At 36.4% G+C, this 72,089-nt stretch overlaps 3 protein-coding genes across 15 annotated transcripts; all 3 read right to left on the bottom strand.

Moving 5' to 3' along the window:
• Positions 1 to 24,081: 24,081 nt before the first annotated feature.
• On the bottom strand, positions 24,082 to 28,625 carry LOC105038010 (S-adenosylmethionine synthase 3). 2 transcript variants are annotated; one of them, XM_010913673.4, is made up of 3 exons: positions 28,065 to 28,624; positions 27,085 to 27,230; positions 24,082 to 25,532 (listed from the first exon to the last, which is right to left on the bottom strand). In XM_010913673.4, exon 3 carries the CDS (start codon positions 25,530 to 25,532, stop codon positions 24,357 to 24,359), a length of 1,176 nt encoding a protein of 391 aa, XP_010911975.1. In that variant the 5' UTR covers positions 27,085 to 27,230; positions 28,065 to 28,624; the 3' UTR covers positions 24,082 to 24,356. The 2 variants fall into 2 exon arrangements, with proteins under 2 accessions (XP_010911975.1, XP_010911974.1); XM_010913672.4 differs by lacking the exon at positions 27,085 to 27,230 and having other exon boundaries at positions 28,065 to 28,625.
• Positions 28,626 to 32,604: 3,979 nt separating this feature from the next.
• On the bottom strand, positions 32,605 to 40,033 carry LOC105038009 (fructose-1,6-bisphosphatase, cytosolic). 12 transcript variants are annotated; one of them, XR_012138127.1, is made up of 16 exons: positions 39,640 to 40,033; positions 39,121 to 39,168; positions 38,935 to 39,009; positions 38,766 to 38,827; positions 38,605 to 38,671; positions 38,021 to 38,134; positions 37,676 to 37,762; positions 37,333 to 37,403; positions 37,190 to 37,255; positions 36,324 to 36,410; positions 36,121 to 36,196; positions 35,105 to 35,219; positions 33,301 to 33,346; positions 33,205 to 33,264; positions 33,019 to 33,078; positions 32,605 to 32,880 (listed from the first exon to the last, which is right to left on the bottom strand). XR_012138127.1 is itself a non-coding variant. In XM_073250930.1 (13 exons), exons 1-12 carry the CDS (start codon positions 39,796 to 39,798, stop codon positions 35,106 to 35,108), a joined length of 1,026 nt encoding a protein of 341 aa, XP_073107031.1. In that variant the 5' UTR covers positions 39,799 to 40,033; the 3' UTR covers positions 33,324 to 34,439; position 35,105. The 12 variants fall into 12 exon arrangements, 2 of the variants coding, with proteins under 2 accessions (XP_073107031.1, XP_010911973.1); XR_012138126.1 differs by having other exon boundaries at positions 33,019 to 33,088; XR_012138125.1 differs by having other exon boundaries at positions 33,019 to 33,103.
• A 2,284-nt stretch (positions 40,034 to 42,317) lies between these two features.
• Positions 42,318 to 56,276, bottom strand: LOC105038008 (VAMP-like protein YKT61). The gene is made up of 6 exons (XM_010913670.3): positions 55,860 to 56,276; positions 54,288 to 54,385; positions 46,644 to 46,748; positions 46,114 to 46,179; positions 43,643 to 43,729; positions 42,318 to 42,691 (listed from the first exon to the last, which is right to left on the bottom strand). Exons 1-6 carry the CDS (start codon positions 56,071 to 56,073, stop codon positions 42,641 to 42,643), a joined length of 621 nt encoding a protein of 206 aa, XP_010911972.1. The 5' UTR covers positions 56,074 to 56,276; the 3' UTR covers positions 42,318 to 42,640.
• Between the last annotated feature and the right edge of the window lie 15,813 nt (positions 56,277 to 72,089).

Genomic DNA, 72,089 nt, shown 5'->3' on the forward strand with positions numbered 1-72,089 from the left:
ATTGATACATCAATAAACTGTTCATACTTATGAAAATATTATAAAATTTATACTTTAAAAAAAAACATGCGCTTATTGAAAAATATTATAGATGAAGAGTACAAAAAATTACTTATAGACTTTTGTAGATGAATTCTAGATATTAGTGATGGAAAAATATCAATTTTTAAATTTCAAAAAGAAAACAAAGAACCAAATTGAATGAAAATTCCAGACAATTCTTTTATAAAAATTGATGAAAGTTGTACTCAGAATATCATTTTAGAAGTTTATGACTACTTCGAAGAATACTATAATGATACCGTATATTTGAAGGAATGGGCAATCATTATACCTATGAATAAGACAATATAAATATGTATTTGCATTCTTTGGTTCCAGTTAAAGAATTTATTTTTTAAGTTTTGACATGGTGTTTAAGATATCTGTTAATGGAGATATTGAGAATATTTTTTATCCTGAGAAATTCCTGAACTCTTTGAAATTTAATGGTGTTTCAAATCATGATCTCATATTGAAAATAGGTGTTGCCCAGCTATGCAACCCAAGAGGAGGGATGAATTGGATTTCTAAAAATTTTAACCTTAACTTATATCTTATGAAAATTGTTTAACAATAGCTAAATAAATAAGGAGAGTATAGTTGATTCAAGGCTAATGGTTAAATACAAGAATGCAATAGAATAAAGAAGTTCTAAAGAAGAGCAATTAGGCACAACATAAACAAGAGGATTTATAGTGGTTTGGTGCCAACCTTGCACCTACATCTACTCTCCAAGCTCCTACTTGAAAATTCCAATCCACTAACTTGTATTCAACTTGAATACACTCGTCAGAACCTCCGACTCTAGCTATCCCAAGCTAGTCTACTTATTTTTCGGGTATAAGCCAATCCAATACACTCCGATTCAAGGTTTGGATCAACCTTCCCTTGTTTTGGAACCCTTCCAAAACAAAAATAATAACTCAAACAGAGTATTACAATCAATAGCACAGAAAATACAAAAGAAGCTCCTTTAATGAGCGAATGAGGCTTTAAATACACTTTACTCAAAGAGAAGAAGGCTCTTTTCGATTTTCTCAAGGTGGTTGGAGACTTGAATGAGCACTTGAGGAGTTGGTGAGCTTGAATTAAAAGCTTCTTGAATGCTTTGAGTGAGCTCTTGCTTAGGGCTGAAAAGTATGCTTGAAATCATCTTTTCAAAAATCTCTCTACTTGATGATTCCCACCTATTTGTCCCTTTTATAGCTTTAAGGAATGGTGGAGAGCAATCTGGGCTAAAATAGAGCCGTTAGTCCACATTAAATGAGCATTAAATATACTTAAAATGGGTTAAAAACTAGCCATTGCGGAACTTTTCCGTCACAGGGGTCGACTCATGGGTCGACTCATGCTCATGGGTCGACTCATGGGGCCGACCTCTGTGAAAAACAGCAGAAAATAAAGGTTCTATAATTTTGGTCTAAAAACAGCAGAGGTCGACTCATGCCTGGGGGTCGACCCCTGGGGTCAACTCACAGACTGTGCCAGCCAGAAAATCTGCGTGCCAATCAGCCCTTTGTGCCACGAGTCGACTCAAATTTTCAAACATGGATATCTTTCAAAATACATGTCCAAAAATTATAAAATTTTCATAAATGGATCACAAATCTTTTGTTCTAGCACTTGATGCTTTCAAATCAGAATTTGGTAAAATTATAATTTGCCTCTGAAATGCAATAAATCTTTTTCAAGCGAAAATCATTAGTAACCCCTTCAAATATTTTGTAATCATCAAAATCAATCCAAAGAGCAACAATCTCTCCCTTTTTGATGATGACAAAACACTTGAACAAAAGCATATATATAAAATCTTGAGCATGAATTTCAAAGTTATGAAGATGCATTATTTGAATATTATAGCCATGTATTGGAATAAAATGCATCATAGGTAGTTTGAAGATAAATGAGAAATTTGCTACCAATTTTGAAAATTGCTTATAAATGCATTTGCTTGAAAAGAAGATTGATTCTTTGGCACATGATACATTTGTGCCCATTTGCTTGTGTTGCTCATTTGCCTAACAATTTGCCTATTGCTTAACAATTTAAAAATTTGCTCGTGTGAAAATATCTCATTTGCTCATTTGAAAATTTTCTCATTTGGAAAATTTTTTCATTTGCTCATTTGATTATTTTTCATTTGCTCAATTACTTAACATTTTCAAATTTTGCTTTTGAAAATTTGCTCATTTGCTCATCTTTTGAAAATTTACTCATTTGCTCATTTGAGAATTTGCTCATTTGCTCATCTTTTGAAAATTTGCTTATTTGTTCATTTGAAAATATCTCATTTGCTCATTTAATTATTTCTCCCCCTTTTTGACAGCATCAAAAGAGATTCTTTACTCCCCTTTTTTTGAATATATTTACTCTATTTCTTTCTTTTGCTTATTGCTTGTTTCTTAATTGCTTATTGTTTTACTCCCCCTTAATATGGCAAACATAAAAGATATACCAATTGGATACCATATTGCAATTCATAATATTTTACATCATGGATATGAGTTATGTTGCATGCACATGATTAAAAGCAACTCAATTTGAAGGTCATTCATTGAAAGTCAAAGAGTATATATATATAATCAAAAAGTGACTAATACCACATAGTTATTCCAATACATATACCAAAATACAAAAGTCAATCAGTCAACATCATTACATGGCCCAAAAGATAGATCCTAGACTAGAACTAAAGAGAAGACTAACTACTCAGAATCTAGTAGAGATCATGACTGGATGGATTAGAGTCAGATGAATCGGAGATGGGGTGAGGAGATGAAGGATCACGACCAAGGGCTCGACCTCGACCCCGTCTGCCTCTGCCACGAGTGGAGGTGCCGGCACGAGTGGATGGGTGAGAGGATCCAGAAGGCTGTGAAGCAATAGACTGAGCTGCAAGTGATAGTCTGATAGTGTCCAGAAGGTTTAAGGCTTTTGAAACAGACTGAAGCTGTGCAGTGAACTGGGTGGATGCATGCTCACTAGAGCCTCTGATCTCTCTCCTCAAGAAATCAAATCCACTCTTCAAAACTCCTTTAAGTCTGGCTGCCTCCGTAGATAGGTCTGAGACCTCAGTGATGCACTCCTGTGGCTGTGGATGTGCTAGAGCTAACACTTGCCCCTGCAAGTCAAGTACTCTCCCAGTCAGTCTCAATATATAACCCTCAAGCTGCTGAATGCGAACTGACTGATCTGAAATCATCTGGAAGACAGTGGAGATGTGAGGGATCAAAGTCTGATCAGATACATCATGTGATGTGGATCTCTGTGCAAAAGCTGAAGTGCCCAACTGTCGAGAAAGTAAGGAAGCCACATACTGAGAGATCATCTCTATTTGGTCATCAATCAATCTGATCTCTGAGGGATGTGCTCTGCTGTCTGGCTGCTGGACTGGAGTGTCCCTCCTCGTAGACTCTGATGGGCCAACCTCGGGATCCGAAACGAACTGAATGTCTGGAGATGCTGCCCTGAGATCATGGAGGGGTGAAGATGGTCCTTCTTCCTCAGCTCTATCCTTAGCTCTCTCTTCAGCTCTCTCTTCTACACCTTTAGTCCAACCACCATCAGTCTTAGTAAATCCCATGCGGTGCAGAGTATGTTGGTTGATGGTGTCAGAGTGAGAAAGTCTAGCTACTATCTCCCCCTCAAAATTAACTCCAAACCTCCTGAATACCAAAGTGAGGGCCATACCGAAAGGCAGATGTGCCTTGGATCTATTCAGTGTTTCTCTCATGGCCTCAATCATTAATGCTGGGAGGTTCAAGGGGGTTTGGGTAATCACATGAAACATAATGCAGATGTCTCAGCCTGAGAGGAGGTCATGTCTACCACTTCTAGGGAAGAAAAGCTTTGTTACCATTTGATGTAGTATCCTCATCTTAATGGAAAGGATTTTGGCTTCTAGTTTGTTTAGGCTTCCCGAGAAGGTTCTTCCTAGAATCACATTAATTCCTTCTTCCTTGACTGGGAGTTCCATGTTTGAGTATCCCTCACAGGGTAAATGAAGAATTTCTCCCAAAAGTATAGGATCTAGACAGATTTCTATACCCTTAACAGTGGATGTTACTGTTCCATTGCCATAGCTCAAGTTCAGATAAAATTCCCTAACCAAATCCACATAGGTAATTTTTTTAAGTGAGCAGTAGAATCCCCAATCTTGATCTTTGATTTTTGAACCGATAAAGAATCCCTCTTTTTCAAAAAATCTGAAATTTATGTTTTTCCCAGGTTCTACCTTTCTATCAGATAAGGAAATCTTACTGGGACTTAATGGAGACCGAGAAGAAGCTGGAGCAGATGCCGAAGTAGGGATTGAAGCTGATGAGGTCTGGGTTGCCCGTCTCTTCCTGCGCACGCCTTCTTCCAACTCGCGGACCGTCTTTCTTCTTTGTGGGAGCTTCATTTTAGGAGCCATTTCCACCACCAGAGCAAGCAAGGGTCTTAGGAGGTCAAATGTGTGAAGAATAGAGGAATTTTAGGGGATGGATAGGAATTTTTGGAGGAGTGATACCCCGATTTGGAAGAGACGGGTGGAAGCTAGGGCACGCTCCAATCGCTCCAAATAAGAGATGAGATGGGGAAGAACTCGATTTCTAAGGGTCGATTTGAGGTGTAGGGGGTGATGGGAGAAGAGTCTAGAGGGAAGGATTTGGGTTTGGAGAAGAAGAAAAGGGGACCTGTGGCTTGGAGGAAGGAAGAAGACAATGAGTCAGGTCGGCTCACGGAGGGGTTTTCAATAAAAAGAAAAGAGAGCCCGTGGGATTTTGGCCAAAAACTACAAGTTTGCCCTTGGGTCGACCCTAGGGGTCGACTCATGGCACATTGAAACTCAGAAAAATGATGAGATAATTTTTGAAAAATTCAAAACTTTATGAGAAGGATATTTGCTCAATGATCAATTATGAAAATAATAATTTTGAGCTTTTAAGCTCAAGAAAAATGATGAAAATTAAGTTCAAGGAGTTTTTGACATTGATCCCTTGGGATTAGAGAGATATTTAAGCAGATGGATCAAAGATTCCTAGTTCTCTCCTAATTTCACAGAATCTATCTTCACTTAGAGCCTTTGTAAAGATGTCGGCTAATTATTTTTCAGTACCAATATAGTCAAGAATTATGTCTTTATTATGAACATGTTCTCTTATGAAATGATGTCTGATTTCAATATATTTGGACCTAGAATGCTGAATTGGATTTTTAGTAAGATTTATAGCACTAGTGTTATCACATCTTTTGGGAGTTTCATTAAGTTTGATACCAAAATCTTCGAGTTGCTGCTTAATCCACAAGATTTGAGCACAACAACTTCCGGCTGCAATGTATTCGGCCTCGACCGTAGACAGTGCTACCGAATTTTATTTCTTACTAAACCAGGAGATTAGGTTAACTCCAAGAAATTGGCAAGTTCCACTAGTACTTTTTCTATCTAATCTACATCCAATAAAATCAGCATCAGAATATCCTATTAAATCAATTAATGAGTCCTTAGAGTACCATAATCCTAGAGTTTGAGTACCATTCAAATATCTAAGGATTCTTTTAACAGCATTCAAGTGAGATTCTTTAGGATTAGATTGAAATCGAGCACAAAGACAAACACTAAACATAATATCAGGTCTGCTAGCAGTTAAATATAGTAGAGAGCCAATCATACCTCTATAAAATTTTAAGTCTATATTTTTACCTTCTTCATCCTTATCAAGCTTACATGAAGGGCTCATGGGTGTGCCAATTGCTTTGGAGTTCACCATTCCAAATCTTTTAAGTAATTTCCTTGTGTACTTGCTTTGGGTGATGGAGATTTCTTTCTTTGTTTGTTTGATTTGGAGTCCGAAGAAGAATGTAAGTTCTCCCATCATGCTCATCTCGAACTCCCCCTGCATGAGCTTTGCAAAATCTTGACAAAGAGATTCATTAGTAGACCCAAAGATAATATCATCAACATATATTTGTATAACTAATATATCATCTTGATTTCTTTTAATGAAAAGGGTTGTGTCTACATTACCTCTTGAAAAATTATTATTAAGTAAAAATTTGCTTAGCCTTTCATACCAAGCCCTGGGTGCTTGTTTCAAACCATATAGAGCTTTACTTAATTTAAAAACATGATTAGGAAAAGCATGATTTTCAAAACCTGGGGGTTGTTCTACATAGACTTCTTTAGCAATATATTCATTCAAAAAGGCACTTTTGACATCCATTTGAAATAATTTAAATTTCATAAAGCAAGCATATGCAAGTAGAAGTCTAATTGCCTTTAGTCTAGCAACAGGTGCAAAGGTCTCATCAAAATTAATTTCTTCTTCTTGATTATAATCTTTAGCAACCAATCTTGCTTTATTTCTTATTACATTTCCATGTTCATCTAATTTATTCCTAAAAACTCATTTTGTGCCAATTATTGAATAATTTTTAGGTCTTGATACTAAAGTCCATACATTATTTCTTTCAAATTGATTAAGTTCTTCTTGCATTGCATTAATCCAATTATAATCTTTTTCAGCTTCTTCAATGGTTTTAGGTTCAAGATGAGAGACAAAAGCAAAATGATTGAATGCATCTTTAAGTGAAGAACGAGTTCTTACCCCATGCATAGGATCACCAATAATTAGCTCCTTAGGGTGATTGTGAACATACCTCCATTCTTTGGATAGGTCATTTGTACCTTGAGGTTGTTCTTGTTGTTCTTCACCTCTCTCATCCTGTTTGTCTTCATGTTCCTCATCATCTTGAATTGTTGAATCTTTCAGAGTAATCTTCTTCATTCCTTCTATAAGAGGATCTGCATCATCAACACCTTCATTCTTCCTTGAAGGAAGATCGTTAGTTTCATCAAAAACAACATGTATTGACTCCTCTACTACTAAGGTTCTTTTGTTAAAAACCCTAAAAGCTTTACTAGAGGAGGAGTAACCAAAAAAGATTGCTTCATCAGATTTTGCATCAAATTTTTCAAGTCTTTCTTTACCATTTTTAATATAAAACATCGACAACCAAAAACATGAAAATATACAATATTAAGTTTTCTTCCTTTCCAAAGCTCATAGGGGATTTTCTTTAAAATTTATCTAATTAAAGTATGATTTAATATGTAACATGCTGTGTTAATAGCTTCCGTCCAAAAATATCTTGGAAGGTTGCTTTCACATAGCATGGTACGGGCCATTTCCTCTAGGGTTCTATTTTTCCTTTCTACTACTTCATTTTGTTGGGGTGTCCTAGGTGCAGAAAAATTATGGCCTATTCCTTTTTCATCACAAAATTTTTCAAAGTCTTGATTTTCAAATTCGGTTCCATGATCACTTCGAATATTTAGAATTGAAAATTCTTTCTCATTTGTGACTTTTCGGTAAAATTTAGAGAAAACTTGAAAAGTTTCATCTTTGTGTGCCAAGAAGAAACTCATGTAAAACGAGAGAAATCATCAATAATTATAAAATCATATCATTTTCCTCCTAGACTAGTAGTTCTAGTATGTCCAAATAAATCCATGTGCAATAGCTCTAAAGGTCTAGAGGTTGAAACAATATTTTTAGATTTAAATGAAACTCTTGTTTGTTTACCTAGTTGGCATGCATCACAGATTCTATCCTTTTCAAAATTCAATTTTGGCAAACCAAGAATCAATTCCTTCTTAATGAGTTTTGAAAGTGAATGCATGCTAATATGTGCAAGTCTACGATGCCGAAGCCAACTAGTCTCATAAATCTTGGCATTCAAGGATACTAGGCATTACATGTGTATCTTGGATAGATCATTCAAATCTACCATATAAATATTATCATGTCTATGTCCAACAAATTTAATGCCTTCATTAATAGGACTAGTTACAATGCAAACAGAAGATTCAAAAATAACTTTATATCCTTTATCACAAAATTGACTAATGCTTAGTAAATTATGCTTTAAACCATCTACTAACAAAATATTTTCAATGTACTTGGAGGGAGTGATACCAATGTTACCTATACCGATGATTTTTCCTTTACTATTGTCTCCAAAGGTGACCATCCCTCCATTCTTAGCATCAAGTGTGATGAATTGGGATTCATCACCAGTCATGTGTCTCGAGCATCCGCTATCAAGATACCAATTCCTGTTTTCTCCTTGGGATGCTAGACACACCTGCAGGCAAAAGTCAAGTTTTTGTTTTAGGTACCCAAGCTTTCTTGGGTCCTTTTTGGTTAATCATAATGGTTCCTTTTGAAACCCATATTTTCTTTACATTTGAGTTTACAGATTTGTTAGAGAAGCAAGTGTATGACTTGTGTCCTACTCTACCACATTTGAAGCAAGTAATATTAGAAAACTTGTTACTTGAGGAGTTTACATAGATATTTTTCAGATACTTTTGTTTCTTCAAGGGGTTATAGCCAAGTCCAGCCTTATCATACATGGCCTTTTGATTTTCAAGAATCATATTAAGTTTATTAGAACTCAAGGTGAATTTTTTAACTATTGGTTTTAGCTTGACAATTTCATTCTTTAAATTTTGATTTTCTTGAAACAGGATAGATTTTTCAATTGAAATGCTTTCATTTTGTTTCAGTAAAGATTGATTTTTTGATTTTAGATCTTTGTTCTTTATCCTTAGTTTTTTTAGTTCATCAATTAAATCATAAAAAGCTTCATGAAGTTCTTCAAATGTAAAGTCACTAGGAGTTTCAGAATTTACCTTATTTTCATGTGCCATAAGGCACAAGTTGGCTTGTTCAGTTGAGTCTTCCTCTTCGAAGCTTGAGTCATCACTCCCACTCCAAGTGGCCATCATGGCCTTCTTCTTTTACTTCTTGGGACCCTTCTTCAGTTGTGGGCATTCGAACTTGAAGTGTCCCAGTTTCTTGCATTCATAGCAAATAAGGGGTTGGTCTTTATCCTTTTCTTTGCTCTGTTCTCCTTTTGTGAGTGGCCTCTTCCTCATTTCTTGTTTTCTTTTCCTCAAAAATTTCTGAACCTTCTGGTAATGAGTGCCATCTCTTCATCCTGCTCTTCATTTTTGGTGTCATCAGTTTCTTCATTTGGTTGAGCTGTGGATTTGAGGGCGATTGTTCTCTTCTTTTTGACTTCTTCCTCTTGATGTTGTTTCATGCTCAGCTCATGTGTTATCAATGATCCAAGAAGCTCTTCCGAAGGTAGGATGTTCAGATCTTTGGCTTCTTGGATAGCAGTCACTTTGGCTTCCCAAGTTCTTGGTAAGGATCTGAGAATCTTTCTTACAAGCTCACTGTTAGAATAGGACTTACCAAGACTCTTTAAACTATTTATAATATCAGTAAAGCGAGTAAACATTTCAGTTATAGACTCATCATGCTCCATTTTAAAAAGTTCATATTTATGCACGAGCATGTTAATTTTGGACTCCTTTACTCATCATACTCCAACTTGAGTTGCCATAGATCTTTAGCTCTTTGATTGGTTAGATCAAAGTAGGGCTAGAGCACCGGGCTCTGATACCACTTGTTGCCCAGCTATGCAACCCAAGAGGGGGGGTGAATTGGGTTTCTAAAAATTTTAACCTTAACTTATATCTTATGAAAATTATTTAACAATAGCTAAATAAATAAGGAAAGTATAGTTGATTCAAGGCTAATGGTTAAATGCAAGAATGCAATAGAATAAAGAAGTTCTAAAGAAGAGCAATTAGGCACAACACAAACAAGAAGATTTATAGTGGTTCGATGCCAACCTTGCACCTACATCCACTCTCCAAGCTCCTACTCGGGAATTTCAATCCACTAACTTGTATTCAACTTGAATACACTCGTTGGAACCTCCGACTCTAGCTATCCCAAGCTAGTCCACTTATTTTTCGGGTACAAGCCAACTCAATACACTCCGATTCAAGGTTCGGATCAACCTTTCTTTATTTTGGAATTCTTCCAAAATAAAAATAATAACTCAAACAGAGTATTACAATCAATAGCACAGAAAATACAAAAGAAGCTCCTTTAATGAGCGAATGAGGCTTTAAATACACTTTACTCAAAGAGAAGAAGGTTCTTTTCGATTTTCTCAAGGTGGTTGGAGACTTGAATGAGCACTTGAGGAGTTGGTGAGTTTGAATTAAAAGCTTCTTGAATGCTTTGAGTGAGCTCTTGCTTAGGGCTGAAAAGTATGCTTGAAATTCTCTTTTCAAAAATCTCTCTACTTGATGATTCCCACCTATTTGTCCCTTTTATAGCTTTAAGGAATGGTGAAGAGCAATCTGGACTGAAATAGAGCCGTTAGTCCACATTAAATGAGCATTAAATATACTTAAAATAGGTTAAAAACTAGCCTTTGCGGAACTTTTCTGTCACAGGGGTCGACTCATGGGTCGACTCATGCTCATGGGTCGACTCATGGGGTCGACCTCTGTGGAAAATAACAGAAAATAAAGGTTCTGTAATTTTGGCCTAAAAACAGCAGAGGTCGACTCATGCCTGGGGGTCGACCCCTGGAGTCGACTCACAGACTGTGCCAGCCAGAAAATCTACGTGCCAATCAGCCCTTTGTGCCACGAGTCGACTCATGAGATCGACTCAAATTTTCAAACATGGATATCTTTCAAAATACATGTCCAAAAATTATAAAATTTTCACCAATGGATCATAAATCTTTTGTTCTAGCACTTGATGCTTTCAAATCAGGGTTTGGTAAAATTATGATTTTGCTCCTGAAATGCAATAAGTCTTTTTCAAGCGAAAATCATTAGTAACCCCTTCAAATGCTTTGTAATCATCAAAATCAATCCAAGGAGCAACAATAGGTGTTTCGATGATGTTGTTATGAAACATCAATCAAAGTGCGGGACTTTATAATAGAACTAGACTTATAATAAGTAAATTGACACCAAAAATAATAAAAATGGAGATCATCGCTGGCAGTCATATTGGTGAAAAGATTTATATTCCTCACACCATAATGCAAGCGATAAAAATAAAATAGACATTTATCTTCAAAAGAAGATAATTTTTAGTAAGACTCCATTATACAATAACAATCAATAAAAGTTAGGATTAGACATTAAAAAAAATAGATTATATCTATCTAAATTGGTATTTTCATATGGCCAACTTTATATTACTCGTTTTTATGTATTAGTTCACATGAAGATCCAAAAATTTCTTATACAAATAAACATGATATACCTAAAGGATTTATAAAAATATTGTTTATAAAGAAACATTTTCAGATTATCTTCAGATAAATTTTACATATAAATAATGATATAGTGCTTTTTTTCATTAATTCAAATATTTAAACTTATATAATATATAACTATTTGTTTGAAGCAAACTAGAAAAACATGAAATATAGTTTATTATCGCAACTATTATTGAAGAAAATATAAATTCAAACACTGACAACCAGTTGATAAGTGTTGGCTGTGTTTTACTCGATGAAAAGATCAGTATGATTATTTCAATATTTCTAAATATATCTATGCAATATATATAATATCTATGATCTTTTACAATATAGGGCTCCATGATCCAAGCATTAATCGGAAACTAAGACTCTTTACAATTTAAGAGTCCACTTATATAAGGAAATATTTAGTTTTTTTAAAAATTTAATATAATTCTAAATAAAAAAAAATTTAGAGCCACTGTACATCGATATATTATTTATTTTAATAAATAGACAAATGTGCAGCAGACCGATGATGATAATTATTCCATAGTACTTTAAAAATTTGATTTTGTCCCATTCTCAAAATTGCAATTAAGGATTTATAATGATTTTTATCTAATAGGTATATACTAACATTTTATCTAGTAATTTATAAAAATCAAAATATTATTATATTGACCTTATTTATTTATTTTGTAGAAGTAATTGGCCGCATAACAGTTGTAGGACCTCTTGAGCAAATAAATGTAAGATTAAAAATGGTTCAAAAAAAAAATTTGAAAATTAATTATTCGAAGTAAGTTATACAAATTTAATTTTTTATCGATATTTTTTATCAAAATATTTTATTTATTCTTTTGAAAAAAAATTAATATTATTATACTATAAATTAAGTATGCCCAATCTATTTCACATGTAGTAAGAAAAATGTATCCATCACTTTTTGGAGAAAATTTGTTGAACAATTTTTTGAAGATGTTATTCATCAAATTGAACGCTAATTATTATCCTAAAAGATATGACTATCCGAACAAATAAATTATATTTATGGACGTCCTCTGCAACAAAATACCATATGAATATACAAATTCCTGAAATACAAGAATATCGAATCAAGTTGTGAAACAAATATTTTGACTTTTATTCCAAACAACAACATTTGCATGTGACATAATTTAAATTTACGAATGAATGTACAAAATCCATAACAAAGTAGGTGCAATCATATTTCTAGTATATGGGAAAAAATATTCATAGAACCTATACAAGAAGCAATTGCTAATAGAAAAACTATTAAAGAATTACTAGAGCTAGATCCACATAACAATTAGGAATGATTAAAAAATTCATAATATTCAATAATATAAAAAGACAAGTTTAATCAAGCATTTCCTTGCATTTATTTCTAGGGAACAAAATTCATATATAAAGCACAACTAAATGAGAGCGATGTATCTTATGGATTGTAGTATAAAGCATACTATAATTGTAGATTTACAACTAAAACTTATAATGATAATTTCTGATATAGTCAATATGGCAAAAATGACCAACTTCCAATATCCTGATAAAATAATAATAATTTTTTTATTTTGTTATTTATTTGTTGAAAACAAATATTGCTCTTTTTTTTTCCCATATAACTATTTATATTGCATACTTAAATTTTGAAGGTAAAGTTCAGTAGTTGAAGATGACACTGGTGTTGGAAAATATGTCTCAAAGTCAATCATTAGACGATTGTGCTCATCTTGTAAACTATATATAAATTTTTATTAATAAAAATTATTTAGTATTTTCATTACAAATTGACCGTCTCTGAACTCTTGTGTTGTAATGAAGTTTTTAGGATAATATATATTAATCGATAAAAGAGGATTTATCGTTAAGTCTTTAAAATTATTCGTGATCAAATGATATGCTATCACTAGGACGATAGCGATATCAAGTATAGATCGTTGTATGCCATATGAGTTGGTTGTCCTCTTAACCAAGGAGTGTGAAGACACTGTTATGGCATACAGATGGAATGTAGGAGTACATTCACATCGAATGTGACCATGTGCCGAGCACTCTACTATCAAGAGTACCTTATGAAGGGTATGGGTATAAGTGTCCCTCCGATCTGAGACCACCACGGTGACTTATAAGCAACTCACTATACTTTAACATCGAACTATCTAAGTTTCTACTTAGTGATGGAAGGATATTAGGTGTAGTTAAATACTTATCAAGTCGGTGTGTGAGTCAAGATGGAATTGACCCCTCTAAATTGGTAGGAGATATGCATCAGTATATTTCAATTTAGCAAAATCTTTGCCAGGATAATCCATGAGATGGATTTGAAAGATTGAAATACAATGTGGTCGACTTAAGTAGGGTTGACAGTTAAATCCTAAGTCATCTTGAGCATTTGGATCAAAGGGATGAATTATACAGTAACCATACGCCAGTAGGTTCTAGAAGGTTATTTTGCAACACTTCGACCTATCCGATCGTCGGGTCATCATTACTAGATGGTTACATCGATTGATATAGAAAGTTATTTTTATGCTACCGACTTAGGTTCGAACCTATGTGGTCACATGCATTAGAAGATTTGATCAGATCTGATGGCTGAAGAGTCCAATTGGATTTGGACTCTGGTGAAGAGTCTTATTTGGACTAGGATTCTGTGAGAGAGTCCCACTGGGACTGAGACTCTACTATTTATGAAGAATTAATTAGTAATTAAATTATTAATTAAATCAATTTGATTGAGTAAAGAGCTTTGAAACAAATCTAATTGAATTAGATTCAGTTCGACTCAGATTGGGATTGATATGATCAAATCCGATTACAAAAAAATTTGATCCTAATTCGATCAGGGTTTGGACTCAGCTAATTTTTAATTGGATTAAAAATTTGATAAGATATTTAGATTTCTAATTAGATTAGATTCATTTCTATCAGTAGTTTTAATCCAAATTTGATTTAGATTAGAATTGAATTAGAAATGAAGAGTCTAAGTCAGACTAGGACTCTATCCTTATCTTTTGCGCCACATCTAGATCCATGCCAATTTTTCCATGCCTAATTGGATTTGGGTTGTGATTTTTGGTCTCATAAGAGAGGATCCAATAAGGATGGTCGACTATAGCTGATGAGTCATAATATTATCTCTTGTCTAATTCGAATGCGATCCGAATTAAAGATAAGATGCAGACTAGGAAAGAGATTTTTCGTATATAGTATATTGTTGGAGTCATATTATTTTTTTCTTATTTTTCTTAAGGAATCCTTTGGCATGTGAGATTTTAAATTTCTTCTTCATGTCTTAATGATTTTTATAAAATTTTTGGGGATGCCAAAAAGGGGTTTTGGCATTAATTCATGGCATCTTTTTTTGAAAAGTCTTAATTCCTAGTTTATAAAAGGGGACCCCTCTTTTGGACATCCCATGATCAATTTTCTTGTAGATATTTTATTTTTTGAGCTTTTTCTCTTTGTCCTCTCTTCCTCCTCTAGATCTTCTATTATTTTGAAGTATCCAAGGTGCTTGTAGAAAAAAAAAGAGGTCAGTTATCGAAGTTGTTCGCAGACTAGCATCTCCGAGCCCCTGATCTGCGCCAGTCTTTGCATGAATTTTTCTATAGAGGCCAGACGACTTCGTGTGGCTGTGAGCAATTTGAGAAAATCCTCTTCAATCATTGGATCAGAAAAGATCAAGATCAAAATTTATTTGATAACGATCTCTAATTTATTTTGATTCCTATGGTAGATCTAATAGTTAGATTTAGAATTTCAGCATCGATGAGATTGATGTAATTTTTATTTTCAGATCTAAAGTATATATTTTTTATATCAAAGAATCTGATATGGTAGTCTAAGATTAGATCTTATACATATGATTAAGATTAAATTATTTAATTTATTATTTTCACTGCATAAAATTTTTAATTGCATGTACTGCACTATCGTAATTTATTTTTTCAACTGGTATCAGAGCCAGATTGTTTTGATATAAATCAAAATGACTTTAGATCTAATTTTTTATTATTAGATTTGATTATTTATAATTTAGATTAGATCTAAATTAGTTTATTTTTAAATTTTATTATTATTTATTTAGATTAGATATTTTGAGTAGCAAAGTACTCGGATTGGGTAATCACCAGGCCGTTCGGTTATAGGAGCAAATAAGATTTCATGATCCTCTCATCCCATTCAATGGAGTGCTCTTCATGGCGTGTAGGGGTGCCACTGTGAGGTCTCATGAAGAAGAAAGTAAAAAGAGAAAACTTATTTTCTTACCAAATCCTAGATCTTGAAACCCTAGGTGTTGTTGTATGTGATGCAAGAAAGATAGTTAGTTACATCTAATCTTGTTTAGTCAAAATTATTTTGATCTAAAATTAAAAAAAAAAATAGATTTGATTTAAAAGATTTTATGACTTGATGTAAAAAGTTTACATCAAAAATTATTTTCAAAATCTTAACCATATTGATGCAAAACTTAATTGAGAATTAAATATCAAGCTGATTGGATCTAGAATTATGATTTAGAGCTAATGACATTGCATAAAACATGAGGCATGGGTTAGCTCAAATCAGGTCTTTCTCTTTAATTAGATTAGATCTAAGGTTAGAATCAAATAATTGATTGACCATATAGAGAAATTGATTAAGTCTAACCAAATATTGAATTAGATTAATCAAGATTTTTCTAGTACAATAGTTGTAGATGGTCAAGTGCATATCTTTGATTAGACCAAATAGATCTTGATTGTGACTCAGTGGTTGAATCCAAATCATTAGGTTGGTCAAATCAAAACTAGTTAACCAATTGGTGTCTTGGGTAAGTTTGGTATTTCGACCGGTGGCTTTTAATTGGGAGCGGCTTACCTGGCCATTTCGATGGTGCTAAGGCAAGCTTAGCAGATCCTCCCACCGATCTCTCTTATCTGATCAATTTGGTGAACTAGATTTTGATTAGATCGCTAAGTGATTCGAGTTAGCTCATGCCATTAAGGTTGATCAGTGTGACTGATCTAGATGCCAGTTCAATCAGCATGACCTAATCCGATTCAGTGACTTGGTGAAGTCAGTGAGATTATTATGGTTTACTGATTTTTCTTTTCTTCTCTTCTCTCTTCTCTAAATCGATTAAATTTTTTAAATTATTAGATCCTTAAAATGAGCTGGTTATAGTGATAACTAGATCATAGCCTCCCATTAAGGTGAATGATAATGGATCCATTATTTTTTATTGATATTGCAGACACCATCCGTTGATGTTCTCTCTGAATGATGGAATTATCATTCACCATATGATGACTCTGATGAACTATCTGATGATGGTTGAGTTGATCGAGCCATCCTCGGACCTGATCACTCATTAGGTAGAATCACAGAGTAGGTTCATGTTAATGGTTTGACCTAATAGAAACTTTCAGTGGAGACCCATCGCCTACTGAAATGAAGTTTAGAGCTAAATTAAATACTAAAAGTTGTTTGGAGAAATAATTGGTTGAGAACCTACCCATTAGTACATATGGGTTGACCAAACCATCCTCGGACCTATATGTAGTCTGTGTGGATTTTAGTACCTGCTAAAGAATTAAGATAATTCTTCGAATTGAAAGTAGAGGCTACCAATTTATATAAAATAGTGGAAGAACCTTTAGACTAAAGTCCAAATCTTTAGAATTAATAAATTCATATACTAATTAGGCTTTGTTCTTTCTTTGTGTGTGCAGATATAGTCTCAAACTTGTCACTCCGATCACTGTTGGATAATGAGAAGCTTATCGGATCGAATTTCGATAATTGATATCAAAAATTAAAGATTGTCTTGGAGCACGAGCGGATCTTTTATGTGACAACGGATCCGACACCTGAGGAGCCTGCTCCTAACACCTAAGGAGCAGTCCGAGACACTTATTTGAAGTGGCTCAATGACCGCACCATGATTCATTGCATCATACGGGCCTCCATGAATGATGAGTTTAGTCAGAAGTTTGAAGAAGCTCAGCCAGAGGAAATGCTTCAAGTATTGAGGGATTTCTTTGGTACTCCTGACGATGTTGAGCGGCACAAGACTAGTTGCACCATTTTCAATATCCAGTTGAGGAAGGGTGCATCTGTTACCGATCATGTATTGTACATGATCGAGCAGATTGAAAAATTGAGCAACCTCGACTTCTTTTTGCATGAACAGCTGGGGAAAGATGCGATTATGAACTCTCTTCCCAAGTCCCACTTACCATTCCTCATTCATTTCAGAATGACGAAGCCTGTAGTCAACTACCACAATCTATTGGGGTTGCTACGGACTTTTGAGAAAGATCACCAACTCTACAAGGAGACAGTGAATCTAATGGGAGGATCTTCTTCGGATAGTCATCGTCCCTTTAAGAAAGAAAAAAAGAAGAAGAATAAGAAGGTGCCTGGTGCTGGAAGTCAGTCTCAAAAATTTAAGTTCAAGACTGATCAAAGTCAGGCAGAGTACTTCTTTTGTAAGAAGCAGAATCACTGGAAGAGGAATTATCCTCAGTATATCGCTTTTCTTAACCCGAACAGGCCAAAGAAGAAGAAGCAATCAGTTGCTGGATAAGGTACTTATGTGATAACACCTTGTAACTTCTCTCTTATAGATACAATAATCTGGTATTGGATACTGGAAGCCCTATTCATATTTGTAATTCGTTGTAGGGTCTTCAAGTCATTAAAAGATTTGGAGAAGGCAAGAGATTTCTGAATGTTGGAGATGAAAGATCAGTTTCAATTCTAGCTTTAAGAATCATCAAACTTATATTCGAGTCTCAGTATATTGTTCTTAATGAGCGTCATTACTATCTTAGTTTTCTTTTAAATGTTATTTCTGTAGGCTTTTTGGTCAATTTAAATTATGAAATATCAATAAAAAAAACTTTTGTGATATCATTTTGAATGGTGTTACAATTTTACGTGAACAGTGAAATAATGATATCTATATTGTATCTAGGCCTAATGTAATGTATATTTCAAATAAATGCCCTAGAATAGATGATATCACAAATGCCTATTTTTGACATTGTAGGCTAGGTCATATTAACAAGAATAGAATAAACAGGTTGGCTCAAAAAAAAAATTCTTGATAAACACGATTATGAATCATTACATACCTGTGAGTCTTATTTGCTTGAAAAAATGACCAAGTCACCTTTTATTAGAAAAGGTGAACGAGCCAGTGATGTGCTGAGTCTAATATATATCGATGTATGTAGACCCATGAGCACATGTGCCAGAGAAGGGTATAGCTACTTCATCATATTCACAGACAACCTATCTAGGTATGGATACGTCTACTTGATGAAATACAAGTCCGAATCGTTTGAAATGTTCAAACAGTTCTGTAATGAAGTAGAGAAACAAACTGAAAAAAATATTAAAATTCTTCGATCTGATCGAGGAGGTGAATACCTTTTCAGTGAATTTCTGACATATCTAGAAGAGAATGAGATTCTCTCCCAATGGATCCCTCCAAAGATACCACAGCATAATGGTATCTTAGAAAGGAGGAATCGAATCTTGTTGGACATGGTTTGGTCCCTGATGGGGTTTGCAACTCTGTCGATCTTTTTTTGGGGATATGCACTTGAAACAGTTTATCTTGTGCTCAATAATATTTCGAGCAAGTCAATTAGTAAGACACCATATAAGATATGGTTAGGACGAGGCCGAACCTCTCTTACTTTAGGGTCTGGGGGTGTCCAACTTATGTTAAACAATTACAAACTGACAAGCTCAGTCCTAAATCCGATAAGTGTAATTTCGTAGGGTACCCCAAGGAAATGAGGGGATATTACTTTTACTTGCCTACTAAATAAAAAGTGTTTGTCAGTAGTAGGGCACATTTTTTAGAAAAAAAATGCCTTAGTGAAGGAATAAGTACCTCTAAAATCGAGCTTGACGAAATTCAACAAGTAGAAAAACCGACACCAATGATTGAATCTAAACCGATTTTGATGAGATCAAACCTGGAGCCCAATGAACAAACATCCTTAAGGCGATCCGATAGAGCACCATGTTAGCCGGATAGATACTTAGGTTTCTTGGTTCAGGACGGAGATCCTGTCGAACTTGATGAGAACGATGAGGATCCGATCACCTACATAGATGCAATGCAGAGATCTGACTCTGATAAATGGCTTGAAGCCATGAGATCCGAAATGAAGTCTATGAAGGTCAATGATGTATGGACATTAGTTGACCCACCTGAAGGGGTAAAGCCCATAGGGTGTAAATGGGTCTTCAAGAGGAAGAGGGGCACAGACGGGAAGGTGGAGACCTATAAAGCTCATTCGGTTTTCAAAGATTATCGTTAGCATTATGGTATTGACTATGGCAAGATATTTTCTCCTATGATAATGCTCAAATCCATTCAGATCATGCTTGCGATAGCAACATATCTGGATTATGAAGTCTGGCAAATGGATGTGAAGACAGCTTTCCTAAATGAAGAGCTGAACGAAGAGGTGTATTTGATACAACCTGAAGGGTTTATATCCACAGATGAGTCCAAGGTGTGCAAGCTTCAGAGATCTATTTATAAATTGAAGCAAGCATCTCGGAGTTGGACATACGTTTTGATAAGGTGATCAGAACGTATTGCTTCATTAGGAATGGAGAGGAATTCTGCATATATAAGTGGGCAAATAGTTCGATAATTATATTTCTTGTGTTGTATGTAGATGACATTCTCTTAATCGAGAATGATGTTCCTGCATTACAGAGAATAAAAGTATGGCTATCCTCACAATTCTCCATGAAGGATCTGAGAGAAGCAGCCTACATCTTAGGGATGAAGATCTATAGGGATAGATCTAAGAGGCTGCTCGGGCTCTCTCAATCTACATACATAGATACTATGCTGAAACAGTTCAGCATGGAGAATTTCAAGAAAGGCTATCTTCCGATAGGTCAAAAAATTTTTCTTTCAAAAGGAGATTGTCTGACAACTCCTCAAGAGAGAGCGTATGAGTAGAATTTCATATGCTTCAATAGTGGATTCTATTATGTACACCATAACATATACGAGACTAGACGTGGCATACTCATTAGGGGTAGTGAGTAGATACCAGTCTAATCCAGAAGAAAATCACTGGAAGGTCGTAAAGACCATTCTTAAGTATTTAAGAAATACTAAGGACCAGTGGTTTGTGTATGGTGAAACTGACTTGAAACTTATGGGGTTCACCAACTCCAACTTTCAGTCAGACCATGATGATAGTAAGAATGTATCGGGTTATATTTTTATCCTAAATAGTAGAGAATCTGCTGAAAAAGTTTCAAGCAGAATACTATAGCAGACTCTGTTTGCAAAGCAGAGTATATCGCGGCATCTGATGCTGCGAAGGAAGATATATGGTTGTGGAAGTTCATCGATGAGCTCGGAATGGCACCCTCCATTGATGGCTCCATCTTGTTATACTGTGACAATACTAGAGCCATTGCTCAAGTCAAGGAGCCAAAATCTCATCAACACATCAAACATATTATGCGCTATTATCACCTTATTCGGAAGATTGTGGATCGAGATGACGTCGACCTTCAAAACATCGATGGAAGGAAGAACCTAGCCGATCCATTTACTAATGCTCTCGAAATCAAAGAGTTTGATGAGCACAAATCGAAGATGGGTATATGATACTGTACTGATTGACTTTAGTCCAAGTAGAAGTTGTTGGAAAATGTATCCTAAAGTCCATCGTTAGACGATTGTGCTCATCTTGTAAACTGTATATAAATTTTTATTAATAAAAATTATTTAATATTTTTATTATAAATTGACCATCTTTGAACTCCTGTATTGTAATGAAGTTCTTAGGACTATATATATTAATCGATAAAGGAGGATTTGTCGTTAAGTTTTTAAAATTGTTCGTGACCAAATGATACGCTATTACTAGGATGATAGCGATATCAAGTGTAGATCATTGTATGCCATATGAGTTGGTTGTCCTCTTAACCAAAGAGTGTGGAGACATTGTTATGGCATGCAGATAGAATGTAGGAGTACATTCGCATCGAACGTGATCATGTGTCGAGCACTCTGCTGTCAAGAGTAGTTTGTGAAGGGTATGGGTATAAGTGTCTCTCCGACCTGAGACTATCACGGTGACTTGTGAGCAACTCACTGTACTTTAGTATCAGACTATCTGAGTTTCTAACTTAGTGACGGAAGGATACTAGGTGTAGTCAAGTACTTATCAAGTCGGTGTGTGAGTCAAGATGGAATTGACCTCTCTGAATTGGTAGGAGATATGCATCAGTATTTTTCAATTTAGCAAAACCTTGGCCAGAGTAATCCATGAGTGGATTTGAAAGGTTAAAATACAATGTGGTCGACTTAATTAGGGTTGACAGTTAAATCCTAAGTCATCTTGAGCATTTGGATCAAATGAATGAATTATACAGTAACCATATGCTAGTAGATTCTAGAAGGTTGCTTTGCAACACTTCAATCCATCTGGTCGTCGGGTCATCATTGCTAGATGGTTACATCGATTGGTATAGAAAGTTGTTCTTATTCTACCGGCTTAAGTTCGAACCTATGGGGTCACACGCATTAGAAGATTTGGTCAGATCTAATGGCTGAAGAGTCTAATTGGATTGTGACTCTGGTGAAGAGTCCTACTTGAACTAAGACTCTGTGGGAGAGTCTCAGTTTTTAGGACTCTGTAGGAGAGTCCCACTGAAACTGGGACTCCACTATTTATGAAGAATTAATTAGTAATTAGATTACTAATTGACTCAATTTGAATGAGTAAAGAGCTTTGGAACAAGTCTAATTGAATTAAATTCAGTTCAACTCAGATTGGGATTAATATGATCAAATCCGATTACAAAAAAATTTGATCCTAATTCGATAAGGGTTGGGACTTGGCTAATTCCCAATTGGATTAGGAATTTGATGAGATATTTGGATTTCTAATTGGATTAGGTTCATTTCTATCTGTGGTTTGAATCTAAATTTGATTTGGATTAGAATTGAATTAGAAATGAAGAGTCCAAGTCAAACTAGGACTCTATCCTTATCTTTTGCACCATATCTGGGTCCATGCCAATTTCTTCACATCTAATTGGATTTGGGTTGTGATTCTTGGTGTCATGAGAGAGGATCTAATAAGGGTGGTCGGCTATAGCTGATGAGTCATAATATTATCTCTTGCCTAATTCGAATGCGATCCGAATTAGAGATAAGATGTAGACTAGGAAAGAAATTTTTCGTATATGATATATTATTGAAGTCATATTATTTTTTTTTCTTATTTTTTTTGAGGAATCCTTTGGCGTGTGAGACTTTAGATTTCTTCTCCACGTCCTAATGATTTTTTTGAAATCTTTGCGGATGCTAAAAAGAGGTTTTGGCATTAATTCATGGCATCCTTTCTTGGAAAGTCTTAATTCCTAGTTTATAAAAAGGGGACCCCTCTCTTGGACGTCCCATGATCAATTCTCTTGTAGATTTTTTGTTTCTAGAGCCTCTTCTCTTTCTCCTCTCTTCCTCCTCCAGATCTCCTATCACTTTGGAGTGTCCAAGGTGCTTGTAGAAGAAGGAAGAGGTCAACTGTCAAAGTTGTTCGCAGACTAGCATCTCCAAGCCCCTGATCTGCGCCAGTCTTCGCATGGATTTTCCTATAGAGGCCAGATGACTTCGTGTGGCTGCGAGCGATCTGAAAAACATCCTCTTAAACCATTAGATCAAAGGAGATTAAGATCAAAATTTATTTCGTAACGATCTCTAACTTATTTTGATTCTTATGGTAGATCTAATAGTTAGATGTAGAATTTCAACATCGATGAGATCGATGTGATTTTTATTTTCAGATTTAAAGTACATATTTTTCATATCAAAACTTTTGATGTGGTAGTCTAAGATTAGATCTTATACATGTAATTAGAATTAAATTATTTAATTTATTATTTTCGCTGCATAAAATTTTTAATTACATGTACTGCACTGTCGTAAATTTTTTTTCAACTAATTTTATAGTTTTTATTATATTTAGAAAGTTAGCCCAGCAATTAATCAGCACATCGGCATATAATTATACGACAAACCTAAAATTTGATAGATTTGTTCTTCCAACAATTGTTGAAAAGAGTTTTTACAGCATGAACTTTTCAAATCACATTTGGCTCGTAGAACTTCGGCACCGAGAGTCATAATTTCAAAATAATTAAAAATTTTCAAGAAGATGAACTTCACCTAGAAAATGTACATCAAACATCTGGTACTGATTCATCTTCATCGCAAATTCCAAAAGAAAGGTTGATTCAAACTCTCGAGAAATTAATTCAATCCGAAATTTCTAAACAAACTATTTCGAAAATGTCACATGACAAAATTCGGCTAGATATTTTTTATGAGGATATTTAGTTCTCTATTTACTATTTCTATAGAAGAAATATAGAAAAATCATCTGTGGCACCTCATATTAGATGATATAATTTTTTTTTTATTTTTTTTACTGTGCTATGACATATCAAAAATTTTGGAAATACATTGGTATGGTGTTTACTTTTGATGTTCACAGTTCAAGCAGGGAAAGCACATCCGACAACAATTAACATTTGCATACATGATAGGGACCAGGAATTATGTAAATTTCCAAAACACAATAACATTATATATACTTTTTCATAGATGAAAAAATATATAATATCAAACATACTTTTACTATATTTAACATATATCCGCTGCAAAGCGCGGGCACGTGACTAGTGTTTAGAAAACGACAGTTCTAACTATATATATCAGAAGTTTAGAACCGATATCTGTCAAGAAGTTAGTGCTCATAAGATGATCCTTAAGTTGACCAACCAGAAGCCATATCCAGCCCCATTAAACCATAAGAAAAGATTTTAAGAAAAAAAAATAAAAAATAACACTCATCCAGAGAATATAAAATGTTACTCTCAAAGCCTTAGAAGTACCAGAATAACAAGGGCCATAACATGAACCTTAACCAACAAAACCAGCAAGAAAACCTGCATCCAGGTGACAAATACCAAAAGGAAAGAATTATAAATAAAAAGAGAAAAACATAATAACTATGTCAATTCCAAGCATCTCTGCCGACTGTTACTCCCCAAAACCTCAAGAAACTACCATAAAACCAAGAAGAATAAATCTCTCTCACCCAGCAGCTACTTGTTCAGCAACTCAATCAAGCTTTGTCCCACTTCAGAATCTTAGCTTTCTCCCATGTGAAATCAGGATCATCACGGCCGAAATGCCCATAAGCTGCAGTCTTTTGGTACCTAAAGTTTCCTCCTCTCTTCAAATCTAAGTTGATAGCAATCATGCCTGGTCTGAAATCAAAATTCTCCTTGACCAAAGTCAGTATCTGTTTGTCAGGTATCTTCCCTGTCTTGTATGTATCCACAAACACTGAAAGTGGCTCGGGCACACCAATTGCATAAGAAATCTGGACAATGCACCTGCGTGCAAGCCCAGAAGCTACCACACTCTTAGCTGCCTGCCTTGCAATATATGCACCACTGCGGTCCACCTTAGTTGGATCCTTTCCAGAGAATGCACCACCACCATGGGCGCCCCAGCCACCATACGTGTCGATGATGATCTTTCGGCCGGTCAGTCCGGCATCCCCGTGAGGCCCACCGATCACGAAACGGCCCGATGGGTTCAGGTGGAAGATGGTCCTATCATCAAGGTACTTGGAAGGGATGACTGGTTTGATTACATGCTCCTTCAAGTCCTTTGCTATCTGTTCATTGGTGACAGACTCATCATGTTGGGTTGAGATGAGCACAGTGTGGACACGGATGGGGACCATGGCTCCACCTTCATTTTGATACTCCACAGTTACCTGAGTCTTGCCATCAGGCCTCACCCATTGGCATGTCCCATTCTTGCGAACCTCTGTGAGCCTGGCACCGAGCTTGGTTGCAAGGACATGGGTCAGTGGCATCAGCTCCGGGGTCTCATCTGTGGCATAGCCAAACATGTGGCCTTGGTCCCCAGCACCAATCTCCTCAGGCTTCTTTGTGAGGTGACCATGGACTCCTTGAGCTATGTCAGGGCTCTGCTCCTCGATGTTGACAAGAACATTGCAACGGTCAGCGTCGAGGCCAACCTCTGCAGAGATGAAGCCAATGCCTCGACAGGTGTCACGGACGATCTTTTCATAGTCAACCTTGGCCTTGGTGGTGATCTCACCAAATACCATGACCATATTGGTCTTGGTGCAAGTCTCGCAAGCTACCTTGCTCTCAGGATCCTGCTCTAGGCATGCATCAAGTATGGCATCTGAGACTTGGTCGCAGATTTTGTCAGGGTGGCCTTCATTGACCGACTCTGAAGTGAAGAGGAATGTGTCCATCTGCATGAGTTAAGATGAGCAATGGAAAAATTAATTATTCTCAAAAATAAGTGCAATGCCAATTGGTCAGGTTAGTTGAGAGTGGTGAAGCAAATGTTAAAATATGAAAGTTTGATTTTCTCATATTAACAAGCCCATGATTTTGTGAATGTTTTTTCATGGAAGTGAAGTAAGAATAGCATGTAAGCAAGACATCTTATATAAAGAGCACAATTTTGCAGTATCTCTAAAAACATGATAGAAGCCTGCAATCTAAAGGTACCATGTAAAGGTAGTCAAGACAAGAAGATGATATAGGAGTCGAAAATTGAAACTCATTATAGATAAAATATTAAGCAGAACCAAGGGTGACTTTGTTCTTGGTCTTGCAAATAAAATGGCTAAACATCATCATGCTCAATTTAGGAAAAGCAACAAGCATGCATGAAGATGATCACAGATGACATGTTTAAAAAGGATTTACTATTCAGAATCAGGAGATCTGAGAACTCAGGCAACTAGAGTTAGTGACACCCAGTGTATCCATGTGCAAATATGTATAAGCTAAATAAATAGTGCCATTGCTGAAATGTATCCCAGAGGCTACAGACTAGGAGGAGTTTTGCACAGGATGAATTGAAGAATGTAATGTCTGGAATGCAGAGTTTCTGTGCTTCTTTGGCCAAAGGTTTTTTGAATACATCAAGGGATGAAAAGCAGAAATCAATATACATTCTCATAATCTTGTCTCATAGTTGAAGGACTTATTTGGTCTCTTAGTCCAATAATGAGTTTGTCAGTGCCATCAGAGACTGTAGGCAGATTAGATGAATTGAGTGCATATAATTATCCCTAGGGTCCACCTTGGCATTGAACTCCACAAAGAAGTATAATTCCTTTTCCCTCAATCGGTTTGCCTTTATAAGTGAAAGATTAGCTTCTGCTAAACCCCACCAAGGGTGAAAGGTTATTTAGCTTTGCTTCCAGTGGCACATGATCTAGAAACTAGGAAAGGCAAAAATAGGAGATCCATAGATTTAAGAATGCAGATAGCTATTCATGGTAGTCATCTATTTGATTTCTCATTAGGTTCTTGTTTTGAGCCTTATAAGTGATTAGAAATGGTCTTATAACCAGGTTTCGACAATTTATGAACTTTAAAAAGAAAAATATGTAATATGACTATAGTGGTAGGGATGAAGCGCATGGATACAAGTTATGCCTTGGAATGAAAGACAATTCCGAATCAGCTTTGTCTACGAACAAAGAAGCTATAAGTAAAGTAATGCAACTATGAATCTCATGGAGAGTTCGATCCTGGCTCAGGATGAACGCTGGCGGCATGCTTAACACATGCAAGTCGGACGGGAAGTGGTGTTTCCAGTGGCGGATGGGTGAGTAACGCGTAAGAACCTGCCCTTGGGAGGGGAACAACAACTGGAAACGGTTGCTAATACCCCGTAGGCTGAGGAGCAAAAGGAGGAATCCGCCGACTAAAACAACCTTACAAATTTTTCTTCCTTGCTTTTTTACAGATATCAATTGGAGAAAGATTGGTTCACTAGCAACTGACCTGCGGAGAGTTTCAGCACAAATCGTGGCTTGTTTTCAAGGTTGGGCACCCAATTTCTTTTGGTGATTACTTCTGCAGTGCCACTATGTGAAGCCTTGCACTTGTTCTACTCTTTCAACATCTAACTTTGAATTTTTATACTCTCTCTTAGAAAAAAAATAAATAATTTTAGCACAAGACAACGCTAAATTAGTAGAGCAATTACAACATTAAAAAGAAGAGCGGCAAATCACACCATTCTAAGCATTAGTGAAAGCATTTTTTTCCCCCTCAAACACAATGTAGTGTATACAGATAACTTGCATCCTTGAAACATTATGACATGATCTGCTTACCTTGCATAAGTGAAGCAATGCTACTACAACTAGGGAAACAGTTATTCTCAAACAAATTAAAGATGCCTGCTAGGAGAATATTGTTTAAACCGCCTGCAGTACTGCAAGCAAAGTTTTTTTTTTTTTTTTTTTTGTGAAAAAGTACGATGGCAATGCCACTATCCCCAGTCAAATTCAGAGCATCTAATGTCCAAATAATTGGCTAAACAAGCAAATTAAACCAATCGTACAGCAAGTTGTTAGAATAAAACGTGTATCTAATGCCCATATATACCACTAAACTTCACATGCAAAGCATAAACTGCACTCTTTTCTTCTAAATAATTCTATGCATATCTATATAACAATATCTATGTGAAACATATATACACATGGACTCATTAGGATCACAAAAAACATAAAAGTATATGCAATGGAAAGATCAAAATATCTATGTTACCATCATGTAACAAATTAGAGATATCACAAACAAAAAAAAATCATTCAAACACTATTTTTAACAAAGAAAGACAGAAGAAAGAACAGCGGTGAGTCCATTGCTACGAGAATAGCTTGTAAGAAAACGAAGTTATGCAAAGAGATGGCCATAGAATTATGAAACCAGAGATGGAGAAGAGAGGAAAGGGAAGCAAGAAACGAACGTACCTTGAGAGGAGGGAATGGGGAGGAGGAGGAAGCGAGGGAAGAGCGAAGAAAGGGATATAAGAAGGAGATAACCCGAGGCCGAGGGAGCCCGTGCGACTCGTTCCCCTTCTCTTACCTGAGAGATCACGAGCGGCGCACGGGGCCACGGCTCCGTGCCACGTGTAAGCGGCCTATTGATTCCTTATTTTCAGCCGTTGAATCCGGATCTATGGAGGGAGGTGGTTTCGGTTGCGGGGACGGGGGGTATCTTTCGCGCGAAAGAAGGATTCTCATTCCTTCGCGCGAATCCACTGTTGGATCACCTGCCGCGCGAAGCCACCGTTGGATCACCTGCTGCTCGCTCTGCGTGGTCGGTGATCCAACGGTGGTTTCAGGCGAAAGAAGAAGAATCCTTTTTTGGCACGATAGATACAAACTGGTTCGTGGGTAGCGTCCATCCGGCCAATTCCCTCCGCAAAACACGGCCTATCCCCTCTTTTTTTTTTCTCTTAACGAAACAGAAATTCTCTGTGCACTGCATCCGGTGCAGAAAATTTAAACATTATTTTATTCAATTAACCTATATAATTATTATTTTTTAATATATATTTAATATATATAGATCATTTTTTTTATTTAAAAATTTTATATGATAAAAATATCTCTGTTCTTTAGTTATAACATCTTTTCACAAAAATTATGACGCATCTTCATAAAAATTATGGCATCCTTTCTTTTGAACAAAATTATGACATCTTTTCTTAAAAATTATGATACTTTTTCATAAAAATTGTGATATCTGAAAGAGAAGTACCATAATTTTTATGAAGGGATATCATAATTTTTGTGAAGGGATGTCATAATTTTTATGAAAGGGTGTAATAATTCTATAAAGAAGGGGTGTCATAATTTTTATGAACGGATATCATAATTCTGTGAAAAAATGTCATAATTTTTTTGAAAAAAAAAGGAGTGTCATAATTTTTTATGAAAAGATATCATAATTTCTAAGAAGGGATATCATAATTTTTAAGAAAAGATTTTCATCATTCTAAATTTCAAATGAAAAAATAAAATTATGAATATTAAATATGCATTAGAAAGCGATGACTACATGGTCCAATAAGATGAAGTAGTACGCTTCACATCAAATTTTCTACACCGCAGGCGATGCACAAAAAATTTCTCCGAAATAAAACTCATATGGGGTAGGCACTATAGAGTATCACATGGAGTAGGAGTGTTTTTATGCTATTTTTTTATTTTAAAGAAAAAATTTAAAAATCAAATAAGCATAAAATTTTTTTTATTAATTCCATAAGAAAAAAATTATATGTAAGAGAAACATCCGCATCCTCTTTCTTCTTTGTCAAGCCTTTCTCATCTCCAAGTCATTCACTTTCTATGAGTACAAAGGTATCGGTGAATTGATACACAATTTTCAAATTATGGTGTTCATCAGTATATAATATATGATCAAATAAAATATATTTGTTGGTTTCTTGATACATACTGTAAGCTTCTTTGATATGCACCTAGTAGCAACCTAATACATACTTACAGATAAATCAATACATAGTTTCTAAAATATGATATTCACTCTTAGATATTACATAGTCATATAATATATATCCACCAAAATAATTATCCAACATCTCAATATACATATTTAGATAAATCGATATATAGTTTTTAAAACACAGTGTTCACTGGCATATAGTATGTGGCAAAGTGATATACATTCATTAGCTTTCTAATATATATTATATACTTCTTTGATATACACTCAATAGCAACCCAATACATACCTATAAATAAATAGATATATAGTTTCTAAAATATAGATTCATCAGTGCATACTATATGGTGAGATGATACATGTCTAGCAAAATGGTCATCAAACATCATGATATATATTTTCAAATAAATCGATATATAGTTTTTAGAATACGATGTTTGCCAATTCATAGTACATGATTAAGTGATAGACACTCATCTGCTTTCTGATATATCCTATAAGCTTCTTTAATACATACCTAATAGTGACATAATACATACCTACAAGTAAATCAATATATAGTTTTTACAATATGGTACTCGCTAGTATATGATATATGGTCAGTTAATACATGCCTAGCAATATCGTCATCTAATATCTTAATATATACCTCCAAGTAAATCAATTAAGTTGTTGGAGAAGGAGCAAAGAGACTCAAGAGGAGAAAAAAGATCTCATGGATAGGAGAGATAGCTCGATGAAAAAGAGGATAGATGAAGAGGCTTGATGAGAAAGAAAAAGAATGTAGATCGTCTTTCCTTAAGAAGAGTCTCTCTTGGTGCATGCAATTTTTTTTTCTTTTTTATTTTTATTTTAATTTATGGAATTGATGGATTTCTTTAGTAGAAATCTTTTCATCCATATTTAACTTTTGCTAAGATGTGAGAAAAAAAAAAATGGCGTAAAAAGAGTCCCATTCCATATTGCTTGCCCCATATGATTTTTGTTCCCTTTCTCTCCTCTCTGTATCATAATGCCATCAATATGCTATCATGAAACCTGGAGCTGCTACAGCCCCTTGTCACTAGACCTATTCAAATACCCGGCAGCCTGCCTGGCCCATCCAAGTCTAGCAAGTTTTGGATGGGTCTAAACTTAGTTTTTAAGCTTGGCAGGGAAGGTTGGGCCTCAAATTTGATCCCATCCTTTAAATAGACCCAGCTCGTGTTCACATTGACCTAAGTCAAGCCTGGCTCGAGCTCAATTATAGAATATAATATATTATATATCTCTTAAGGCGTTAACCTTGACATTGCTTAGCATGGCCTAGTTTATTAGTTGATAAAAAAAATAATAATAAAATAAATAAAAAAAAAAGCGACAGTGACTAAGGTTAGTGCTTCTCAACTCAACCCCTCACCCTACCAGGCCACTCATTGTTTTGTCTCCTCACCTCCCAATCTCAACCCCCCACCCCACTAGACCTACGTTGACTCCTTACCTTCTTATCTCCCTCTTAGTCCAATGAAAAGACTTGAGCGAGATTCTATAAATAGAAAAGAAGAAGGTGAGGCGAGCTTAAGATGCATGCAGCAAGCACACCACATACATTGACACATACTATAAATAGAGTTAAATTCGGCATATTGTTGTGTCAATAGCCTCTTGCAGTGATTTGAGACATTTGAAGTTTTGCAAGTGATCCATTGGATTCAAAGTACCATTATAGAGTTCGAATTAAGGCATTTTAAGCTTTTTCGGCAAAAGCTTCTTCATAATTTCTTCGTTGAAATAAAGTTTTAAATCTCATAGAATAGGACTATATCAATTTTCTCATTGAATGGGACGCATCACAATCTCACCATATCCGGACAATTGAAATTATGGATGTCCCAAGATTTGCCGATCAGAATATTAGGATGATAGCAGTATGGTCATGTCCTAATACAGTGATGGTAATCCATTCTGATGTCCCACGAGATGTCCTGTGGAGACTTGAATCCTCAGTTGAAAGGAGGTTTGCTTATTATCTCCTGATCAGCACTTCCTATGACATCCTTTCCTCTCGATGCCTCAATCTTGTCATTACTTTCCTTGATCTTGCAATCAAGATCGGCCTCCCTCCAGGTGGCCTTCTTTGAGTGACCTGGGGAAAGGTTGATGGGGCTGGAGTCTACTTCAAAGGAAGAGCTAGAATGATCATATCTTGGCTTAGCCTGGGAAAGGGGATTTGTCTGACAAGAAAAGCGGTCTGATCAAGGTTTGTAGGCATTAATTATCTCAACATATGCAGGACCATACTAGCATCTAAATCAATTTTTGGAAAAGGGATCTTACAGAAGATTAGATTTATTCAAATTGCTGGGATGTCTTTAATCAATGATCCTGTTTTCAAGGAGATCATGATGCTTCAATCTATTTATTTTCCTTTATTCATTTCTTTTTGTTGATATTATACTGTTGTTGGACATGATCCCATGTCGATCCAGTCTTCTATTCTTTGGTGGTATATCCTCATAATTATTGTTTCATTCCACGCGCACTCTGCAAAGATAATGACCCAATGGATGCTTTGGTCTTCATACAGGTGACTTGAATTTTTTTTCTTTTTTCTTTTCTTGTCTTTCTTCTTTTGGTTAAACATTAAAGGATGGATACAAGGTTCACTAAACTACCTTGGGCCCAAGGTCCTAAAAACCGCAAGTACTAAACCCAAAAGCTTCATGATTCTTCATTCTTTGAGCATCATGTCACAAATTTTCCTATCAGAACTTGATCTGCAATACTCCTCCATAGGATTCAAACCCAGGACTGCCTCTGTACAGAGGAGAGTTACCACCATTTTCTCCAAGCTCTCTGATAGCTGCTTGAAATCCCCTAACACTCAAAACCACATGCTCCATGGAGTGCTAGGAAGTCAATTGCAGATGCTATCCATTCTTAGTTTACCAGTTTTGATTTTTCTATAGGACAAAATGTTTCTTCTTATCTTATATACTATTTATTTCCTAATCTTAGTTGATTCTTATATACCACTGATCATAGGTAATTGCGTTCCAGTGGTTAGTACAAAAGTGTATTGATGATTGCTATTAAATATTTGTGAAACCAATTCTTCAACAGGAACCAGTTCTTTCTGGTTGCTTCCTTCAAGCCAGAGCCATTTGATTGATCAAGTACTACTTTGGGTACAGAGTAGTGTGAGACTTTCCAACTGTAATCAAAGTGACATGCCTATTGGTTTTGTGGAAAGGGGAGAGAGATGATAAAATTATTGCAGTCTGCATTGATGATCCTCATCATCTCGCTGAGATCCGGTGTTTCTTTGAAGATTGTATCCTGTCATGATACACATTTATAGAGCTTAATTCCATAAAATAAATATTGCATCGAGTCGAAAATAAATCCTGGATTCCTGGATAAATTATGCAGATTAGAAAAATGAGAACAAGGAAGTTGCGGTCAACGAGTTCTTGCCTGCGGATATGGCCGATGATGCCATCCAGTACGCCATGCAAGTTGCTTCCAACTACAAGTCTATAAGATTCTGGTAAATGCAGTGCTGAACATTATCCATTTGTTAAATGTCATTGTTAAGCATTAATATGCTGGCAAGTATTCATCAAAAGAAAACAAATTGAAAGGCCTGATGGATATTCCTACCAAAAAGGTAAGGCATGATGGACTACTCTGGTGCTGTGGCGAGCTGGAGACGGTAGACTACCAGGGCTGTTTTTCTTTCTTTCTTTCCAGAAAAACCCAGGGCTGTTTTTCTTTCTTTCTTTCCAGAAAAAAATTCTATAGTCTGTTCTTCCAACCATCAAGGGAAGGGCAGAGAACACCTGCCATATTAGTTACGAATTATGATATTTAAAAAATGAGTAATTTTCTCCATCCTACATATGTTTAAAGCATATTCAAACGAAATAACATGATTTATTTTTCAGTTCAAAGATTGCTGTTCTGATTAATCTCTAATTCTCTTTCATCTTCTTATTGTTTTTGTTATTATTTTTTATATGCTACATCATGTATTATTTGTTTTGGTATTATTTGTTTTGGTGCTTATCACTGAGCCTTTTGGGTAGGATTTATGTGTGGGAATGGATAAGAAGATAGGTCTCTCAAGCAACTTTAAACCACTTCCTGTTGGAGACCATATCCTGCCCACACTCTTTTTAGCTAAAATAGTACAGGTCCCTTTTTTAGAAGGAATATGCTGGCTAGCATCATAACAAATTAAACTGTGAAAGCACCGTTTAGAAGATGACTGAGGATTCTTTTACAGAATATCAGTAGGATAAGGCACAAGAGGCGATAAGTTAGTCTAAATACCAAGGCAAGGGATGATGTTCTTGTTCTTCTTTGAGCAATGATGACCAATGTCACCGGCATCTCGAAATGATGACCAATGTCACCAGCATCTCATCAAGAGGGTGAAATGATACAAAAGGTGGAGAAGAAAAGAAATAGGTACAAAACCAAACAAAAACACCGGCTAGAGACAGTCCAACCTGGGTAACAAAGATTAATATAGACAAGTTGCTGAACTTCAATTGAGAGAGAACAGCTGCTAGGTTTTTTAGTGCAAGATGATCATGTTCATGTGTAGATGCTAGCAGCAACAACTATTCATCTTACCTCAGTTTCAGCTTCTAGTGCTCCTTGCTGCTTTGGCTGGCCATAACTTCACCACAGTTATGTTTGCTCCTACTTATATATGGTTTGAGGGTGATTAAAAGAGTTGCCCTTTTCTGATATTTTCTACCATCCCTTTTTGAATGATGTTTGGGATCTTGCAGTCAGCAACTTCTGAGTCCCCGCGTGTTTAGAGAGGCTAATGCAGTGGCAAGCTACATCTTGGACTACTACCTTGTCTCATTGTGCACTGGAGCTTTCTGAAGTAATTTGGAATGATAAGCAGCAGAGTTACATTTTCCAGAGTGGTGCCAACAGGCAAAACAGTATAGTAGACAGAGAGATGATCCCTTCAATCTCAGCCCAAATAGAATGCACAGGTAAACAAGAGCTTATGGTACAGACTAGGGATTTTCATCGAAAAAGGAATCATAGGAGGGAAATGCTTGTCATTTTCAACATCACAACCATATTCATGGCCTTGTCTAATATTCTGGAGGTTAGAAGGTTCTGAGATAATGTTAGAGAGCTGTAAAGAATGAATGTTCATATAGCAAGTTACTGTCTGATTGTACACTCCCTGTTTCAAACTTAATAGGTCTGTTAAATTAGCCAGGCACGAGAATTGTGAGTAGCTAGCAATTTTTAGCGTTTTGAGAAGACAGCATAGGAGGATGAAAAACTTGCTGCAAAATGGACAGGTTGTAGGATGTATAGAGTATAATTAAGTGGGTCAGATAAACAAATGCAGGTTTCAAAGGAAAAAGAAACAAAAGTTTTCACTGAATTGATTAAATTATTAGGATTGTTATACATGTCCTTTGAAAAGTATCATGCCTTGCCTTATGATGAACATGATAGTTGGTTATGATAACAAAACAGAAGATTGGGGGAATTTGAGATGTAAGCAAGGAAGTATCTCTACATCAGGCTTTGCTCTCTTCAGCAGCATAGAGTGATTTGATTTCCTCAACCTCATCATAGCTGCCGAGAAATATTGGAGACCTCTGATGAATCTCGGTCGGAACCAAGTCAAGGGCCTGCACAAATCATGATGTGAAGTTAGCTGACCAGGGCTGAGCTAATGATCTGCACTAAGCTGAATAAGAACTACAAATGTAACAAATGGCAATAAAACTTGTCCTAGCCTGACAATGTACGAATACAATGAGCAAAATGAGAGCATTATCCAACAGGAAAAATGTGAATCAATATTGACATGAAATCCACAACTATAATATTACCGAAATGCAAAACATTATGGCAGACCCAAAACTAAGCATTATTTGATTATTGGAGACATACAATGCCATTCCTTACATTGGTCAAAACTAAAAGCACTTCTTTTTTTTTTTTTCTCAAAACAAAAAAGTTGTTACAACTTAAAAGCGTTGTCTCTCCATCTCTTGCTTGCATGTTTTGTGAATGCTTGCTCTCCACAACTCTCTAAATTTATTTTCAATGAAAAAGGCTTGATTTCTTACTTACAAAAGGGAACATGTGAATTACTGCAAAATAGAATGAAACATGATTTTTGTATGGTGAAAATAACAACACATCTGCAGGAAGCTGAAACAGAACTACAAATGTAACAAACAGAACTACAAATGTAACAAACAGCCATAAAACTTGTCCTAGCCTGACAAGGTACCGATACAATGAGCAAAATGAGGGCATTATCCAATAGGAAAAATGTGAATCAATATTGACATGAAATCCACAATTACTCTAACATTGATGAAATGCAAAACATAATCCACAATTACTCTAACATTGATGAAATGCAAAACATTATGGCAGGCCCAAAACTAAGCATTATTTGATCATCAGAGACAGTCCATACCTATCCTTATATGGGTCAAAAAATAGAATGATTCAGTTAATAGCAGGGCATTATGTTAGATATCAAAAGAAAATAGAGAGGAAGCAAATTCTTCATACCCGCTGCTTTCCTGTGAAAGCTTGACCACCAGCTTGCTCCATCAAAAATGACATGGGGAACACTTCATAGAGCACACTGTTATATAAGATGCAACAATCAGCAACATATCTTTGGAAACTGATATAATTGTTTCTGTGGATGGGTGTGAGGCATAATCACTAGACATGAATGGATATGGAAGAATTCTAGCCTGAAAACATACCGTAGTTTTCCGTTTGGACTCTTCTTATCTGCAGGGTACAAAAAGATGCCTCCATATAGAAGAGTACGATGGACATCAGCAACCATGCTGCAGACCATTGAGGAACCATTCATGAAACAAAAAAAATGGAAAAGCAGCTTTTCTTTTTAGTGAGACATAATTAACTATTAGAATATCTGATTCAAATTTAAGGCATACATAAAAAATTAAGAAAATGATCAATTTGCTTTTGCTAGGTGCATATTAAATATTATATTTCTGCAATAAAATTGAGATCAAACCATGATCTTAGACCCATCTACGAGAAATTTAAAGAAAATTTTGTTAATATACTAAACCAAACTATGGGTATTGTAAATATTGTAAACTGATAACTACCTATCATACAATTCATGGATACCAGATCTTGTTTTCTTCTCCTTTCTCATTTCCTTTCCATTTAGCAGTACAATGGTAATATGCTGCCTTAAGTGTTTGAACCATGGACCTCTTCCAAGGGCAACCCTTAAGGAGAGGGGTGCCAACCAAGTGAACAAGCTCTGTGTGTGTGTGTGTGTGTGTGTGTTTGTGTGTGTGTGAGGCTAGAGTGAAATCTTGAGGGATAACACCCACTAAGCTAATGCTCGGGTCAAAACAGTTGTTAATAGTTACTAAATATAATATGGAAAACAAAAAGAAATGAAACTTTATGTAAAGAGAAATTCTAGAATCTTCATTAGAACTTGATTTTCTGATGTCTATCACAGTAAAATAACAACAAGGTTTTTATTCCATTACCAAGGGAATGCATAAAAAATGAAGTAGCTCAGATCAAAATAAGGGTAACTCAAGTTACGAATAGTAAGTTTGGCAAATCTTCCAGATACCTTCCAATATATCTCAGGGACTTTGGCGAGGAACCATCCTCAGGAAATTTGCATTTCTCCACAAACCTATAAATTAAAGAATGATAAGAAATTCAGCAACAAATATCTAATGAATTAAATTTAACAGGTTGAATCACACATACTTTGCTGTAGGTCCATCCCAGTTTTTGGCATTTCCTTCATTCACTGAATATATTTTGCCTTTCCTTGGTATCTACATTAACAAAGAGATACGACATGACTATGATGATATATCATGGCAGAAAAAAAAAAAGATGCTTGCTTAGGACTAACATAAGCATGCTCTATGTGGTAGCACAATTAGCATAGCATGCATACACTAGATCATAGATTGCTAGAAACATTACACAGATAAAAATGTCATCATAGGTTTACAGTAAACGAGTGAGCAAATAGCTTGGCCAATGAGGTGGCTGTTCCGAAAGCAAGATCTAAGAATCTTATTACCACCTGAACAACTCATACCTTTATGTTTGGATGAGTCAGTATGAACTCTCCAAGAGATGGATCTAGTGTGAAACCATTGACATCACTTCCAGTGCTCAATACAAGCTGCAATGTAAAAACTTGGAGGTTATTAGACATTGGAAGCAGGGCAAACAGCATCAAAGAGGATGATTCAGACTAGTGAATATATACACAAAAGAATGGCCAAGTATAAGCTGAACTAGTCATTTTCCTCTGAAGAAACTAGTTTTGAAGTAGAAAAATAATCAAAATCCATGTTTAATAATGTTACAGATATCATGGATGTGCTAAATTATTCCAAGAAAAAAGAGAGATTCACAAGAAATGCGAGGATCAGTTTACCGTGCAAGAACTTCCGTACATGCAATAACCAGCTGCTACCATATTCTTCCCTGGTTGCAATACATCATTTATAGTCACTTCATTCTTATCCTTTACCGTGTAAATCCCAAAAATCTGCAGACAAAAGCAGCAGTAGCAATAAATTAATAAGAAAATACTAAACTGTTTTCAGAGCTGGATAAAAATCAAAATGTTAATTGAGAACCAATTATGATATTTTCTGTTGGTATAAAGGTTAGCAAAAAATCTTGCAACATAAGTTTTAGGACTGGGGAAAGACCTTCCATGCTCAATCAATTCAGGATTTTCGATAATTCCTTCCTATTTTTAGTAGTTATTTTCTTCATACAAATGGATTGCTTTGATGAGCCCACCAAATGAGAGAATTAATCTTCACATTATAAAGATACAACTCATAACATCCTTAACATTGAATAAGGCGAATCATTAGCTATTATACGAACCAAGTGTAATTTGTTGGAAAGGATTTAGCCTTTTCCAATAACTTACATGTTTTTAGGATTTCAATCAAAATTTTAGGACTTTAGTGATATGATCATAACAAACAAATCAACTAATCATACCGTTCCAATTGAAACCCCACAGTCTATGTTAGAGGAACCATCCAGTGGATCAAAGACAACACAATATCTGCAGTATCAAGGATAATCCAAAAATTTTTTATTAGCAAGAGTCCAGATAATCCAATAGAGAGCACTCAAGACCAGAGGCAATCAGTACACACTTTCCCCGAAGTGCTGGATCCACAAATGTTGCCTCCTCATCCTCTTCTGAAACAAGAATACACTGCAAAGGAGAAATCAAAATAATAAAGTATGCATCACATGCTATAATTTCAAATGTTTATAAGAAAAAAAAAAAAAGGAAAATGACTCAAATCTCTTAATACTCACCGTACGACCACTACTTATCAAAGCTTTGACAAAGACTTCATTTGAAAGCACATCCAGCTTCTTTTGCTCTTCACCCTGAATTCAATATATGTAATCATAATATCCTTTGGTCCATTGAATCTTTTTCTTCTTGTCTTTTAATATATTCTTGTTTTAGTACTGAGCTCGAATTCAACAAGAGCTTGCCTGGACATTCTTATCTCCAGCAAGTCCAAGGAGCTTAGCAAGGCCAGCCTGTTCAAGTGAATGATAAAAATACAAGTTAAAATAACAGATGACAGAAGGAAACGAAATCATCAACTATAAAGATATAAAGATCCTGGAGACAATCAAATTTAGCAACAAAAACCAGATAAAAATTCGATCGAAAACTAATTCAAGTCTTCTGCAACCTACTTGTTTTGAAATCTACTTCTTTCCATCGTTACTTCATTTTAACCTACTCACCCCATTCGATCTCCTCAAAATAGATACAACTTTTATTACAGAATTCGACCATAAAAATTAAAATAGATACAACTCAACAACTGAGTGGAAATTTCAATCAACTCTTCTTGAAAACGTCTCTTTCGATCGCCGACTTCAAGTATACGTATACAATCACCATTGAAGCAAAAAGAAATAACAGAATCCCAATTTCTCTCGTCAAAAAAATTTTCGAAAGAGAAAAGACGAAAATAAAAGGAGAGGAAGAAAAAAAGAGACCTTGTTGACGGCGGAGCAGACGAACTTGCAGCCGAGGACGATGTGGCTGAGAAGGATGGTGAAATCCCCCCGCGACTCCGGGTGCTTCGTCTGCTCGTTCAGCACGTACCGCGTTATCGTCATCAGATCCGTCCGATGCGCGTCCGCCGCGTGATCCATCGTTCACCGATCCCTCCTCTCTCTCTCTCTCTCTCTCACGGCGAAGAAGAGATAGATGTTGGAACCTTGTTCAAGCTCGCTCTCTCTCTCTCTCTCTCTCTCTATATATATATATATATAAGAATAAGGGGAGAGGAGATAGGCCTATCCGCGGAAAGAAGGAAGCATCGACGACACGTGGCCGGTCCGCCGTGAGCTCGGTCTCGTGGCTACGGTGAGGATTACGCTCGTTCTTTCTCCCAGCACCGTGCGCGTGACGACGCCCCGGAGGTTAGGGGATTTTGGCTTCCAATAGTTTAAACTTTAAACAGAGAACGGGAGGCGTTGGAAGAAGGCGACAACATATTACAATATATATATATATATATATATATATATATATATATATATATATATATATATATATATATATATATATATTATATGTCGATAAAAATATGAGCCTTGGCAAATGCGCATAGAGAGTTATGTGCGGTCGCGTGATCTGACGTTCGTGGAAGATCTGGTTTTTTTTTTTTTTTTTTTTTTAATATATATATTGCATTTCTGATAAGATTATGAGTGGGTGGATAGGATATGCTTCTCTCGGCAAGTGGACGGTGGAAGGTTATCCGGAATATAGAAGTTTGTATGCGTTGAAGTCCGGGATATGGTTTCGGTCAGTTTGATGCGGTTAAGCATCAGCTCCTCGTCAGCTTTTACGGAAGTGCGGGCGGTATCCGATTCGACAGGTGTTGCTCCTTCGAGTAGCAATTCCTGAGAGATGTATCAACGTTGTTAATTCTTTCAGGGTAGAATGATAACCATTTAAGTGAATGATTGCAATTGACTTAAAATGGAGGTGATGGATTGCTAAGATTTTAAAAATAAAGAAATACTTGTTGTAGACGAGTGGGCCGTGGCCCGTTGGGAGGTTTTGATTAAGTTGCATTTTATAATATTATATAAGAATGGTATTTTTATTGTAAATTATCAAAATATTATACGTGGCATATATTATTCCAATAAATTTGCCAGAAGTCTGATTTTTGACTAATACTTGCATAATTATGGGCATAAGTAATTATAGTATTAAACAGGATTTCCCCAGCTATAATATCAAAGAATTTTATTTTTTTAAAAAATTCTGGCCCTATAATGCATTTTCACCCACGTCACTTTTTTACTGGACTTAATTACTCAGCGCAAAGTCTACATCAGTCTATCTTCTACTTTCTTTTTTTAAAAAAAAAAATTGATTCCCAAAGAATCTCTCCTCTAATAATGTAATTGGTCCCTATATTAACTTTTTCCTAATTAGCCTCTTTTCCACATCCTCTCTCATTGATTATGCACCAAAATCTTTCTTAACAATGCCTCTATTAATTAGTATTTTTTATTGTGCTGCTCATCCTCTCTCTCTCTCTCTCTCTCACACCAAAATATTTCCTCCTAGGGCCTCCCTGGTATTTTCATTATGCTTCTTCAAACATGAACATTAGATCCTCCTTCCCTAAGCCACACCTTTGCGCAGTATCAAATTTTTTCAAAATTTGAAATTCTTTTAAAAACTAGCCTAATAGAGAAATAACACTCAGGGCACACTCCTATTGAATGCAAATATAATTTTTCATTAAATACAAATATAAAAATTAAAATATTTTATGTTATTTAAAAATTAGAGAATTTTATTTGCATACGGACTAGGACTAAAATTTTATGAGGACTCCAGTACTTTATTTTTATGAAGATTCTAATTAATTTTGAATTGCTTATATAAATCTGTATTAATTAAAAATATATACAAATTATTAAAATTTGAGATTATTGAATATTATACCAATTTGATATCAGAACATCCTACTGCCCCTACCTCCTAGGCTTCTCTTATGTCATAACCAAAATCAGAAAGTAATAGAAACAAATAATTATTGTTAGGGACTAATATATAGTAATCAAAACCTAATCTAATCTGATGACTGCTATTAGGCTTGCAAAAACAAACGATGCGTACACGCTCGCTCGATTAAACTTAAACAGAAACTACCATTGGATATTTCTTCCACGCAAGCCAAATGTAGGCATGCTTATCCTTTGAGAAGTGGATCACAAGTGTTGAAGGATTCCGTCCCTCTTGCCAGCTGACAAGCTTGAAGACCCACGCTGTTCTGGTTTCACGTGAATTCTAGCGCACTGCCATAAAGTTCGATCAAAGCTTTAGAAACCGAAGGAGATTAAAGTTTGGTAGAATTGAATCAGCCGCTTAGCATGGGCAATTTAAGCGACGCATTAGGACTCAATTTTCAGATAAAAGACCTCTAATTCGTTTTGGTTTTTAAATTTTTGCTTTTAGACCAATCTATTTCTAATTAACTGAAACTGGGTTGTTCACGTTATTAAGAACGAAAATACACCAACGGAGATGGTACAAATTACATAATCCTGGTGCTTGACCCGCCAAACCTCTTGGGAGAACATCCAAATGTCTTTCTTGTGGTACTGTAGGTTAACACATCAGCAAGAACAGATCCATGAACAACTACAAAAGGAATAACATCACATCCAATTCTCATTAAAGGGAGGAAGATACAAAACTATATAATAACAAAATATAATTCATATGTGCTGGTTGCAAGACAGATTCATTGACATAAAGTAAGGCCGGGTGCCACCATAATCTTCCAATAATCTACCATTTTCTTTGGAGAAAAAAAATTATGACACATAGAAGACTGGAAATTCAGCAAGCACAGATAATCCAACAGACGATTATAATGAGTACATCAGATTTTTCATCATTATGCAGTCGACACCATGGATCAGAATCCAGAAATCTCACGAGGGTTCCTGATTTTCCACTATTTTATAGAATAGCACAACATTGGTTGGTTTTCTTGGCCTGCTTGTAGAACATCTGTTTAAAAGAAACGCCAAAAATAATCAGTGCACGGAAGCATGTACATGTAGCAAACTTTAGATGATCAAGGGTGCAAGGCGGTTTACATTTGTTTGGATGTCAAACAAAGGTGTATTTTCAGATATCATAGTGATATGGTTTGATCAGATCACTTAGAACAATAATATCTTATGCCAATGTTCATATACTTAATATGATACCAATGAGTAGAACACATTTATAATTATCAATTGTACATGTAAAGCCAAAACAAAAGAATACAAATGAAGGGAAGGCATTTAATTTTGCGATGTGCACTTGATAAAACTGCAGATAATTGTGTTCAACTATATGCATGGAAATCAAATAATATCGAACACCCCCGTTCATATGTGCCTTCATGCCCCCTACATGGTAGGATGGGGCATGTGTTCTTGTGTGAGTTGAGTTACTCGTGTGCAGATGATAGGAATCATTTTTCAGCATGAGGTTTTAATGAGCTAAGATCACTTAAAGACATTGTTGTCTGCTTACCTGTGAGGCTGCACTAAGATCTGAACTCTAGGTGTATTTTCAGATATCATAGTAATATGGTTTGATCAGCTCACTTAGAACAATAATATCTTGTACCAATGTTCATATACTTAATATGATACCAATGAGTAGAACACATTTATAATTATCAATTGTACATGTAATGCCAAAACAAAAGAATACAAATGAAGGGAAGGCGTTTAATTTTGTGATGTGCACTTGATAAAACTGCAGATAATTGTGTTCAACTATATGCATGGAAACCAAATAATATTGAACACCCCTGTTCATATGTGCCTTCATGCCCCCTACATGGTAGGATGGGGCATGTGTTCTTGTGTGAGTTGAGTTACTCGTGTGCAGAGGATAGGAATCATTTTTCAGCATGAGGTTTTAATGAGCTAAGATCACTTAAGGACATTGTTGTCTGCTTACCTGTGAGGCTGCACTAAGATCTGAACTCTTCTCAACTAAGCTATCCAATTTCTCCCCTCGAGCAAGCACACTGTCAATGGTCTTATGCTGCATCAATTCAACAAGCATGTGCAAGAGCACCAATTAGCAAAAATTAATGCCAAATTAAAAAAAATCATGCCAGTGATTTCTGATGAAAACTTCACTAGACCTGGAGCATGTTATTTATATTCCTTTAATGTTCATTTTATTCACAACAGGCTGATAAAGGTACTGTTTAAAATCTTTCATTTTTGTTTCAATTTATTTTTATTGATGTGGATTACCATGAGACTTGCAGTTTTCATATCCATAATCATAAAATAACTGATCCCATGAAGTCATGTCTTTTTACTAGAGTGAGGCATGTGCAACGCACGTGGCCTAGGAATCATGGAGGTGCAGGGCTCCTCTAATCACTGTGACTGAAAGTGGGAAACACATACAACAGGAAGTACCTTATGATAGGCTTAGCAGAGCTTGCACTAGACAGTTGAATAGATTTGATTAACAAGGTTCTGTTTGAACAGAATATCCAAATAACAAGAAGAAAACTACAGCTGTTATGAATGACATAGAATGAAGGCATGTAATACACACTACTGCCAACAGGTTCCCCAAACCTTATGGTATAGAGAATGGCTTTGTTAATCTTGCAAACTAAACACAAATGCCAATATCATAAAAAACGAGCTCCAGAGGCAAAAGCTAGAGTAGCATGTTGTCTCCACTTCCTGTTATGAAGTACAAGATTACTTCCAAGCTTAAGGCTCAATTTCCAAACTGAGCATGAGAATCTTGATAAACAATGCAAGCACACTGAAAACTTGAACCCTATGGGCATAATATGTCTCTTCTGTTTCCTCAAATATCAAGCATCAACCACTGTCACCCACAGGGCGGACACAGAATGTCCGAATGAACAAATTCCTCTCTTCTAATAATCAATCTCACACCCCTAATCACCAAGTAGTCGTGAACATATTTTCTAAAATGAGAAGTTAAATCTTTTTGCAGGAAATTTATCATAAACTTTTTCTTACCACTTGAGTAGGTAATAATTTTCATCTTAGCCAAAATACCAGTATTCATATTGGTTACTCATTGAAAATAACATGAAAAGATAACAGTCACCTTTTTATTTGGTTATATAAACTGATCTCGCATGAATTTGGTTGATCCATTCATGCTCTTATGCTTATAGAAATTGAAACTCTTTGGAAACAACATAAGCTGAAATAAATTAAATGAGTATGCAGACATAATATCACCAAGGTAGAGTTATGATAGTATTAGTCCAATGTCCATACCAATAGATTATTACATTAAACTTAAGCATAGCTTCAAATAAGTGATATAATCCTAGTGTTCCAATGAGTGTTTAGCTGAAAAAGGGTTGAATAAGTGGGTTAAATGGCTTTTACTCCCTCTTATTCCGCTTCCAAATATGGCCTACATCTTGCCGCTATATCCCATCCCATCCTTTTCATCATCAGAAGAAGATCAACAAATGAATTGTGTCAAAAACACCTTACGATTTGTCCATAACCTTGGAGAATACACATTCGTATGCCATAATTTCCTTTGGCATCACAAGATGGGGTACAGCATGCAAGACAAAGCGTCAACACACACATGCACCCACATAATCTTGATAGTCCTAAAAAAACTCACTATTGTCAGCACATAGTTTGTAGAAAAGATTTTACCCAGAAAAAAAATTGCATTTCATAGATTTAACATTGAGAAGATTTGCATTTGGTTTCTAATTAGCATTTCTTTCGTACAACTTATTGATATTCATCCAGGTTCCTTTTAAGTCTGAGACAGTGTGAGTTAATGGATTGCACTAATCAATATGTTCCACAATAATGGATTTCATACAGGCCGCTTTGAAGCTGATCATAGTAAAGGCACTAAGAATAAAGCCTATAATTTGAACACTGCAAAAATGACCTCTCAGAATATTGCTCCAATTTGAATAGTGAGCTTCGAGTCAGGATGAAATGTGCAAACTATGAATGGTTATAGTTTATCATAAAACTTCAAACCTCTGAATTATAGTTTTAGTTTAAGCTCCAGACAGCTCCTTCTAACATATGAATAATTTCCCCCTTTTTCTAGTCAGCAATGTCTGTCCTGCTGTTGTGTTCTTCTATATAGTATATGCTCTAGAAACTGCTAGAGCAACTATATTTTATCTAGTAACTGCTAAAGTATACATATTTTAAGTGTTCTATCAGCAGATATGGATGACATATAACAGCAGAACTGAATATATCGACATCATGTCCCACGTTCTCTGTTCATTTCTAATTTCCATGTTCTAACAACTGTCGATTAGCTATTCCTTGGTCTCGTCACAGAAGTAAAAAATAAGTAAAAATGTACAAATCATGATGTAGATAATCTAAATAAATGTAAGCCTACTCGGTCCTTTAATCATAACTTACCAGAATAATTTTGGTTTCATCCAAGTCCCTCTGAATTTTTAGCAATTTGTCAGCCTCTGCAGGATCCTAAGAAAAAGGTAAGACCACAAAAATATTAGTAAACAAATATGGTAGTGGTTCCAGTTAAAGACAAATTATGGCAACATGGAATCAGATGGTATCCATGTAGAACTCTGGTAATGGTTAACAAAAGATCCTGTACTGGTCTGGAAAACATGCTCAGATTCCAACATGTAATCAATCAGTATGTCTAAATTGTCTGGGATGCTTCTAACAGAGTTTTCAAAACAATGTATGTTTATGTGTGGATACCTTGCATGCACATAATCTCTGACAGTTATCACATAAATTTTCTTCCATATGCAAAACATAAAACATGTGAACAGTAAACAAAAATATTATGTTTCAATTGAGGCATATGTGACAACATTTCTTGGAGAGGTGCTCATCGAATTCTATCTGAAGCTCCCACTTCTGTTAACACATCCTACACACTAGTTATGGGCTTAAAAATATGGGAGAATACAAACCTGAAATTTCGTCAAAGCTTCATTCAGATATGGCCATGGTTGAGTGGCATCAGCCTCTACTGCTCTCCAAGAATCCCCAAAAGTCTTCTGATAGTCATCTAGGACCTTCAAAGCATTTTCAAATATTTTATAACTATGAAAATTAACTAAAAGAAACTAAAGACGGTAGTAAGGCTAACTTAATTAGGTGATTGTCTCAACTGCAAAAAAGATCTTCCACTTAAAGTATAGCCAACATCTGTAACTTTAGTGTCAAAACATAAAATAGCGGTCCAATCCAAATAGCTAGATCTTAAAACCCGTAAAACAGGTATCATCTCACATAATTTGGTTCAAAATTCAAAAATTTATGTCATGGAAAACAGATTTTCTAATCCAGCAGCAACCATTAAATATTGAGTATCCTTTTTGCTTCAAATACCATAGCATAAGACAACATTATACACGCAAAGTCAGAGAATAATGCAATTATGAGACGTAAATCATGAGATGTTTTCCTCTTGCAATGAAGAAATCAGAATACCCAGAGCTTATAATTGTCTGAGAAATTTATCAGATACAATCAATGACAAAAGCAGATAACAGCACAAAAGTTGGGTATGGATTGGGGCTCGCCCCAGGGCTCTTAGCCCTTTGCTCAGCATTAAAGATTCTGGATTCACGTCTTCGGTGGTGCATCCCAAAGTATTTGGGCTTGAGTAATTATATTGTATCACTGCCATCTATGCTTATACTCAAAAATATCAAGTTTAACAAGAACCTCACCCATTTGTAGTTGCTCCCACATCTATCACACTGCCAAACTCTAGTATTTGCAATGTCAGCAATAATAAACGAGAAAGCAAAATAATAGATTCCATTTTGAAGAAAATGCAACTGCGGAAAATCTAGCTAATAGGGAATAGTATATAAATGGAAATACTATCTTTGAATGTGATGGATAACACATTATCACATTTGTCACCTCAAACTGAAACACATATTTCATCAACGGTGATAACTTTCTAACCAAATGACTCAGGGCAGTGAATCTCTAGTTTCCGTTTGATTACTAAATTCTCAGGATATGAGAGGTAAATCAGCATGAAGCATTATCCACAAATAGTGTCATGTGGAAAATGTTAGGCCTCATGTGGTGCTCCCAAGGCTCAGGGGACCAAGGCTAAGGCCAAAGTCCAAAGTTCATGAGGTGCTCATGGGGTTTCTAGGACCAGTTTGGATCCTAAGATGAAAGACTGTCAGCCTTTCGGATCTTGAGGTTCAGAAATTTTGGACCTCAAGGGGCTAACTTATTTTGGGCTAGATTTGAGTCCTAGATAGATGAGATTTGTTCAAATCATGGATGTATATGGGTTTGGGTTAGCATAAATCTCATATCAAGTTAGCCAAAGAAGTTTTGTGATTAGGTCACATTGACCTTGTATAAATACCTTTGTATTTAGGGTTTGTATGAAGGATTCAATCAATCAAATCATTTTCTTCCATAACTCTCTCTCTTCCTTCCTTCCCCCCACCCCCCCTCTGGTCTTCTCCACGTCCTAGAGCTAAGAAACCTAGGGTTTCTTGGCTGCCAACCCAAAAAGGAAAGAAAGGAACCAGCACTGCCTCTTTTGCACGCCCCTGTTTTGAGCGCCCCCTTTTGGCCGCCCAAAAGGAGTTCCAGGTCTTAATTTTTTTGGTTTTGGAGGCTTCATCAAGTGTGCTTCCAGGTCTCAAAAAATGGATTTAAGATCTGGTGGAGAAGGGGTTCAAATCGAAGAAAGAAATCCTACCGACAAGATTTACAAGGCTGCTGCAACCAGAAAGGATGTTCTTCTTCAACGTGTTTCATCCCCTTCCAGGGAGTTTTCTTCATTGATCTTCTGGTGGGAGGTACTCCACAAACCTGAGAACATGGCACAATAAGTGGTATCAGAGCCCGTGTTGCGTGGAGGGAGAACGAGACGCCAGAAGGTGAAGATCTTCAAAGGCTGAAGTTTCAGCAAGATCCCTGTCAAGGTACTTCTCAAATCCCTTGGAGTTTTCTGTTGTGATTGGTTTGGATCCAGCCATGGCAAGCAACATGAAGGTCGATTTTGAGAAATTTAATGGGAAAAGAAACTTTTCTATGTGAAAAGTTAGGGTTGAAGATCTCTTGGTTCAGGCAGATCTAGATTAGACGTTGGAGGAGAAGCCTGAAGGGATGTCGAATCGTCAATGGATGTCCCTGGAGAAGAAGGCTTATTCAGTAATTAGAGAATGTTTGGCGGATGCGGCTCTCCATTCGGTGTTAGAGGAGAAGACTCCGAAGGGTTTGTGGTCGAAGCTGCACACCATATATATGGAAAAAAACATGTGCAACAAGCTGATGTTGAAGAAGAGACTGTACAGCCTTCGGATGCAGGAAGGCGGAGATGTCTTGGGTCACATTCTGAGGTTCGACCAGATGTGCTACGAGTTGCTGAACGTCAGGGTGAAGATGGAGGAGGAAGATAGATCTCTATTATTGCTATGCTCGCTGCCCCCTTCCTATGATCCATTGATGACGACGCTGTTATATGGCAAGGAGACTATGGAGTATGAAGATATAGTCTCGGTGCTACGCTCCAATGAACAGCGAGAAAAGATGACCAAGGATGAAGCTCCACAGGAGGGCTTGGCCGTGGGGGAGTGGTCAGGAAAAGGAAAAGAAAGGGGCAAATCAAGGGGACGATCAAAATCCCGAAAGAGTAGAAGCAAAAAAGAGGCTCGGTGCGACAAGTGCAATGAGATCGGACACTTCAAGCGAGATTGTTCGCAGTGGAAGAGCAAGAAGGGAGACAAGGGAGGATCTAATGCACTAAGTACGGTGGCTGATCAGGAGGTGGAGGATGACCTCTTGATGGTATTTGATAGTCACAGGTGATACACAGATGTATGGACTCTAAATTCAGTCTGTTTGCATCACTACACCCCAAACCGGTCTTGATTCGTGACATAAACCAAAATTGATGAGGAGACTGTGACACTCAGAGATGATCACCCATGCAAGGTTGCTAGTATAGGGAGCATTCGGGTGAGGATGTTTGATGGGATGGTGCAGACTCTCACAAATGTGAAGCATGTCTCAGAATTGAAGAAGAATCTGATGTCACTGAGCTATTTGGAGCGGAGCGATTTCAGCTTCAGCAATCGTGCCAGAAGTGGAATCTTGAACATCTCAAATGGAGCCATGGTGGTGATGAGAGATAGAAGGATGGAGAATAACCTCTACAGGTTGGAAGGATCTGTGGTGATTGGAGAATCTGATGCTGTAGCACAGGATCAGCAGGGGGCTCATCGGTTGTGGCACTACTGCCTAGGCCACATGGGTGATCGTGGGATGAAGGAGCTGAGCAAGCATGGTCTGATTTCAGATCTGGATGAAGGTATTTCAGAGGTATGTGAGCCATGCTAGATGAGAAAGCAGAGGAGAGTGTAATTTGCCAGCAGTTCAGTCCGCAGTACAGCCCCACTAGAACTAGTTCACACTGATGTGTGGGGACCGACCCTGATTTCAGCCAGAAATGGGGTAAGATACTTCTTGACCTTTATAGATAATTTCTCAAGAAAGGTATGAGTTTACTTCATGAAGGAGAAATCAGAAGTCTTCATCAAATTCAAAGTGTGGAAAGCTGAGGTGGAGAAGGAGACAGGTCAGAGCTTGAAATGTCTGCGGTCCGACAATGACGGAGAGTACACCAGCGGAGAGTTTTATATTTTTTGTGAGGAGTGCAGCATCAAAAGGAACTTCTCGGTGAGAGAGACTCCTCAGCAAAATGGGATGACCGAGAGGATTAACAGAATCCTTTTGGAAAAGACACGATGCATGAGGCTGCAGGCAGGGCTTCCTAAGGCGTTCTGGGTTGATACAGTGGATGCAACCTGCTATTTGGTGAATCGGTCATCTCACACAAGATTAGATGATGGTATTCCAAAGGAAAAATGGTTTAGAAGGAGGATTGAGGACTGAGCCATCTAAGGGTGATTGGATGCACGGTATATGTGCACATCGGTGCTGGTGAGCGGACTAAGTTAGACGTCAGGTCACGGAAGATGGTGTTCTTGGGGTATCCACGAAGAATTAAGGGATACCGGCTGTGGAATCCCTTGGAGAAGAAGGTCGTCATCAGTAAGAAGATGTCACCTTCGATGAAAATTCAGTTCTTCAAAGGCGAGATGGCATGAAGGAGCAGCAGGAGGTCCAGCAGGGCAGCACTAGACAACTTACATCCTATTCTTTTTTGCCTCTTGCAGGTGCATCGAAAGGACTTGGTATTCAGGTGGAGCACTCTTCAGATGTGACTCCACAGGTGGAGAGAGCTCAGACGGGTGATAGAAGCCAAAAGGTCGAGCAGGAGCAAGTTGGACCTAGGATGGACATCGGGGTTGTACTGCACAAGCCCAAAAAGAATGTCAAGCAACCGAAACGATATGGCTTCGAGGAGATGTTGTTATATACCCTGGTGACAGCAAATGGAGATCCCTACACCTACGAAGAGACCATGGAGTGTCAGGACTGAAAGAGGTGGGTCCAAGCAATGTCCGAGGAGATGCGGTCTCTCTACAAGAATGAGACGTGGCGATTGGTGCAGTTGCCACAGGAAAAAAAATCCATTGGTTGCAAATGAGTTTACCAATGCAAGGAAGAGCCTTCGGAGCAAGGAGGTATCAGGTTCAAGGCGAGGCTAGTAGTCAAAGGATACTCCCGAAGGAAGGCATCGACTTCAGTGAGGTTTTCTCTCCTGTCGTCAGACATACTTCCATCAAGATGTTACTGAGCATCGTAGCAGCTCAGGACTTGGAGCTGGAGCAGATGGATGTCAAGACGGCTTCCTCCATGGGCATCTGGAGGAGAGCATCTATATGGAGCAGCCACCGGGGTTCCAAGAGCCAGGAGCAGAAGGGAAGGTCTGTTTGCTGCAGAAATTGTTGTACAGGCTGAAGCAGTCACCGAAGCAATGGTACAAACGATTTGATTCCTATGTGAGGAGCATCGAGCTTTCCAAATGCAAGTATGACTCTTGTGTTTATGTTCGACCTTTGGAGGATGGATCTAGGGTGTTTCTACTCTTGTATGTAGATGACATGCTTATAGCATGCAAGAGTAGGAAGGTTGTGCAGGAACTGAAGGCAGTCTTGTCTCGAGAGTTTGAGATGAAGGATTTGGAGCCTGCGAGAAAGATCTTAGGCATGAAAATTTTCAGAGATTGAGCCAAGAAAGTGCTGCATTTATCTCAAGGAGGCTACATCAAGAAGGTCTTGGACAGGTTTAGGATAAAAGAAGTAAAATCGGCGGAGCTGCCACTTGTCGGATACTTCAGACTCTTGAAGATGATGTCGCCACAGACTGAGGTGGAGGCTCAGGAGATGAAGAGAGTGCCGTATGCCTCTGGTGTAAGAAGCTTTATGTACGCCATGCTGTGTTGTAGGTCAGATATCGCCCACGCAGTGAGCCAGATCAGTAGGTTCATGGCACAGCCTGGCAGGGAGCACTGAAGAAAATCTTCAGGTACTTCATGGATACTGTTGGAGTCGGCATCTACTACGGACAGCAAGGAGGTGCTGAAAGACTCTCCAACACGTCCAAGAAAGCTCGAAGGCTAATAGGAGGGTTTGTAGATGCTAATTTTGGTGGAGATGTGAACACTCGGCGATCTACGACAGATTTTGTATTCAGCCTGTTTGGAGGTCCAGTTTCGTGGAGATCGTGCTTGCAGCCCATCACGACCTTATCGATCACTTAGGCGGAGTATATTGACGTTACGAAGGCAGCGAAGGAGGCCCTATGGCTGAAGGATTTGGCGTTGGAGATGGACCTTGCACAGGAGACCGTCAGGGTGCACTATTACTTGCACAGAACTCTATCTACCATGCGAAGACGAAGCATATTGACATTAGATATCACCGGATCAGAGAGCTTGTGAAAGAAGGCAAGATGAAGCTGGTGAAGGTCCACACCAAGGAGAATCTAGCGGATGCACTGACGAAGATTCTTTCACGGAACAGCTTTCGAAAATGTGTGACACTGATGTGCTTGATGGATATGATGGAGTTGGCTGAGGCCTTGGGGCACCAAGGTGAAGATTGTTGGACCTCATGTGGTGCTCCCAAGGCTCATAGGACTAAGGCTAAGGTCAAGATCCAAAGTCCATGAGGTGCTTATGGGGTTTCTAGGACTAATTTGGATCTTAGGATGAAAGGCTGTCAGCCTTTCGGATCTTGAGGTTCAAAAATTTTGGACCATGAGGGGCTAACTTGTTTTGGGCTAAACTTGAGTCATAGGTAGATGAGATTTGTTCAAATCATGGGTGTACATGAATTTGGGTTAGCACAAATCTCATATCAAGTTAGTTAAGGGAGTTTTGTGGTTGGATCGCATTAACCTTGTATAAATACCTTTGTATTTAGGGTTTGTACGAAGGATTCAATCAATCAAATCATTTTCTTCCAGAACTCTCTCTCTTTCTTCCTTTTCCCCATCTTTCTGGTCTTCTCTATGCCCCAGAACCAAGAAACCTAGGGTTTCTTGGCCGCCAACCCAGAAAGAAAATAAAGGAACCAGCACTGCCTCTTTTGCACGCCTCTGTTTTGAGCGCCCCCTCTTGGTCGCCCAAGAGGAGTTCCAGATCTTAATTTTTTTGATTTTGGAGTCTTCATCAAGTGTGCTTCCAGATCCTAAAAGGTGGATTTCAGATCTGATGGAGAAGGGGTTCAAATCGAAGAAAGAAATCCTACCGACAGGATTTACAAGGCTGCTACAACCAGAAAGGCTGTTCTTCTTCAACGTGTTTCATCCCCTTCCAGAGAGTTTTCTTCATTGATCTCCTGGTGGGAGGTACTCCACACACCTGGGAACGTGGCATAACAGAAAATAGGAGATAACATTCTATAACTAAAAATCTGAAGGCATGTGGCCCAAAATTAGTTACTGTATTTGTACTTGTCTGACCATAAATCTTGCATTTTGTGAAGTTTGTTGCTTTATTTTATTGTGCTTCTCCTTTTCCCATGATTGCACTGATGAGGCCGTGTTTTCAAGGGAACCAATAAGGCCAAATTTCTGTGCAATTTATTGTACTTTTCAAATATCAAGAAGGCTGGATATACTTTAGCACTATTTTTCTGAATATTTTCCAATTATTTAACAGTATATTACTCAAAAACAACAGCTAATAGCAATGTGCTCCTTTTCCAACTCTCCATCTCCTTCTTAACCATCAATATCACTAATTAACCTTAAAGTTGCATGTTGTTAATGTTACAAATATCCATCTGACTGAAGTACTAGCCCCTAAGAAAAATGAAAGCATATAAGAATATGTCAAGCTATCTTCCAAATCTTGGGATAAACCTTTAAAATTGCACATAACTGCATACTTTTGCCACATGAGTACTCTTCAGAAAAATAAAAGTACAGTAGTTTTTATTATGAACACAGGATAACTTCAAAATCATGAAGAAAGCTAACATATAATACAAGTATTCAGATAGCAAGAAGATTGCAAGGTCAAATAAACAGTCATATCATATGAACACAAAAGTTTCCAAGGTAAATTTAGTGCAAATCAACAACAAAGACTTTTGCAACTTTCTCCAAATAACATTACAATGGGAAATTAGTGGGGTCTTAAAGAATTCAATTACCGTATTTAGGAGAGAAAATGCACTTCGCACAGGATAATGATCATCCATGAATGCCAATGCACAAAGACCATTTCTATTGTAAGAATGCACCTTGTATTCTACAGCAAAAAAATTAGTCAACAATCAAAAATCTAGGTTGAATTATTCTATGAATAATATAACAAAGAATTAAAAGAAAGTTATTGTAATTTATATCACCTAGGATACAAGTCTAATTATGTATTGAAGATAATTAACAACCACTTGCACATATTCGCATCTCAAGTTCCTGAATCTATTATATGGAGCAAGTAAAAAAAGGCAACCAATTAGATCTCTAACAAATATTGTTTTCATTTTTATACTTTTATTTCTATCTTCATGGTATAAACATCAAGTAAAAAAGGGGGTTGAACTACAAAAATCACTAGTCCATATATGTTAGATGATTAGTGACCACTGAAGGAAAGCAGCAAGTTTCTTCTCATGCATCTGAACCATGGAAGGCATCTGCATTGTACATCAAACCAAGCCAAGAGGCATTAACATTCTATGGGCTTAAAAATATAGAAGCCCCACAATTTTTAAGGAAACTCACATGCCACACACCTTGATCAAACCGGTAGAAACACTCTGAAAACCAATATTCAGTAGCAAGACACCTCGGGCAGTGATTTTAGAACAGAAAAGAAGCAAAGACAAAATAAGGAAGAACTTCTACAGATAGTCAACAAGCATACGTTCTAGAGATGCAGATTCTTGAACAAACATGTTGTTAGGGATTTATCCGTTAGAGTCCAAGTTTTAAAGCCCACAACACTTTTCCAACAATAACTAGTGGATAAATTTCTATTTCACTGAAGTTGTGTTAATATGGTTATCAAAAAGTGGTAGTGCTTTGAATTCTTCCAAGTTATCTTTCTAAGTTTTCTTTGAAAATCCAGCATACTTTTCCTCTGGAAATTAGGAAAAAGACCAATCAAATCCCGAACATCTAGGATCAGCTAAATAGATCCTCCCTCACTGATTGTCTTTATTAGAATAAAGAAACCTCCATTAAGTCCTCAACTTTTTCCAAAGTCCTTCTTAAAACCTCCATCCACGTTAGCATAGGCTTTCCTCCTCTTTTTTTTTTTGAGCCTTTAACACAAATTCAAGTACTTCCCTTAACAAGATTCCCTCGGATCTTTGATACACATGCCCATACCATCTCAACTTATTTTCCATCACTTTGTCACCAATTAGCACCACTCCCACATTTCCTCTCGAAACAAGACGTGAATTTTGGATTCAACACTCCATGTCTAGGGCATCTAAAAATTTCATCCCCAAGAAAAGCGAACACTTCAATCCCAAAAGTACCGATATACAGTACAATGTGATCGCAGGAGAAAGATTCCGAACTTCTCCGTGAAGAACAAAATTTTTGGTTAATTCTACCGCGAAAGAACCGAGATTCTCCAATTCCCATCAAGATTTTGCAAACTAAGGCATCGATCAAGCATGTAGACCAAATCTCCTTGGCAACTACTCAAATCAAGCCAATAGAATTTAAAAGGGGATCGAAAAAGGGGATAGAAATTGGCAAAAGACCTTCGTGCTGGACGGACTGGCGCTGGCCGGGCGGCGTCCTCTTGGCGACGGTGCGGGCGACGAAGAGGATGAACTCCTTGGCCGCGCTTCTCTGGAAGTAGCCGAAGTGGCTGACGTCGGAGGCGTTGGCGAGGACCACTGCCTCCGCCGGCCCGGAAGAGGAGGAATCGCCGGCGCCGGAGCATTTCAGGACGAGAAGCGCGGTGATCTTCATCGATCGGACGCCGCGGAACCCGAAAGAGAAACCCTAGGGATTCTTTCCTTCTTTTCCTCTCTGTTCTTCGTCGATCTCTCTTCCTTCTTGGAGAAAAGAGAAGGGAAGGAATCTAACAGGAGGACACGGCGTGGAGACTGTTACTAATCGAGGAAGGAAGAACGGAATTGGATACCAGCTTTCCTGGATTCCGTTAGCCGTCTGGGGCTTTATTAGAGAGAAACTGCGACGTGACTTCATTTTATTGTATTTACTTTAAAATCGGTGAAAAGTTGCCGAAGTAAGTTTTGCTTTTTTTTGTGCCTCTTTTAATTCTATCTTGTGGAATAGGAGAAAGCGAAATAAATATTTACAAAAAAAAAAAGTCTGAAACTGCTTTTTGAAGCCTAAAGCGCTTTCTGAATTCTGATTGCCATTTTTTTTTTTTTTTTGACCTTTTACGTTTATATAAGTCAGTTATGAGTAACTGGAGTGATAATTTTAATCGACTCATTAAATATCTGATCCAATATGATCCGAAGGAGATAAATTTTATCTGATCCGATTGAAATCTGAATAGGTATGGTTTCAAAAAAAATATTCAAAATAAATTTAGGACAATTATGATATGCTCCAACCCGAAATATAATTTTAATATATATTTTTTTTAAATTATAATAATTTTATATTATTTATATATATTCGATCCGATCAATTTTTTTTATCTATCCAATCCGATCCGATTTGGATCTTTATTTGATCCGACCTAAGATGGATATAAGATGAAAATGAATATAAAATTTTTACTTACAGGACAAATATAAATATGGAGCAATTTAACCCATACTTGATCTATTACCATCTTTAATTATTGTCTTCATACATATGCATAGAGATTTCTATGCAGAACAAAAATTTGATACCACATATAGTTCATTCATGCATACCACATTTATCATCTTCTCACGGATTGTGTCACACAAATGTAGATGAATAGAAAGCAAAGTTTTCATGATGCCAATGCCAATAAATAATAAATTATTTCACTGTTATTGTGGCAACAATGGCAGGTATGTGATGGTTTTGAATTTTCTTAGAATAAGATTTTGCACTGGAGGGATGGAACTAAATATCTTACGTATGCATTGTGTGTTTTGGATGAAATGATTTCTATACGAGAGAAGAGATCCACTGCTATATAGCTTCTATAATACATGCCATCCTTTCATTCATACTCCCTGCACATGAGATCAGGATGAATAAAAAGCTTTCATGATGGTAATTAGATGACAAATCCAACATGGAAATATCTATGTTCACCTGAATAAGAGAACATTTCTAGCATCGCTGTTTCAGAAAATCTACTTTGGAAGCGGCAGATGACCGAAGTCAGCATTGGAAATTAAAATATCATGCTTTTGTAGTTCTCTTGGGTTTGCTTAATGAAAACTAAGGTGATATCACTATTGCTGACATGAAATTCACATTTCATTGTGTGACGATGGCTTTTCAGCTGATAAACTATCATGTAACCAATATAATAATATCGTATGGCTAAATAGAGATCTTTGTTTAGAGTCCACCATGCCAACACTGTCTTGTAGAATGGGACAGAAATATGCCAAAAAAAGGGTTTAAATTTGATAAAATTCTTGACCAAACTGCCCACTACATATTAGTTAATAAAACATACTTGAGGATTATATCTTAAAGGGTATATATGGAATATGGACATTTAGGACGCACATATAATTTAATTCTTTTAAAAACTTCGATGGAATCCAAGAATCCAACTGATCATTTTTTTTTATTAAAATCTACTCATTTCCGAAACAAACTCAAGTATCAATAAGATTTTAAATTTCAGTGATAAAGATCATAAGAAACCGCATTAGAGAGAGATAAAAAGACCTCAAATATTTGTTAAGTAATGCATGCTACTGGCGTGTAATAGAATACTGACTCACAAAATTTACATTCCGCGTGTGTAGTTTGGAGCACTTTTATTATTATAGTTTTGGCGTATCTATGAATTATTTCTAAATTTGGATTTCACGTGCCTAGTTGCAACTGTAATATAATTGGAGGCATCCAAGATATCCTCTTTATTTAAGAGGAAAGTTCCGCCCCGAGGGAGAATCTCATTCGCCAAGCGAAAAAAAATAAAAAATAAAAAATAAAAATAAAAAAATAATGGTGATGGAACAGCATGCGAATGCTACCACGCATCTTGTGTTCCATGCTCATTGAGGTGTGTATACCATGCACAAAAGATAAAACGTCTATAGTTGAATCGATCTTGGAAGGAATTATAATCGGATATGCTTCAAAAATATCGATCAAAAGATGGATGGCCGCACTCACGTAATACTAAAAAAGGAAGGACGGATAAATCTAATGATATTTGAACAGTTTAGATAAACATCACATAACTATCTCTTATTTTGATGGATATCTCAATATATGTACGTAGTAAATGGTGACAGTTCGATCATAATTTCTTTCATGACTAGTTCGATTATAAAATTTTTTTACATATACAGGATTCGATTCGTATATAGACCGCAACCGCTAGCACCAACGGTGAGGTAAGCCGGTTCTACAGACCAGACTTTCTTCTTCTCTGACAAAGGCTCTGCTCCTTTCCAACCATACCCTCCCCCCCTCTCCCACCAAAATCCTACAATACCACACACACACACGTGTATGCATATGTGTGTGTTGGAGTTTTATATTTTCAAAATAATACCTTTCTTTCTTATGATCCGTAGAGAAAAATTTGAAGGTTTGACAACCATATTCTTTTTCTGAGATATTTTTTTTACTTCTATAAATATGATATATTTAAAAAAATTTAAATAATTTTTTCTTCTCTTCTTTCTTAATGTCATACTCTCTCTCTTACAAATTAACAAGTATAGGCATTGGTGTGCTATAATTTGAGGTCCAGCTTAAATTATAGAAACATAGAGGCTTGTTGTCTTAGAGACAATAATTTCGGCAAAACACTATCTGCATTGTAGGAAAATAATTATGTCTAAAAAAGTACCTTAAGTAGTATGCTTCACCAATATTTATATTTATTTTGCATGTTTTCCTTGATTTTGCACATGAAGTCCCCAACATATGTGTGCATACATATGTATATACATGCATATAATACATACATATGTGCATATATGCATATTCCCACCCTCCATTTCTTAGTGGCATTATTAGATCTTCAAACCACCAAAAAAAGTCTTTTTTGAAAAACCTTGGATGCAAATTTATGCCCAAAATGAAATAAAGAGGGAATCAGATGTGAGGAATAGTGGCACGCCATGCACGCCAAACAGATTGAAATCAAACTTTGTCCATGCAATAGGGTAGTCTATCACTAATTTTCTTCAAAAGCTCTGATGGGAGATCCATCCAATTTAGTAATACCTCTCTTGCTGCCATTGATGTATCAAGATGAAGAGAGAGGTCTAGGTTGGAACTAGGGTTGCCCTTTTCTCTTTTTAGGTAGTGGCAGTGGTGGTGAGGTTAGAAGGAGAAAAGTCTTGAGACAAGATAGAGATCTAAACAAGTGGCTTCAGAAGATACATATTTCGCTAATCGACAAGGGAGTGATTGCTGGTAATGAAAGCCCAGCATTGGCAAAGGGATGTGAAAGAATGTACGAACTCCGATCAAATGGATTGAATGCTTCCATATAAAAGTAATAATATTGTGGCATTAAAAGGGAAGAGGGTGCATTTTGATTGGGGTTGACACAATAAGGAGTGGGAGTGGAGGGGTTTGGACGTTTGCTGCCAAAATTTGGGTTTAGTCCCACATTGGGTTCGAGAGAGAAGAGTAAGAGCTATTGCAAAAACAAGCCTTGTACATAGATGGCATGCTCCAGAGTTGCTTCATTAATGCATGCTATATTTAAGATACATACATGCATTGTATCACATAAATGCAGATGAATAGAAAGTCATATTTAATGATGTTGATGCCACCAAATAACAAGCTGTTTTCACTAATATAATGGTAATAATGACCTGCACTGAAGCTATTAAGCCAAATTTTGGACTTGTCTGGAAATATAGAGAAGAAGAATGAAAAGCTTATGTTCCAACCATTGATGATGCGTGTATCTTTTGGGTGCATGTATATAGACTCTTTTATGAGAACAGAGATCTATTGTTATATTAGTCTATATTATACTTATGTACATGGTGCCACATCACTCCTTATCATACGTGATGATAGATGCTGACAAATAAAGAGCCTTTGTCATGCAAATTAGAAAACAAATACAAATATTGTATAAAACTTCAATGCTCGCACAAAACATACTCATGCAATCCAAAGATGGATATTCGGGCAATAATTGATCTATCACATTGAAAATATTAGATTTAAAATGGACAATTGATTAACTCCATTTTTTGTCTCTTACATATCCTAAGTTTATTACACATCCAATTTGGATGAGTATACGTCTTTTAGAGACTAAGTTGGATGTGTATATATTCTTTAGAGACTAATTTGGATGAGATCATGACTTTTAGAGATTATAATAGAAAATTTTATATGAGCTGTCCAAATATGTTGTCTTTCGAAGCTATTTAGCTAAACCATTTTTGAAAGATGTCATGCTCAAGAATGGAACTCAATACCATTGCTATATACCGCCAAAAATTAGGATTTTTTCCCTTTTAAGTAAATATTTCTTGCTCCTAAGCAAAAGCTTTTTAAACTTGGATCTTAGGATGCAGATAATGCATTATTGAACCAAATGACAAGAGGAGATGCACTATATATTTGGTTGTGACATAAAGGTTGTATTTGCTTTATACTATCTAATGTTGGTAAGCATCTATACATATATTTTGGTAAGATCCCCATTAAGGAGTTATTAAGGCATCAAATTAGAAGATTTAAAATTAAAGTTCTTTAAGAATTTAATAATGAGAAAATATATATCTTTTGCCTTCAAAGCAAGAACTTAAATAATGATATTGGAATTTATAAGAGCAGCTTATGAATGGCCATAAAGATACAAGGGAGAAGGGTTGATATTATGATTGTCATGAAATTGTTTGAAACAATAAAAAATGTGTTGATAAGCAATTCCTAGAAAAAGCTTGACCATATAGAAAAAGGGTTATTAATACATATAAGGCTTAATATAGTGATAACCGAGTGAGAATTATGCTCATATGGAATGTTGATCCATACAGTATATACCATACTTACAGCATGCTAATTAAGTTGGTATGGACTAGAATCAAAACAAGAGATAATCAAAAATAATTTCATGAATAATTAAATTGAAGAAAATTTAAATTCATAAACTCCAACAAATTTATGGTCTAATATAGCATTAGCTCACTAATTGACCTTAAAAGATTAAAATTATAAAGAAATGGGTCACTATAGCAAATATGGTCTACTATTGCATGTCAAAAAATGACAAAAAAATTTAAAAATATTATAATAGATGAATGATATTTTTCAATATTTTTTTAAAAATATCGCAGCAAGCACTGTTGCATTAACCTTAAGCTATTTTTCTAACAAATGCTGATGCATGTAGGTCATAAGCTATTTTGATAATTGCCATAAATATTGCTATTCAACTTTAAGATATTACTAAAAAAATAACCTTTATAATTTTCAAAGTTGATGACAATTCTATGTCACTTTAGTATTCTATTGTGATAGTTTTTAATTCACGTCAAGCTATGGCAACGTTTGTAAGCATAGCTCTAATATTTCTAATATAGCTATAACTGGAGCAACAAAAAGTATTGCAACACCTATAAATATCATTTTATCTTCTTAAGCAACATCTATAAATATCACTTAGAATTGTTCTATCTACTACTTTTTTATGCTTATAAGCATCATTATAGATGTTTTAAAATGTTGCCTGCAACCGGGCTATTTAGTGATTATGTGACATTTTTTGTCATTGCTTTAGGAGCTTTTTTTTTCTATTTAGCATAATTAATAATATATATAAACATGTTTACATACATATTAAAATTTCGATATATGAAATTCATATAGCTATTCCAATTGTACTTCCATTCAATATTCAAATCTACATCAAATACACATGTTAAATTTATCAACCATTTATATTACCAAAATTGAAGCTGAAAAGTATCTAATATATTTATATTTTACTCAATTTAACAGTTGCCACTGCTGAAGCCACCACTGAGTACACTGTTCATCTCCTCCTCCAATAATCTCTTTGTTGGAATCCTCTTTTGCCATTACCGTCTTATTGTTGCCCCTTAATCTCTTCCTCTCCAAGCACACAACCATCCTCCACCTTCTTCTGCCTCTCGTTTGATAGAACCTTTATTGAAGATCTTATCTCTAAGCCCTCGATATCTCACACTCCCTTCTCTTCTTATTGTGGAGTGATGCTAGCCTCCTCCATTAGTCGAAGATAGTTTATCTGAAACCCTTGTCTTCTCCTCCTACTTCATTGGACAAGTCTACCAGCACCCTTCGCCACCTTATCTCCTCCCCTTCTCACACTCTTTCTCGCAAATCCAAAATTTTTCTCCAATATCACCTTTTCTCTTCACTAGCCTCTACCTTTGCCTCCTCCACCTCTACCCCTATTGTGCAGCTTCTTTCATGCAAGCATTCTTGATCCATGTGGTTATGAATTGTTAAAATTTTTTAGGATACTTTGTACTTGAAAACTAAGATTTTGTATAACCTAGGGTTTCTCATCAATCACTAGCATGAAATCAAGGAAAAAAAGAATAATCAAGTGGGGGAGAGAATGGAGATTATCTGTTATAGTTGGATCTCGATCAATCAATATTATAATGGTGAGTGGCACTAAATAGTGGGAAGAGAAGAATAGGAGTCTAGATCTAGGTGGATGGTGAGGACATAGGGTTCATACGAGAATACAAAATATAGTGAGAAGAAAAATAGTCATATTTAAAAAATTTAGATTATTTTTTCAGTGAAAAATTAGATAGTCATATCTTTTATAAAAATTTAGATATGGCTAGAGTAATACTAGCAATAATTTTTACTATTATTATTTTTAATAAACCTGTTGTGATATTTAGTAAAGTAGATCTGTTGCTCCTTCGATTGATTTTGATGATTACAAAGTATTTGAAGGAGTACTAATGATTTTCACTTGAAAAAGACTTATTGCTTTTCAGGGACAAAATCGTAATTTTATCAAAACCCTGATTTGAAAGCATCAAGTGATAGAACAAAAGATTTGTGATTCATTGATGAAAATTTTATTATTTTTGGACTTATATTTTGAAAGATATGCATGTTTGAAAATCATGAGTCGACCCATGAGTCGACCCATGAGTCAACTCATGGCACAATGAGCTGTTTGGCACGCAGATTTTTTGGCTTGGCACAACCTGTGAGTCGACCCATGAGTGGACCCCCAAGGCATGAGTCGACCCCTGCTGTTTTTAGGTCAAAAATCACAAAACCTTATCTTCTGGTTGTTTTCTGTTGTTTTTCCACAGAAGTTGACCCATGAGTCGACCCCCAAGCATGAGTCGACCCATGAGTCGATCCCTGTGACGGGATTGTTCCGCAACGGTTAGTTTTAATCTATTTTAAGTGCTTTTAATGCTCATTTAATGTGGTCTAACGGCTCTATTTCAGCCCAGAATATTTTTCACCATTTCTTAAAGCTATAAAAGGGACAAAAAGGTGGGAATCAAAGGAGAATCAAGAAGAGAGATTTTTGAAAAAGAAATTTCAAGCAAACTTTTCAGCCCTAAGCAAAAGCTCACTCAAAGCATTCAAGAAGCCTTTAATCCAAGCTCACCAACTCCTCAAGTGCACATTCAAGTCTCCAATCACCTTGAGGAAATCAAAAAGGGTCTTCTTCTTCTTGAGTAAATTGTATTTAAAGTCTCATACACTCATTAAAGGAGCTTTCTCTGTACTTTTTATGCTATTCATTGTTATACTCTGGTTGAGTTAGTGTTCTTTGTTTTGGAAGAGTTCCAAAACAAGGGAAGGTTGATCTGAACCCTGAATCGAAGTGTATTGGGTTGACTTGTATCCGAAAAATAAGTGGGCTAGCTTGGGATAGCTAGAGTCGGAGTTTTCGACGTTTGTATTCGGGTTGAATACAAGTTAGTGGATTGAAATTTCCAAGTAAGAGCTTGGAGAGTGGATGTAGGTGCAAGGATTGGCACCGAACCACTATAAATTCTTTTGTTTGTGGTGTACCTAATTGCTCTTCTTTAACTCTTCATTATTCTCTTGCATTCTTGCTTTTAGCCATTAGCCTTGAATTAGCTTTACTCTCCCTATTTATTTAGCTATTGTCAAACATTTTTCATAAGTCATAAGTTAAGCTTAAAATTTTTTAGAAACCCAATTCACCCCCCCTCTTGGGTTGCATAGCTGGGCAACAAGTGGTATCAGAGCCCGGTGCTCTAGCCCTACTTTGATCTAACCAATCAAAGAGTCAAAGATCTATGGCAACTCAAGTCGGTACTTCTCTAGTCGAGGGGCAGTCCACTAACCGACCTCCACTTTTCAATGGGTCTAATTACACCTATTGGAAAGCTCGGATGAAAATATTCATTCAAGTACTAGACTATGATATGTGGAGTATCATAGTAAACGGCCCTCACACACCCACTAAGATTATTGATGGTATGGAATCAGCCAAATCCGAAAAAGAATGGGATGAGGTTGATAAGAAAATGGTCCAATTAAATGCTAGAGCTATGAATGTTCTATATTGTGCTCTTGATGCTAACGAATTTAATCGCATTTCTACTTGCTTGTCTGCTAAAGAAATATGGGATAGGTTAGAAGTAACCCATGAAGGAACCAATCAAGTAAAGGAGTCCAAAATCAATATGCTTGTGCATAAATATGAATTGTTTAAAATGGAGCATGATGAGTCCATAACTGATATGTTTACTCGCTTTACTAATATTACAAATGGTTTAAAGAGTCTTGGTAAGTCCTATACTAACAGTGAGCTTGTAAGAAAGATTCTCAGGTCCTTATCAAGAACTTGGGAAGCCAAAGTGACCGCCATCCAAGAAGCCAAGGACTTGAACACTCTACCCTTGAAAGAGCTTCTTGGATCATTGATGACTCATGAGCTGAGCATGAAGCAACATCAAGAGGAAGAAGTCAAAAAGAAGAAAACAATCGCCCTCAAATCCACAGCTCCACCAGATGAAGAAACTGATGACACCAAAAATGAAGAGCAGGATGAAGAGATGGCACTCATTACCCGAAGATTCAAGAAATTTTTGAGAAAAAAGAAACAAGGGATGAGGAAGAGACCATTCACAAAAGGGGAACAGAGCAAAGAAAAGGATAAAGACCAACCCCTTATCTGCTATGAGTGTAAAAAATCGAGACACTTCACGTCCGAATGCCCACAACTGAAGAAGGGTCCCAAGAAATACAAGAAGAAGGCCATGATGGCCACTTGGAGTGCGAGTGATGACTCAAGCTCCGAAGAGGAAGACTCGATTGAACAAGCCAACCTGTGCCTTATGCCACATAAAAATGAGGTAACTTTCGAAACTCCTAGTGACTTTACATTTGAAGAACTGCATGAAGCTTTTTGTGATTTAGTTGATGAACTAAAGAAACTAGGGATAAAGAACAAAGATCTAAAATCAAAAAATCAATCTTTATTGAAATAAAATGAAAGTATTTCAATTGAAAAATCCTTCCTGCTTCAAGAAAATCAAAGTTTAAAGAATGAAATTGCCAAGTTAAAACCATTAGTTAAAAAATTCACCTTGAGTTCAAATAAACTTAATATGATTCTTGAAAATCAAAAGGCCATGTATGATAAGGCTGGACTTGGCTATAACCCCTTGAAGAAACAAAAGTATCTGAAAAATATCTATGTAAACTCTTTAAGCAACAAGTCTTCTAATATTACTCGCTTCAAATGTGGTAGAGTAGGACATAAGTCATACACTTGCTTCTCTAACAAATCTGCAAACTCAAATGTAAAGAAAATATGGGTTCCAAAAGGAACCATTATGACTAACCTAAAAGGACCCAAGAGAGCTTGGGTACCTAAAATAAAAACTTGACTTTTGCTTGCAGGTGTGTCTAGCATCCCAAGGAGGAAACAAGAAATGGTATCTTGATAGTGGATGCTCGAGACACATGACTGGTGATGAATCCCAATTCATCACTCTTGATGCCAAGAATGGAGGGATGGTCACCTTTGGAGACAATGGTAAAGGAAAGATCATCGGTATAGGTAACATTGGTATCACTCCCTCCAAATACATTGAAAATATTTTGTTAGTAGATGGTTTGAAGCATAATTTACTTAGTATTAGTCAATTATGTGATAAAGGATATAAAGTTATTTTTGAATCTTCTGTTTGTATTGTAACTAGTCCCATTAATGAAGGCATTAAATTTATTGGACATAGACATGATAATGTTTATATGGTAGATTTGAATGATCTATCCAAAATAAACATGCAATGCCTAGTATCCTTGAATGCCAAAATTAATGAGACTAGTTGGCTTTGGCATCGTAGGCTTGCACATATTAGCATGCATTCACCTTCAAAATTAATTAAGAAAGAATTGGTTCTTGATTTGCCAAAATTGAATTTTGAAAAGGATAAAATTTGTGATGCATGCCAACTAGGTAAACAAACAAGAGTTTCATTTAAATCCAAAAATATTGTTTCAACCTCTAGACCTTTAGAGCTTTTGCACATGGACTTATTTGGACCTACTAGAACTACTAGTCTAGGAGGAAAATGATATGGTTTTGTAATTATAGATGATTACTCTTGTTTTACTGGGGTTTTTTTTTTGGCACACAAAGATGAAATTTTTCAAATTTTTACTAAATTTTATCGAAAAGTCACTAATGAGAAAGGATTTTCAATTCAAAATATTCGAAGTGATCATGGAACTGAATTTAAAAATCAAGACTTTGAAAAATTTTGTGATGAAAAAAGAATTGACCATAATTTCTCTGCACCTAGGACACCCCAACAAAATGGGGTAGTAGAAAGGAAAAATAGAACCTTAGAAGAAATAGCCCGTACCATGCTATATGAAAGCAACCTTCCAAGATATTTTTGGGCGAAAGCAATTAACACAGCATATTACATCTTAAATCGTGCTTTGATTAGACAAATTTTAAAGAAAACCCCTTATGAGCTTTGGAAAGAAAGAAAACCTAATATTGCTTATTTTCATGTTTTTGATTGCCAATGTTTTGTATTAAATAATGGTAAAGAAAGACTTAAAAATTTTGATGCAAAATCAGATGAAGCAATTTTTCTTGGTTACTCCTCCACTAGTAAAGCTTTTAGAGTTTTTAACAAAAGAACCTTAGTAGTAGAGGAGTCAATACATGTTATCTTTGATGAATCTAACGATCTTCCTTCAAGGAAGAATGAAGGTGTTGATGATGCAGATCCTCTTATAGAAGGAATGAGGGAGATCACTCTGAAAGACTCTACAATTCAAGATGATGAGGAACATGAAGACAAACAGGATGAGGAAGGTGAAGAACATCAAGAACAACCTCAAGGTACAAATGACCTACCCAAAGAATGGAGGTATGTTCACAATCATCCTAAGGAGCTAATTATTGATGATCCTATGTATGGGGTAAGAACTCGTTCTTCACTTAAAGATGTATTTAATCATTGTGCTTTTGTCTCTCATCTTGAACCAAAAACTATTAAAGAAGCTGAAAATGATTATAATTGGATTAATGCAATGCAAGAGGAACTTAATCAATTTGAAAGAAATAATGTATGGACTTTAGTATCAAGACCTAAAAATTATTCAATAATTGGCACAAAATGGGTCTTTAGGAATAAATTAGATGAACATGGAAATGTAATAAGAAATAAAGCAAGATTGGTTGCTAAAGGTTATAATCAAGAAGAAGAAATTGATTTTGATGAGACCTTTGCACCTGTTGCTAGATTAGAGGCCATTAGACTTCTACTTGCATATGCTTGCTTTATGAAATTTAAATTATTTCAAATGGATGTCAAAAGTGTATTATTGAATGGATATATTGCTGAAGAAGTCTATGTAGAACAACCTCCAGATTTTAAAAATCATGCTTTTTCTAATCATGTTTTTAAATTAAATAAAGCTCTATATGGTTTGAAACAAGCACCTAGGGCTTGGTATGATAGGCTAAGCAAATTTTTACTAAATAATGACTTTTCAAGAGGTAATGTAGACATAACTCTTTTCATTAAAAGAAATCAAAATGATATGTTAATTATACAAATATATGTTGATGACATTATTTTTGGGTCTACTAATGAATCTCTTTGTCAAGACTTTGCTAAGCTCATGCAGGGGGAGTTCGAGATGAGCATGATGGGAGAACTTACATTCTTCCTCGGACTCCAAATCAAACAAACCAAGGAAGAAATCTCCATCACTCAAAGCAAGTACATAAGGGAATTACTCAAAAGATTTGGAATGGAGAACTCCAAAGCAATTGGCACACCCATGAGCCCTTCATGTAAGCTTGATAAGGATGAAGAAGGTAAAAGTGTAGACTTAAAATATTATAGAGGTATGATTGGCTCTCTATTATATTTAACTGCAAGTAGACCTGATATCATGTTTAGTGTTTGTGTGTGTGCTAGATTTCAATCTAATCCTAAAGAATCTCACTTGAATGCTGTTAAAAGAATCCTTAGATATTTAAATGGTACTCAAACTCTAGGATTATGGTACTCTAAGGACTCATTAATTGATTTAATAGGATATTCAGATGCTGACTTTGCTGGATGTAGATTAGATAGAAAAAGCACTAGTGAAACTTGTCAGTTTCTCAGAGCTAACCTAATATCCTGGTTTAGCAAGAAATAAAATTTGGTAGCACTGTCTACGGTCGAGGCTGAATACATTGCAGCCGGAAGTTGTTGTGCTCAAATCTTGTGGATTAAGCAACAACTCGAAGATTTTGGTATCAAACTTAATGAAACACTCATAAGATGTGATAATACTAGTGCCATAAATCTTACTAAAAATCTAATTCAGCATTCTAGGTCTAAACATATTGAAATCAGACATCATTTTATAAGAGAACATGTTCAAAACAAAGATATAATTCTTGACTATATTTGTACTGAAAAATAATTAGCCGATATTTTTACAAAGGCCCTAAGTGAAGATAGATTCTGTGAAATTAGGAGAGAGCTAGGAATTCTTGATCCATTTGCTTAAATATCTCTCTAATTCCAAGGAATCAATATCAAAAATTCTTTAAACTCAATTTCCATCATTTCTCTTGAACCTAAAAGCTCAAAATTATCATTCTCACAACTTTACATAGAGAAAAAATTCTTCTCCCAGAGTTCTGAATTTTTTTAAAATTTATTCATAATTTTTCTGAAATTTTGTGAATCATGAGTCGACCCCCTAGGGTCGACCCAATGGCATACTTGCAATTTTCGGCCAACATCCCACGGGTTCATCTCTTTTTGATTAAAAACCCCATTCATGAGCCGACCCTCTCCATCTTCGTCTTCCTCCCTCCAAAACCCATAGTCCTCTTCTTCTTTCTCTCTAAATCCAAGGTCTAAGCCCAAGATCCTTCTCCCATCACCTCTCCACCTCAAATCGCCCCTTGGGAAAGGCGCTATTCCCATTTTTCTCCCGTGATTGGAGCGGTTGGAGCGTGCTCTAGCTTCCACCATTCTCCTCCAAATCGGGGTTTCTCTCCTCCAAAAAAAATCCCTTTCCATTCCCTAATAACCCTCTATCTCCTCACACATTTGATCTTCCAAGTCTCCTTGCTTGTTCTGGTGGTGAGAATGGCTCCAAAAATGAAACTCCCTCAAAGAAGAAAATCGGTTCGTGAGTTGGAAGAGGGCGTGCGCAGGAAAAGACAAACTTCTCAGACCTCTTCTGCTTTCATTCCTGCTTCGGTATCTGCTCCAGGTTCTTCTCAGTTTCCACTAAGCCCTAGTAAAATTCCTCTATCTGTCAGAAAGGTAGAACCCGAAAAAAATATTGACTTCAGATTTTTTGAAAAAGAGGGGTTCTCCATTGGTTCAAAGATCAAAAACCAAGGTTGGAAATTTTACTGTTCACTTAAAGAAGTTACATATATGGATTTGGTTAGAGAGTTTTATCTGAATCTGTGCTATAGGAATGGAACAGTAACATCTACTGTTAAGGGTGTTGATATCTGTTTAGATCCTGTTATTTTGGGAGATATTCTTCATTTTCCCTGTGAGGGATATTCAAACATGGAACTCCCAGTGAAGGAAGAAGGGATTAATGTGATTTTAGGAGGAACCTACTCGGGAAGCCTGAATAAACTAGAAGCCAAGATCCTGTCCATTGAAATGAGAATTCTACATCAATTGGTAACAAAGCTTTTTTTCTCAAGAAGTGGTAGACATGACCTTCTTTCAGGCCGAGACATCTGTATTATGTTTCATGTGATTACCCAAACCCCCCTAAACCTCACTGCATTAATGATAGAAGCCATGAGGGAAATCCTGAATAGATCCAAGGCTCATCTGCCTTTTGGTATGGCCCTCACCTTGGTATTCAGGAGGTTTGGAGTTAGTTTTGAGGGGGAGGCATCAGCTAGGCTCTCTCACTCTGACACCATCAACCAACACACTTTGCACCGCATGGGATTCACTAGGACTGATGGTGGTTAGATTAAGGGTGCAGAAGAGAGAGTTGAGGACAGAGCTGAGGAAGAAGGTCCTTCATCACCTCTCCATGACATCAGGGCAGCATCTCCAGATATTCAGTTTGTTTCAGATCCAGAGGCTGGCCCTTCAGAGTCCACTAGGAGGCACACCCCAGTCCAGCAGCCGGACAGCAGAGCATTTTCCTTAGAGATCAGATTGGCTGATGACCAGATTGAGCTGATTTCTCAGCGTGTGGCTTCCTTGCTTTCTCGATAGTGGGGCACTTCAGCTTTTGCACCGGGATCTACATCATTAGATGCATCTGATCAGACTTTGATCCTCCATATCTCCACTGTATTTCAGATGATCTCAGATCAATCAGTTCGGATTCAGCAGCTCGAGGGTTACATTTTGAGACGACTGGGAGGGTACTTGACTTACAGGGGCAAGTGTTAGCTCTGGCCCATCCACAGCCACAGGAGTGCACTACTGAGGTCTCAGACCTATCTATGGAGGCAGCCAGACTTAGAGGAGTATTGGAGAGTGGATTTGATTTCCTGAGGAGAGAGATCAGAGGCTCTAGTGAGCATGCATCCATCCAGTTCACTGCACTGCTTCAGTCTGTTTCGAGAGCTCTGAATCTTCTTGACACCATCAGGCTCTCTCTTGCAGTTCAGTCTGTTGCTTCTCAGCCTTCAGGATCATCTCGCCCACCTACTCGTGCCAGCACCTCCACTCGTGGCAGAGACAGATGGGGTAGAGGATGAGTTCTTGATCGTGATCCATCATCTCCCCACACTATCTCCGATACATCTGATTCCGATCCATCCAGTCATGAGCTCTACTAGATCCTTGTAGTTAGTCTTGTCTTTTGTCTTTTTCTAGGATCTATCTTTTGGGCCATATAATGATGTTGACTGATTAACTTTTATATTTTGGTGTATGTATTGGAACCACTATGTGGTATCAGTCACTTTTTGATTATATATCTACTCCTTGACTTTTAATGTATGACCTTCAAATTTAGTTGCTTTCAATTATATGCATGCTTAAGATATTATGAATTGCTATTTCATATCTATGATATCCAATGGTATATTCTTTTATGATTGCTGTATTCAGGGGGAGTAAACATTAATGCTAGTAAAATTACTGTTAGTAAAAGAAGTTAAAGAAGTAATATTAGTAAAATTATTTCCATCAAAAGAAAGAAAAAGAGAAAATGTATTCAAAGAAAAAGGGGGAGTAAACAATCTTTTGTTGATGATGTCAAAAAGGGGGAGAAATGCTATACCAAAATGAAAGAATCAAAAGCAAATTGATGAAAGAATCAAAAGTAGATTAATAAAAGAATTAAAAGCAAAATGAGTAAATTGTTAAGCAAAAGCA

The sequence above is a fragment of the Elaeis guineensis genome, chromosome 1, assembly GCF_000442705.2.
Source record: "Elaeis guineensis isolate ETL-2024a chromosome 1, EG11, whole genome shotgun sequence".
Taxonomy (NCBI): Eukaryota; Viridiplantae; Streptophyta; class Magnoliopsida; order Arecales; family Arecaceae; genus Elaeis; species Elaeis guineensis.

Excerpts from the sequence above, each read along its gene's own strand:
- LOC105038010 (XM_010913672.4), bottom strand. The coding sequence starts at position 25,532 with ATGGACACATTCCTCTTCACTTCAGAGTCGGTCAATGAAGGCCACCCT.
- LOC105038009 (XM_073250930.1), bottom strand. The coding sequence starts at position 39,798 with ATGGATCACGCGGCGGACGCGCATCGGACGGATCTGATGACGATAACG. Across the intron at positions 39,169-39,639 it reads TCTGCTCCGCCGTCAACAAG|GCTGGCCTTGCTAAGCTCCT; the intron begins GTCTCTTTTTTT and ends TCACTTGAACAG. Across the intron at positions 37,256-37,332 it reads TGGGATGGACCTACAGCAAA|GTTTGTGGAGAAATGCAAAT; the intron begins GTATGTGTGATT and ends TTTAATTTATAG.
- LOC105038008 (XM_010913670.3), bottom strand. The coding sequence starts at position 56,073 with ATGAAGATCACCGCGCTTCTCGTCCTGAAATGCTCCGGCGCCGGCGAT. Across the intron at positions 54,386-55,859 it reads CCAGTCCGTCCAGCACGAAG|AATACAAGGTGCATTCTTAC; the intron begins GTCTTTTGCCAA and ends TTTTTGCTGTAG. Across the intron at positions 43,730-46,113 it reads ATGAAACCAAAATTATTCTG|CATAAGACCATTGACAGTGT; the intron begins GTAAGTTATGAT and ends GAATTGATGCAG.